The 64,337-nt window shown below is 39.8% G+C and overlaps 5 protein-coding genes across 18 annotated transcripts; 3 read left to right on the top strand and 2 right to left on the bottom strand.

Moving 5' to 3' along the window:
• Nucleotides 1-21,677: 21,677 nt before the first annotated feature.
• On the bottom strand, nucleotides 21,678-43,732 carry LOC145736975 (uncharacterized). Of its 3 annotated transcripts, none has more exons than XM_081991549.1 (21): nucleotides 43,618-43,732; nucleotides 43,253-43,492; nucleotides 43,055-43,196; nucleotides 42,784-42,988; nucleotides 34,235-34,369; nucleotides 33,881-34,177; nucleotides 33,509-33,830; nucleotides 32,774-32,934; nucleotides 32,517-32,686; nucleotides 32,200-32,467; nucleotides 31,944-32,147; nucleotides 30,016-30,259; nucleotides 29,757-29,959; nucleotides 29,016-29,312; nucleotides 28,773-28,959; nucleotides 23,805-23,888; nucleotides 23,425-23,680; nucleotides 23,328-23,345; nucleotides 23,050-23,274; nucleotides 22,839-22,999; nucleotides 21,678-22,646 (listed from the first exon to the last, which is right to left on the bottom strand). In XM_081991549.1, exons 2-21 carry the CDS (start codon nucleotides 43,440-43,442, stop codon nucleotides 22,333-22,335), a joined length of 4,083 nt encoding a protein of 1,360 aa, XP_081847675.1. In that variant the 5' UTR covers nucleotides 43,443-43,492; nucleotides 43,618-43,732; the 3' UTR covers nucleotides 21,678-22,332. The 3 variants fall into 3 exon arrangements, with proteins under 3 accessions (XP_081847675.1, XP_081847676.1, XP_081847677.1); XM_081991550.1 differs by having other exon boundaries at nucleotides 34,268-34,369; nucleotides 43,618-43,731; XM_081991551.1 differs by lacking the exon at nucleotides 23,805-23,888 and having other exon boundaries at nucleotides 34,268-34,369; nucleotides 43,618-43,730.
• A 996-nt stretch (nucleotides 43,733-44,728) lies between these two features.
• VhaPPA1-1 (Vacuolar H[+] ATPase PPA1 subunit 1) lies at nucleotides 44,729-45,888 on the top strand. Its single transcript, XM_081991303.1, has 3 exons — nucleotides 44,729-45,064; nucleotides 45,123-45,326; nucleotides 45,383-45,888. Exons 1-3 carry the CDS (start codon nucleotides 44,818-44,820, stop codon nucleotides 45,574-45,576), a joined length of 645 nt encoding a protein of 214 aa, XP_081847429.1. The 5' UTR covers nucleotides 44,729-44,817; the 3' UTR covers nucleotides 45,577-45,888.
• LOC145736865 (ADP/ATP translocase 1-like) lies at nucleotides 45,879-61,153 on the bottom strand. 3 transcript variants are annotated; one of them, XM_081991302.1, is made up of 6 exons: nucleotides 61,012-61,153; nucleotides 46,890-47,048; nucleotides 46,578-46,839; nucleotides 46,287-46,521; nucleotides 46,092-46,233; nucleotides 45,879-46,042 (listed from the first exon to the last, which is right to left on the bottom strand). In XM_081991302.1, the coding sequence occupies exons 2-6, from the start codon at nucleotides 47,044-47,046 to the stop codon at nucleotides 45,942-45,944; spliced, it is 897 nt and encodes a 298-aa protein (XP_081847428.1). In that variant the 5' UTR covers nucleotides 47,047-47,048; nucleotides 61,012-61,153; the 3' UTR covers nucleotides 45,879-45,941. The 3 variants fall into 3 exon arrangements, with proteins under 3 accessions (XP_081847428.1, XP_081847427.1, XP_081847426.1); XM_081991301.1 differs by having other exon boundaries at nucleotides 46,890-47,322; nucleotides 61,012-61,149; XM_081991300.1 differs by lacking the exon at nucleotides 61,012-61,153 and adding an exon at nucleotides 49,842-49,872.
• LOC145736863 (uncharacterized) lies at nucleotides 49,190-59,233 on the top strand. Of its 7 annotated transcripts, none has more exons than XM_081991288.1 (9): nucleotides 49,190-49,620; nucleotides 52,874-52,918; nucleotides 55,363-56,023; nucleotides 56,081-56,572; nucleotides 57,352-57,483; nucleotides 57,920-58,107; nucleotides 58,346-58,489; nucleotides 58,551-58,675; nucleotides 58,732-59,233. In XM_081991288.1, the coding sequence occupies exons 1-9, from the start codon at nucleotides 49,433-49,435 to the stop codon at nucleotides 58,824-58,826; spliced, it is 2,070 nt and encodes a 689-aa protein (XP_081847414.1). In that variant the 5' UTR covers nucleotides 49,190-49,432; the 3' UTR covers nucleotides 58,827-59,233. The 7 variants fall into 7 exon arrangements, with proteins under 7 accessions (XP_081847414.1, XP_081847415.1, XP_081847421.1 ...); XM_081991290.1 differs by lacking the exons at nucleotides 49,190-49,620; nucleotides 52,874-52,918 and adding exons at nucleotides 54,526-54,639; nucleotides 55,159-55,276; XM_081991291.1 differs by lacking the exons at nucleotides 49,190-49,620; nucleotides 52,874-52,918 and adding exons at nucleotides 54,603-54,639; nucleotides 55,192-55,276.
• Nucleotides 61,090-64,332, top strand: LOC145736864 (E3 ubiquitin-protein ligase RNF144A-like; the record flags this gene model as incomplete). 4 transcript variants are annotated; one of them, XM_081991296.1, is given in 7 exon segments in its annotated part: nucleotides 61,090-61,267; nucleotides 61,465-61,744; nucleotides 61,945-62,224; nucleotides 63,184-63,346; nucleotides 63,693-63,848; nucleotides 63,898-64,097; nucleotides 64,152-64,332. In XM_081991296.1, coding segments are annotated over 7 exon segments (1,438 nt in total), but the record flags the coding sequence as incomplete, so codon positions are not given.
• Between the last annotated feature and the right edge of the window lie 5 nt (nucleotides 64,333-64,337).

Below are 64,337 nucleotides of genomic sequence, written 5' to 3'. Positions count from 1 at the left end.
TCTACTTTAGACTGTCAATGGTATTGTGTCTCCTATTAATGGGGATTTAGGTTCAGGTGACTTAGGAAGGTCCTTAGACTCTTCTACTTTAGATGTCAATGGTATTGTGTCTTTTTTCTAATGGCGATTTAGGTTCAGGTGACTTAGGAAGGTCCTTAGACTCTTCTACTTTAGATGTCAATGGTATTGTGTCTCCTATTAATGGGGATTTAGGTTCAGGTGACTTAGGAAGGTCCTTAGACTCTTCTACTTTAGATGTCAATGGTAATTTGTCTCCTACCAATGGGGATTTGGGTTCAGGTGACTTAGGAAGGTCCTTAGACTCTTCTACTTTAGATGTCAATGGTATTGTGTCTCCTATTAATGGGGATTTAGGTTCAGGTGACTTAGGAAGGTCCTTAGACTCTTCTACTTTAGATGTCAATGGTATTGTGTCTTTTTCTAATGGCGATTTAGGTTCAGGTGACTTAGGAAGGTCCTTAGACTCTTCTACTTTAGATGTCAATGGTATTGTGTCTCCTATTAATGGGGATTTAGGTTCAGGTGACTTAGGAAGGTCCTTAGACTCTTCTACTTTAGATGTCAATGGTAATTTGTCTCCTACCAATGGGGATTTGGGTTCAGGTGACTTAGGAAGGTCCTTAGACTCTTCTACTTTAGATGTCAATGGTATTGTGTCTCCTATTAATGGGGATTTAAGTTCAGGTGACTTAGGAATGTCCTTAGACTCTTCTACTTTAGATGTCAATGGTAATTTGTCTTTTTCTAGTGGAGATTTAGGTTCAGGTGACTTAGGAAGGTCCTTAGACTCTTCTACTTTAGATGTCAATGGTAATTTGTCTTTTTCTAGTGGAGATTTAGGTTCAGGTGACTTAGGAAGGTCCTTAGACTCTTCTACTTTAGATGTCAATGGTATTGTGTCTCCTATTAATGGGGATTTAAGTTCAGGTGACTTAGGAAGGTCCTTAGACTCTTCTACTTTAGATGTCAATGGTAATTTGTCTTTTTCTAGTGGAGATTTAGGTTCAGGTGACTTAGGAAGGTCCTTAGACTCTTTTACTTTAGATGTCAATGGTAATTTGTCTCCTACCAATGGGGATTTGGGTTCAGGTGACTTAGGAAGGTCCTTAGACTCTTCTACTTTAGATGTCAATGGTATTGTGTCTTTTTCTAATGGCGATTTAGGTTCAGGTGACTTAGGAAGGTCCTTAGACTCTTCTACTTTAGATGTCAATGGTAATTTGTCTTTTTCTAGTGGAGATTTAGGTTCAGGTGACTTAGGAAGGTCCTTAGACTCTTCTACTTTAGATGTCAATGGTAATTTGTCTCCTACCAATGGGGATTTGGGTTCAGGTGACTTAGGAAGGTCCTTAGACTCTTCTACTTTAGATGTTAATGGTAATTTGTCTCCTACCAATGGGGATTTGGGTTCAGGTGACTTAGGAAGGTCCTTAGACTCTTCTACTTTAGATGTCAATGGTAATTTGTCTCCTACCAATGGGGATTTGGGTTCAGGTGACTTAGGAATGTCCTTAGACTCTTCTACTTTAGATGTCAATGGTAATTTGTCTTTTTCTAGTGGAGATTTAGGTTCAGGTGACTTAGGAAGGTCCTTAGACTCTTCTACTTTAGATGTCAATGGTAATTTGTCTCCTACCAATGGGGATTTAGGTTCAGGTGTCTTAGGAAGGTCCTTAGACTCTTCTACTTTAGATGTCAATGGTAATTTGTCTTTTTCTAGTGGAGATTTAGGTTCAGGTGACTTAGGAAGGTCCTTAGACTCTTCTACTTTAGATGTTAATGGTAATTTGTCTCCTACCAATGGGGATTTGGGTTCAGGTGACTTAGGAAGGTCCTTAGACTCTTCTACTTTAGATGTCAATGGTAATTTGTCTTTTTCTAGTGGAGATTTAGGTTCAGGTGACTTAGGAAGGTCCTTAGACTCTTCTACTTTAGATGTTAATGGTAATTTGTCTCCTACCAATGGGGATTTAAGTTCAGGTGACTTAGGAAGGTCCTTAGACTCTTCTACTTTAGATGTCAATGGTAATTTGTCTCCTACCAATGGGGATTTAGGTTCAGGTGACTTAGGAAGGTCCTTAGACTCTTCTACTTTAGATGTCAATGGTAATTTGTCTTTTTCTAGTGGAGATTTAGGTTCAGGTGACTTAGGAAGGTCCTTAGACTCTTCTACTTTAGATGTCAATGGTAATTTGTCTCCTACCAATGGGGATTTGGGTTCAGGTGACTTAGGAAGGTCCTTAGACTCTTCTACTTTAGATGTCAATGGTATTGTGTCTCCTATTAATGGGGATTTAAGTTCAGGTGACTTAGGAATGTCCTTAGACTCTTCTACTTTAGATGTCAATGGTAATTTGTCTTTTTCTAGTGGAGATTTAGGTTCAGGTGACTTAGGAAGGTCCTTAGACTCTTCTACTTTAGATGTCAATGGTAATTTGTCTTTTTCTAGTGGAGATTTAGGTTCAGGTGACTTAGGAAGGTCCTTAGACTCTTCTACTTTAGATGTCAATGGTATTGTGTCTCCTATTAATGGGGATTTAAGTTCAGGTGACTTAGGAAGGTCCTTAGACTCTTCTACTTTAGATGTCAATGGTAATTTGTCTCCTACCAATGGGGATTTAGGTTCAGGTGACTTAGGAAGGTCCTTAGACTCTTCTACTTTAGATGTCAATGGTATTGTGTCTCCTATTAATGGGGATTTAAGTTCAGGTGACTTAGGAATGTCCTTAGACTCTTCTACTTTAGATGTCAATGGTAATTTGTCTTTTTCTAGTGGAGATTTAGGTTCAGGTGACTTAGGAAGGTCCTTAGACTCTTCTACTTTAGATGTCAATGGTAATTTGTCTCCTACCAATGGGGATTTGGGTTCAGGTGACTTAGGAAGGTCCTTAGACTCTTCTACTTTAGATGTCAATGGTATTGTGTCTTTTTCTAATGGCGATTTAGGTTCAGGTGACTTAGGAAGGTCCTTAGACTCTTCTACTTTAGATGTCAATGGTAATTTGTCTTTTTCTAGTGGAGATTTAGGTTCAGGTGACTTAGGAAGGTCCTTAGACTCTTCTACTTTAGATGTCAATGGTAATTTGTCTCCTACCAATGGGGATTTGGGTTCAGGTGACTTAGGAAGGTCCTTAGACTCTTCTACTTTAGATGTCAATGGTATTGTGTCTCCTATTAATGGGGATTTAGGTTCAGGTGACTTAGGAAGGTCCTTAGACTCTTCTACTTTAGATGTCAATGGTATTGTGTCTTTTTCTAATGGCGATTTAGGTTCAGGTGACTTAGGAAGGTCCTTAGACTCTTCTACTTTAGATGTCAATGGTATTGTGTCTCCTATTAATGGGGATTTAGGTTCAGGTGACTTAGGAAGGTCCTTAGACTCTTCTACTTTAGATGTCAATGGTAATTTGTCTCCTACCAATGGGGATTTAAGTTCAGGTGACTTAGGAAGGTCCTTAGACTCTTCTACTTTAGATGTCAATGGTATTGTGTCTCCTATTAGTGGGGATTTAAGTTCAGGTGACTTAGGAAGGTCCTTAGACTCTTCTACTTTAGATGTTAATGGTAATTTGTCTCCTACCAATGGGGATTTAGGTTCAGGTGACTTAGGAAGGTCCTTAGACTCTTCTACTTTAGATGTTAATGGTAATTTGTCTCCTACCAATGGGGATTTAAGTTCAGGTGACTTAGGAATGTCCTTAGACTCTTCTACTTTAGATGTCAATGGTAATTTGTCTTTTTCTAGTGGAGATTTAGGTTCAGGTGACTTAGGAAGGTCCTTAGACTCTTCTACTTTAGATGTCAATGGTATTGTGTCTCCTATTAGTGGGGATTTAAGTTCAGGTGACTTAGGAAGTTCTTTAGACTCTTCTACTTTAGATGTCAATGGTAATTTGTCTTTTTCTAGTGGAGATTTAGGTTCAGGTGACTTAGGAAGGTCCTTAGACTCTTCTACTTTAGATGTCAATGGTAATTTGTCTCCTACCAATGGGGATTTAAGTTCAGGTGTCTTAGGAAGGTCCTTAGACTCTTCTACTTTAGATGTCAATGGTAATTTGTCTCCTACCAATGGGGATTTGGGTTCAGGTGACTTAGGAAGGTCCTTAGACTCTTCTACTTTAGATGTCAATGGTAATTTGTCTCCTACCAATGGGGATTTAAGTTCAGGTGTCTTAGGAAGGTCCTTAGACTCTTCTACTTTAGATGTCAATGGTAATTTGTCTTTTTCTAGTGGAGATTTAGGTTCAGGTGACTTAGGAAGGTCCTTAGACTCTTCTACTTTAGATGTCAATGGTAATTTGTCTCCTACCAATGGGGATTTAGGTTCAGGTGACTTAGGAAGGTCCTTAGACTCTTCTACTTTAGATGTCAATGGTATTGTGTCTCCTATTAGTGGGGATTTAAGTTCAGGTGACTTAGGAAGGTTCTTAGACTCTTCTACTTTAGATGTCAATGGTAATTTGTCTTTTTCTAGTGGAGATTTAGGTTCAGGTGACTTAGGAAGGTCCTTAGACTCTTCTACTTTAGATGTCAATGGTAATTTGTCTTTTTCTAGTGGAGATTTAGGTTCAGGTGACTTAGGAAGGTCCTTAGACTCTTCTACTTTAGATGTCAATGGTAATTTGTCTCCTACCAATGGGGATTTAGGTTCAGGTGACTTAGGAAGGTCCTTAGACTCTTCTACTTTAGATGTTAATGGTAATTTGTCTCCTACCAATGGGGATTTAGGTTCAGGTGACTTAGGAAGGTCCTTAGACTCTTCTACTTTAGATGTCAATGGTAATTTGTCTTTTTCTAGTGGAGATTTAGGTTCAGGTGACTTAGGAAGGTCCTTAGACTCTTCTACTTTAGATGTCAATGGTAATTTGTCTCCTACCAATGGGGATTTAAGTTCAGGTGACTTAGGAATGTCCTTAGACTCTTCTACTTTAGATGTCAATGGTAATTTGTCTTTTTCTAGTGGAGATTTAGGTTCAGGTGACTTAGGAAGGTCCTTAGACTCTTCTACTTTAGATGTCAATGGTAATTTGTCTTTTTCTAGTGGAGATTTAGGTTCAGGTGACTTAGGAAGGTCCTTAGACTCTTCTACTTTAGATGTCAATGGTAATTTGTCTCCTACCAATGGGGATTTGGGTTCAGGTGACTTAGGAAGGTCCTTAGACTCTTCTACTTTAGATGTTAATGGTAATTTGTCTCCTACCAATGGGGATTTAAGTTCAGGTGACTTAGGAATGTCCTTAGACTCTTCTACTTTAGATGTCAATGGTAATTTGTCTTTTTCTAGTGGAGATTTAGGTTCAGGTGACTTAGGAAGGTCCTTAGACTCTTCTACTTTAGATGTCAATGGTAATTTGTCTTTTTCTAGTGGATATTTAGGTTCAGGTGATTTAGGAAGGTCCTTAGACTCTTCTACTTTAGATGTCAATGGTAATTTGTCTCCTACCAATGGGGATTTGGGTTCAGGTGACTTAGGAAGGTCCTTAGACTCTTCTACTTTAGATGTCAATGGTAATTTGTCTCCTACCAATGGGGATTTAAGTTCAGGTGACTTAGGAAGGTCCTTAGACTCTTCTACTTTAGATGTCAATGGTAATTTGTCTCCTACCAATGGGGATTTGGGTTCAGGTGACTTAGGAAGGTCCTTAGACTCTTCTACTTTAGATGTCAATGGTAATTTGTCTTTTTCTAGTGGAGATTTAGGTTCAGGTGACTTAGGAAGGTCCTTAGACTCTTCTACTTTAGATGTCAATGGTAATTTGTCTTTTTCTAGTGGGGATTTAAGTTCAGGTGACTTAGGAAGTTCTTTAGACTCTTCTACTTTAGATGTCAATGGTAATTTGTCTTTTTCTAGTGGGGATTTAAGTTCAGGTGACTTAGGAAGTTCTTTAGACTCTTCTACTTTAGATGTCAATGGTAATTTGTCTCCTACCAATGGGGATTTAAGTTCAGGTGATTTAGGAAGGTCCTTAGACTCTTCTACTTTAGATGTCAATGGTATTGTGTCTCCTATTAGTGGGGATTTAAGTTCAGGTGACTTAGGAAGTTCTTTAGACTCTTCTACTTTAGATGTCAATGGTATTGTGTCTCCTATTAGTGGGGATTTAAGTTCAGGTGACTTAGGAAGGTCCTTAGACTCTTCCACATTAGATGTCAATGGTAATTCAGGTATTCTGGAAATGGGAGCTACAGCAGTAGATGCTACTAGCTTAGATGCTACAAGAAGACTTTCTTGAATGCTAGATTCTGTTAGTTTGGACTTTTCTATTTTTGAAGATACTACCAAGTTATCTTTCATTAATGGTAATGCGTCATGGACAGGAGATGTCAACTCTTTGTCTGTGGCAGAGGTCTTGGAAATTGCAGTTTCAGCTATTTTTGAATCTGGTTTCTCCTGCTCAACACTCACATCCAGATCTTCCATTAATGGAGAAACGTCAATTATTCTCTTGACGCAAACCGGTTCAATGCAAGGCCCACTCGGACTCATCACCACATCACGTTTGCTACGTTCGTCACGATGCTTCGTCTTCAATTCAGCCTCCAATCTCTCACTCTCCACAATCTGCCTCTCCAACGCATCCTGGCACACTTTCAACTCTTGTTCCGTATACTCTTTGGCCACTTTAGGTGTCACTTTCTTCTCCTGCGATCTGGAGATCATTTGTTCGAACATTTGACGTTTCTGTTGCACCGTTTGCTCTTCCGGTGCTTCAAAATGCTTCAAAATTTCTAGTTCTCGTTCTGCTACGCTTCGATCACTGTCACCTTGTTGAGTGGTGGAGTAACGTTCAAATGTGACAACCGTGTGTTTACTGTCAGTTATGTCACTGCTGGTTGTGTCAATTAGTGACGTTGTCACCTTTTCCTCTTTGAGCATTTTGCGTTCCCTGAAGATGGTTTTGGTGTCTTCGTGTTGGACTTCTTTGACTTTGTACAGTTTTGTTTTAGTGGTTTCTTGTAGTTCTGGGATCATTTGCACCAGCTGCCCTTCGGGGGTGGGGGTGAGGTCAGGTTTCAGTTCTTTAACGTCTTCGCGGATTTGTTTTGAGGCTTCCAGCACCTCGGAGATCATCTTCTGGACCTCAGTTTCTGTGGTGGGGGTTGTTAGGGGTTCTAAGCCCTGACATCCAGCACTGGATGTCAGGGCTTGTTTGATTATTTCCGGACATTCCTCTTCTGGTGGTTTCCCCCCACTTTTGGCTTGTTCCTCAAACAGGTGTTTGAGTTCTGACACTAGACCGGAAGTGGGTATACTTCCGTTTTGTTTCACTTCCGGTATTGGTTTGGGTTCTACAATGGTTTTCACGCAGGGGGGTTCCACGCAAGGTTCTGAGCTGGTTTTCTCCTGGAACTTCTTCATCTCCTCCAGGGTTTGTAGGTGCAATTGCTCTTGTCTGAGCTTCTCCTCCAGCACTTGGTGTTCTAGAACGTTTTGACATGTTTGGAGTTCTTGTTCTGTGTAGTCTTTTTTGATCATCTTCTTGACTGGGGTGCCCTCTTGCGATTTGGAGATCAATTCCTCAAACATGTGACGTTTCTCTTTGACCGATTGGGAGAGAACTTTGAACTCCTCGTCGTCCTCCACTTGGGCTAGGGTTTCGGTGGAGCCTCTCAAGACTTCCTCCTCCTTCATGCTGGATAGCTCGTCTTCAGAGTCGATTATTTGGGTTTTTTTTCTTCTCTCCAGAAGTTTGATTTTGGCTTTGACGTCACCACATTTGAAATCATCCTCGATTTTGATTGGACTGCTCGAGGCGTCTTTGGTGTCCACGTGATCTGTTATGGTGCCAGCCTCGGAGGTGTGCAACGATTCAGGGAAGTCTATTGGGCTGGTGCCAGTTTCGATCAAAAGATCCTGGTGGAGGGTCTCGTCAGCTTGAATCGGGCTCAGACCGGCATCAGTGCATTCACCTTCTTCCAGGGGGTCGGAAATAAACCCGGTGGTCATGACACCTGGGGCATGTTTGCCTAGGCTTAAGGTTTCGGTTGTGGTGCCTCTAGTTAGGGAGATACCAGTGTCGGTGACGTGGTGGGAAACGCTTTCTTCCTCACTAGGTGGTGATGTCATCCCTGACGTGGTCTCGTAGGTGTAAACTTGTTTGGTGCCACTAAAGTTAACGGTTTCTTCCCGTCTTTTGGTGTCCGCTGGTAGAGGTTCAGTGCCTGCTGTGGTGGTCACTCCCAAATCAAATTTTTCCGACGTTTCTGTTCCTAGATTGTTGTCTTTCCTGAAGGTGGTCACTGAAATGTGTGACTGTGATTTAATGGAGATTTCCACGTCTTTATGTCCGTATAAAGTTAATTTGCTTTCTGCCAGAGCTGAAGCATCTCTGGTCTTCACCTCTTTACGGCCAATTATTAGCTCCAAAGTGGGTTTGTCACTATTTGGAGGTGTGTCCAGGTCGTGTTTAGCCGGAGGCGAAGTGCCTTGATTAGTGTAACTCCTGGGGCTTTGCTCCTCGTGATAAATCAACGTAACCTTCTTCCCTGACGACTTTAACTGGATATTCTCCCCCCCAATTGGAGGGGCTCCGCCGTGTAATCTCTCCACCGTCCTCCCCTCTTTTCGCTCCCAATCTTCGGGTCTCTTCGAGTCCTTCACCCCTTTCTCTTCGGGCGACACGAAAGACTTTACCAGCAACTCGCGGGGACGCACCTTCTTGTCGCTGGTGACCTCGTCCAGGTCCTCGGCGGAGGCGAGACGCTTGCGCCCTACCATCACGTGATGGTAATACTCAGTGGCGTCCTCGTAGGGTGTCACCTCCTCCTTGTCGATTTGTGGTGATTGATCACCGGGTGTTTGGAGGTAGTGATCTTCGCGGAACCCGTCAGTGTCCAAAGAGTCGTCGTCATCTTGGGAGGAGACGCTCGAGGCTATTCAAGTGTTATACAGAGCTAAATTGGTTTTTTAAAAAAAATTTCTGGGTTGTATAAGATGTGCAACTGATGGTAACCAGAAAATAAATCATAGCCTCCTTGTCTTGCATACCAATGATCAGCAACATTAAGAGAGAGAGAGAGACGATGGGGGAATTGGGAGAGGGGGAAGGGAATGACGCATATATAATAAAAAAAAAGCCGGCTACACAACATTCCGCTAAAAATGTCGAAAGCGACTACGTTTCTCACGTTTATATTTTGCCCTCGTTTACCTTATTCTCTTCCAGGTCCGGATTAACACACTATTTTACGCACAACGACATGATTTGCTCCACGAACAAGCAAAACATGCTCTCATGCACACACCCAGGCGAAAAAAAAAAAAAAAACTTCCTGGAGTTTGCAAAACTGATGACAACGCCCTCTGTTGACAGTGTTTTGATGGGATGGAGGTGCGCCCGAGCAGTCTGAATGTCATTTTTTTTCTGGGACAGTTCAAACTGCTCGAAACCAAAAGCGAAAGTGTCTTACACGTCACACACATAAATGTCATTCCCAAATTCACACACAGTATAGCAAATTATAACAGGTTAAGCGACGTGCACAATGTGTAGAAAAAAAAAATGTAATTACGGTCGAAATTTGCCTAAAACGAACCACTTTTACAATAGGATTTTCCTATAATAAACGCACGTTAGTGATAAGCGAAAATAAGCCTTATTTACATTGGAAATGACAACTATTTATTTTATTTTTTTGCTCCGTTATTTGACAAGTCACCAAAAAGTGCAAAGAAGGAAAGTTGTAGCAAATTTCATCCTCTACAAGATTGTATTAAAGGGTTTTTGCCCTTAAGGGCCTCCTTAAGGAGTTACAAGGCAAAAAGTGACAAGGTGCACCAAGGTGCTTTTTTTTTAACTAACTTGATTTCAACTGAGCATTGCTCTGTTATTTGACAAGTCACCAAAAAGTGCAAAGAAGGAAAGTTGTAGCAAATTTCATCCTCTACAAGATTGTATTAAAAGGTTTTTGCCCTTAAGGGCCTCCTTAAGGAGTTACAAGGTCAAAAAGTGACAAGGTGCACCAAACTGCTTTTTTATGTGAGAAGACACAAAAAAGTATAAATAACTCAAGTTGTAGGGAAATTCATTCTCCACAAGATTCTATAACTTTTTATTTGTTGAATTTAAAGAAAAAAAAATTAAATCATTAAGGTCGATTTTAGCTAGAAACAAACTGATACTGCAATGGCATTTGCCATAAAAGGCGCATTTTAGTGGTAAGCAAAAATAAGCCTTATTTACATTGGAAATGACAACTATTTATTTATTTTTTTTGCTCCGTTATTTGACAAGTCACCAAAAAGTGCAAAGAAGGAAAGTTGTAGCAAATTTCATCCTTTACAAGATTGTATTAAAGGGTTTTTGCCCTTGAGGGCCTCCTTAAGGAGTTACAAGGTCAAAAAGTTACAGGGTGCACCAAACTGCTCTTTTTTTAACACTCTTGATTTCAACTGAGCATAGCTCCGTTATTTGACAAGTCACAAAAAAGTGTAAATAAGGAAATATGTACAAAATTTCATATTACTTTTATTTGTTAAATTTAAAGAAAAAAAAATAAATCATAAGGTCGATTTTAGCTAGAAACAAATCTGTACTGCAATGGGATTTGCCATAAAAGACGCATATTAGTGGTAAGCAAAAATGGGCTTTATGTATACCGGTTTCACTTAAACAGCACGGTGGCGTGCTAGTGTATGAAAGTAGCACTTTTTGCTCGTGTTTACGTGTCAGCAAACCTATAAAGCAAAACTGAGGTAAAAGCAAACGAAAAGTGGCGAAAAGCAGATCCGGGTCACTTTCACCAAAAAAACATGATTTATTTTCTGTTAGGTTGAGTTTTTTAACTGTTAGTTAACTAAGTAACCGGCAAAAAGCAACTGCACCCAAAGCAAATGTTGTTGCACATTTAGTGTTAATTTGAGAGGGGTTTTAAGGGGGGGGAGTGTATAAAATTCATTATAAATTAATTAAATTACAAAATTGCAAACTCCAAGAAATATGGCATATCAATTGTAATAATAATTTAAAAAAAGGGGATACACGACCAAAAACACACTTACTTACCTATTGTGAAGAACTCTTCGATAAGACTGTACTTTAAGTTACACTATAACTCGTCTTTAATGTTTATTAATCTAATTTACGAAACCGTACAGTTGCGGACAAAACTTAACTTAATCTTGTTAAGCCCCACCCAGTGTAATTATTGCGTATTGATATGCCATATTTTAGTGTTATTCAAATAAACCGTTTCCGATTGGTCGGATATTTGAAAAACACTCCACCTATAAGCTGGTTTAGTTCTACTAAGTGACGAAAAGAAGAAGAATTGGGCACTTACCAGGTGCGGCGGTTGCCTGTTTTTGTGCTAAGAAGTCGGCCGGACTGGGCGGTGGCGTTTTCGAAAATATTTTCGGACCTGAAATGAAAAAAAATTAATCGTTAAAGATCAAATTTGCTTAACACCAACCGCTATTGTGTAACGAGATTTTCCGTATTGACCGCAAGCGAAATGAACCTTTACGGTTAAAAAGGTTGTCACGTGACCTGTCATATTATTTGTCTTTTTTCATGTATTCTAGAACCAATGGTAACGCAAATGACTGAGGAGTGGTACGTAGAGGAAAAACTCCAAGTGGGTTTTACAAGCAATTTTGTCTCTGTCCTTTCAAACTGTGTTTCTGACTGTTCTAACTTTAACACCGCTTTTCTACCTGACTATACCAAATCTTGTAGTGTTGTTTTAGGTTGTTGGAAAGGAAATTTAATGAGGATTCCAAAAATGTGCTTAAAACAGTCACTTTCTTACTTCAAATGAATTTTACAGGCAATTTTGTCTCTGACTGTCCTTTCAAACTGTGTTTCTGAGAGTTCGAACTTTGACACCGCTTTTCTCCCTGACTGTACCAAATCTTGTAGTGTTGTTTTAGGTTATTGGAAAGGAAATTTAATGGGGATTCCAAAAATGTGCTTAAAACAGTCATTTTCTCACTCCAAGTGGGTTTTAAAAGCAATTTTGTCTCTGACTGTCCTTTCAAACTGTGTTTCTGGCTGTGCGAACTTTGACACCGCTTTTCTCCCTGACTGTACCAAATCTTGTAGTGTTGTTTCAGGTTATTGGATAGGAAATTTAATGAGGATTCCAAAAATGTGCTTAAAACAGTCACTTTCTTACTTCAAATGAATTTTACAGGCAATTTTGTCTCTGACTGTTCTTTCAAACTGTGTTTCTGGCTGTGCGAACTTTGACACCGCTTTTCTCCCTGACTGTACCAAATCTTGTAGTGTTGTTTCAGGTTATTGGATAGGAAATTTAATGAGGATTCCAAAAATGTGCTTAAAACAGTCACTTTCTTACTTCAAATGAATTTTACAGGCAATTTTGTCTCTGACTGTTCTTTCAAACTGTGTTTCTGGCTGTGCGAACTTTGACACCGCTTTTCTCCCTGACTATTCCAAATTTTGTAGTGTTGTTTTAGGTTATTGGAAAGGAAATTTAATGGGGATTCCAAAAATGTGCTTAAAACAGTCATTTTCTCACTCCAAGTGGGTTTTAAAAGCAATTTTGTCTCTGACTGTCCTTTCAAACTGTGTTTCTGAGAGTTCGAACTTTGACACCGGTTTTCTCCCTGACTGTACCAAATCTTGTAGCGTTGTTTCAGGTTATTGGATAGGGAATTTGATGAGGATTCCAAAAATGTGCTTAAAACAGTCAATTTTGCACTTCAAGTGGGTTTTACAAGCAATTTTGTCTTTGACTGTCCTTTCAAACTGTGTTTCTGACTGTTCTAACTATAACACCGCTTTTCTACCTGACTATACCAAATCTTGTAGTGTTGTTTTAGGTTGTTGGAAAGGAAATTTGATGAAGATTCCAAAAATGTGCTTAAAACAGTCATTTTCTCACTCCAAGTGGGTTTTACAAGTAATTTTGTCTCTGACTGTTCTTTCAAACTGTGTTTCTGGCTGTGCGAACTTTGACACCGCTTTTCTCCCTGACTATTCCAAATTTTGTAGTGTTGTTTTAGGTTATTGGAAAGGAAATTTAATGGGGATTCCAAAAATGTGCTTAAAACAGTAAATTTTGCACTTCAATTGGGTTTTACAGGCAATTTTGTCCCTGACTATCATTTCAAACTGTGTTTCTGGCTGTTCGAACTTTGACACCGCTTTTCTCCCTGACTGTACCAAATCTTGTAGTGTTGTTTTAGGTTATTGGAAAGGAAATTTAATGGGGATTCCAAAAATGTGCTTAAAACAGTCACTTTCTTACTTCAAATGGATTTTACAGGCAATTTTGTCTCTGACTGTTCTTTCAAACTGTGTTTCTGGCTGTGCGAACTTTGACACCGCTTTTCTCCCTGACTATTCCAAATTTTGTAGTGTTGTTTTAGGTTATTGGAAAGGAAATTTAATGGGGATTCCAAAAATGTGCTTAAAACAGTAAATTTTGCACTTCAATTGGGTTTTACAGGCAATTTTGTCCCTGACTATCATTTCAAACTGTGTTTCTGGCTGTTCGAACTTTGACACCGCTTTTCTCCCTGACTGTACCAAATCTTGTAGTGTTGTTTTAGGTTATTGGAAAGGAAATTTAATGGGGATTCCAAAAATGTGCTTAAAACAGTAAATTTTGCACTTCAATTGGGTTTTACAGGCAATTTTGTCCCTGACTATCATTTCAAACTGTGTTTCTGGCTGTGCGAACTTTGACACCGCTTTTCTCCCTGACTATTCCAAATTTTGTAGTGTTGTTTTAGGTTATTGGAAAGGAAATTTAATGGGGATTCCAAAAATGTGCTTAAAACAGTAAATTTTGCACTTCAATTGGGTTTTACAGGCAATTTTGTCCCTGACTATCATTTCAAACTGTGTTTCTGGCTGTTCGAACTTTGACACCGCTTTTATCCCTGACTGTATCACATCTTGTAGTGTTGTTTCAGGTTGTTAGAAAGGAAATTTGATGAGAATTCCAACAATGTGCTTAAAACATTCATTTTCTCACTCCAAGTAGGTTTTACAAGCAATTTTCTCCCTGACTGTCATTTCAAACTGTGTTTCTGACAGTTTGAATTTTGACACCGCTTTTATCCCTGACTGTACCAAATTTTGTAGTGTTGTTTCAGGTTATTGAATAGGAAATTTAATGGGGATTCCAAAAATGTGCTTAAAACAGTCATTTTCTCACTCCCAGTGGGTTTTACAGGCAATTTTGTCCCTGACTGTCTAACTGTGTTTCTGACCGCCATTTTGACAGTTACAAAGGTCCAGTTTTGACCACTGTCTAGCCCGTCAAATTCTTTTTAAATCTCTTGTTAGAGAGTTACAGCAAATTTCTATAGTTGGGGAGTTATCGCATGGAAAACGTCATTATTCTAACCGAAGGTTTTATGACAGTTGACATTGACATAAAGGACGGTTTTAAACCTAAAAATTAATAATCTATAGCAGTGATTGGTCAAGAAAGTAGTTTCCAGCTTTTTTTTTTTGACCAATCACACACTAATTTGACTTAAGGTTCAAATTAGCTGCAAACAAATTGCTAATGTAAGGGGATTGTTCGTAATGATGAAGGGTGATAATAGACGAAAATCGACCTAAATGGTAAATGCAAATTTGCTTCACTCACCTTCGGCTCGTTGCTCCACGTTAATCTGGGGCCCGTCGAACCTGGAGCTAACCTCTTCGACGAACCTGGTTTCGCGCGTTTCCACCACGACAATTTCGGAACCCCTAGAGTCTGATGATGGCGGGGTGGTTTTTATTTCTACGGTTTCCGAAATTGTTTTTCCCGGTTCCACCTGGTGACAATACGATTGAGTGGTGACTAAAGCTGGGTCAGTTTACGTACCTTTTGCATGACTTCAGCGACTTTCTCCTCGACCAAACTTTGCCTTTTAATGTCGCTGATTTCTTGCACAATTTCCCGGCGTTGAGCCGACGCTGGAATGGCTCGTTCGGCGGACAAGCGCTTCTCGATTTGCTCGCGACGTTCAGTGACAGTTCTGTCAAAAGCATTCTCCTCCTCCTCCTCACTCTCGGACTGTACCACGACTTTTTCTTCGGCCGAATACTTGTCGTACTGCTCCAAAATCTTTCTCTTCTCTTCTTCTTTGCCTTTCAATCGGTAGACGACGTCTGATTTGATTCTAGCGAGGGGCTGTTCCACATTGAGGCATTGCGGTATGATGTCCTCGCGACCGATTCGTTTGAGGGCGTTTTCTAAAGTGTTGGTGTGCACCTTGTTGCCGGATTGTGACAGCCACATTCTCAGCATCGATTGGGCCTGTTTGGCAACACTTTCCGGATACTCTGACTTGATGACGTTGATCTCTGACGATGTCAGTCCCAGCTGGTGGGCCAGTTCCACCCAATCCTCTCCGAGTAGGTTACTCATGTCGGCTAGACGCGGATCTGGTTTGTAGTAGTCCTGGAATTCTGACAGATACATGTGACGTTTTCCTGACTCGGAATCTGTCAAAGATATCGTGTCCGTGACTATGTCGTCCGGAAGGACAATGTTTAGGATGCAAATTGGTTGTTGGGCAGGTTCTCCTCTAGGTAGCTAGAAATGACGTAAGATTCAAGTTTGTTTGAAACAAGTTATAGCAGAAGGAAGTCTAACCTTGGCTTCCTTCATAAACAAACAACGTCCAACAGCCTCAGCGTGTTGATCCTTCACTCTGACCGAAAAAGGTAAACGATTCTCCCTGAAAGCCCTAAAAGCAAACTGCAACTGGTCTCCGCTCTTGGTGACCGGCACCAGGTTGCCAGAGAACTCAATGTACTGCGATTTGCCCTCCAGCACCTCCACGTCCCTACTCTTGGCCACTTCGGTAAAGTGCTCTTGGTGCTCCAACGTTTTGTCCTCCTTGTCGTCGGTCATGCAGAACACCCTCAATCTGGCTTCCAGCGGGTCGATCCTCTTGGCGAACACCACAAACTTTGCCATGAACGGCACGTGGATGGCCTCCCTAAAGCCAAAGTGTGTGGTTGGTTTTAGGTTTTGTTTTTGGGGGTGGGCAATACTAGTACTTGTAGAGTTCGGTGGCCATTTTGGTGGCGTCGCTAATGTTTCGACAGTCCATGAGCCAAAATCGGGCCGAAACGGTGGTCGTGAACGATACAACGTCATTTACAAACGTCAAAGGTGTGGATCCGGTCACGTCCTCCCACTGCGCTCTGGTTGTTCCACCTGAATCGATTTGATTGGTCAGTTTTTTAGTACTAAAGTTTTTGCTGTGCAAACTTAGACACTTCTGTCAAAATGACAGCTGCTGTGCACATGGAGGAGGCAAAACACTAACAAATGCTGCAAAATTTTTACAAAACTGGTTTTGACTAACTTACATTTCCATAAAAATAAGGTTCAAATTCCCTTCAAACAAATTGCTCCTCTAATGGAGCTAACTTACTCTTCTGGAGCAAAATAGAAAATTGTCAAAATTGCACTTTTACCACCACAGACACTTTTTAGTGTAATGACAGATTTGCATCAAGAAAACTGTCATTATGACTGTAGACACCGCCCTCTGTCCAAGAAAACCAAGAAGGTGCATGCCAAAAATTCCAATATGGCCGAAATAGTTGTTTGACAGTTTGTATTGTGGAAATTGAGTTTTTCGATGCTTAAATTAATTTTTAAGGTTTAAAGTCAAAACTTGGGATTACTTGCCAAAGTAATTTTTATTTGCTATTATATATTGTTGTTTATATGTTTATTGTTCTAGTGAAAGTGTAGTTTGTGTTCATTTTATTGTGTCATCACTATTGTTATTGTTCCTTCATTGTTCTATAGTTTGTTGTTGGTTTTTTAACTGAAATTCTATTGCCTCTACAATATGCACTTGTTGTTTGCCAAATTGTAAAAGCAATTTGGTGAAAGGCCCAAAAGTGTCCAAAAGACTCTGCTCGAACCCAACAATGGTTGAAAGAAACACAAATACTCAGTGGTAAGTACAACATGCTTTCTCATTCAGTAAACTTATTGCCTCTTACATACATATGTGAGTTACATTTTGGGGCCGCCTGCATTTTGAGAACAACAAAGGTTTACTCTGAAGAAACAGGACAGCTTTTAGAAGTTCCATTGGCACATTTACATTTTAAAAGAAAGGTCTTTGCTTACCTAGCTTCAAGGATTTCCAAATTTTCTTTGATTGAGCAGTTTTCACATTAGTTTGTTGTACTTTCCAGGACAAAGGGTCTTCTAACCAAACTTGCTTTGGCTAGACTTTATTGGGTATAAAAAGCCATATCTATACACATCTCAGGATCAGGAATGAAGCGTTCTTTGATTTTTCACTCACAACTTCACAACAAAAAACATATTTTCTACTGCATCTCCATAGGTTTGTGTACAAAAAAAAACTCGCTAACGCCGCCATATTAAAAGTGACATTCTAGGCTTTCTTGTACAGAGGGCGGTACTGTATTGATGTTTTTACTTCTTGTATTTTGAATTGAAACTCCCGCGTCTAGCAAACTGTATTAATATATTAATGATTTTAAACCACAACTTTACTACCACCTTTACAAACTATAAAGCCCGTTTTTTGGAGTAAAAAAGACCAGTTAAAATTAACCGTGTGAGAGTTCACTAAAGGTCAGAATGCAAGTCGTTGTTATGAAATTTTGTTAGGTTACGTTTAGTTTAGCGCGTTCCGTTCTCGACACTGGGCTGCGTTCCGAAATTAATTCGCGGAACACTACCGATAAAGGTTAGGTCCTTCTTCAACTTTCAAATTTTCTAGCAAGCGAAAATGGACCTTAATTCAAAAACCAGTTTTGTTGGACTTTACAAAAAGTCTGCATGCAAAAAAAATTAAAAAAACCAAACACGTACAGGGTGAAACAGTTTTAAAAGCTAAACAAAAGTGCACAAAGCGATATTTTTACATAAAAACAGCAATAAATGTTTAATTAATATTGTCGTTCGGTTTCAGAAAAGACCAGTCGCGTGGCAACTAACTTCCAAAACTCTGTTTTTTCCGGTAATTACAGTGTGTTAGACAGAGAGAGAGAGATACCAGTAAAACGACTGATCTGATTAAAAAAAAAATGAATGCAGCAAATCTATGTTAAAAGGTGAATAAAATTGCAGTATATTCGTGTCGTCAGTGATAAAAATTTGAAAAAAAAAACTAAAAAAATAGGCCAGGAGATGATTAAATATAGAGAAAAATACGCTTTCATTCATATCACTAGACAGGGGGGTATTAAGTGATTTTTCAATTTTTTTTACGCCCATCTCTCTTGCATTCCTAATTTAAAAAAATAAATAAAAACTAAGGGGGCAGCCCAAAGAAAAAAATAAAAAAATAAACAAAGTTAGTTACCTTTGAGAGATCTTTTCCGAAACACCCCTGACGCGTGAAAAATTTAATAAGCGCATTAGTTTGTTTTTTTTTTGAAATTTTGAGGTTAACCGGGCCGTAGGTTTTACTTACAGCCCGGTGGTTTTCAAGAGGGTAGAAAAAGCGGGAGGCTGGCAAACTTCTCTTTCAAAAACCCTTTTATATACAAAATCTATTCAAAAACAAAAACAAATCAAATAAGCCTACTTTAGCTACGACTAACGATAAGGCAGCCGATGACCGAACAAACGAGAGTAAAACAATGGAAAAATGATTCTATTAGTAGCTTGCCAACCCCATGAACATACACTGAAAATAGGGCACACAACATCAAACAAGGACAGAAAAATCTAAAATTAACGCGTACGGTCCTGTTTTGTGCCTGGATGAAAAACACTTTATACATTTGACCACCTTGTCAAACTCCATTTTGACTGATCGTAGCTCCCTTATTTAAAGAGTTACAAAAAAGTGTAAAGAAGGAAAGTTGTAAGACATTTCATCCTCTACAAGATTGTGTTAAAGGTTTTTTGCCCTTGAGGGCCTTTTTAAGGAGTTACAAGGCAACAAGTGACAGGGTGCTCTGAATTTCTTTTTTTTAAACTAACTTGATTTCAACTGAGCATAGCTCCGTTATTTGACAAGTCACAAAAAAGTGTAAATAAGTCAAGTTGTAGAGAATTTCATTCTCTACAAGATTGTATTAAACGATTTTTGCCCTTAAGGAGTTACAAGGTCAAAAAGTGACAAGGTGCACCAAACTGCTTTTTTTATGTGAGAAGACACAAACAAGTGTAAATAAGTCAAGTTGTAGGAAAATTCATTCTCCACAAGATTGTATAACCTTTTATTTGTTGAATTTAAAGAAAAAAAATTTAAACAATTAAGGTCGATTTTAGCTAGAAACAAATCTGTACTGCAATGGGATTTGCCATAAAAGGCGCATTTTAGTGGTAAGCAAAAATAAGCCTTATTTACATTGGAAATGACAACTATTTATTTTTTTTTTTTTTGCTCCGTTATTTGACAAGTCATCAAAAAGTGTAAAGAAGGAAAGTTGTAGCAAATTTCATCCTATACAAGATTGTATTAATGGGTTTTTGCCCTTAAGGGCCTTTTTAAGGAGTTACAAAACAACAAGTGACAGGGTGCACCAAATTATTTTTTCGTTCAAAATTTCTTTGCACTAATTTATAACCTAAAATAACTCGCTTATTTGAGACACCCGGTATATAAATTTATACGTCATTGGATAGCTAATGAAATGGGCTTTCCAAAGATATGACAACACTGCATGATATGTTATGTACTTTGGCCGCTAGAGAGCGTCAAATTTAACTACATTTTTTCGTACAAAATTTCCATGCACTAGTTCCTTTAACCTGAAATAACTCGCTTAATAGGGACACCCGGTAGGTACTTTTGTACATCAGTGGATAGCTAATAAAATGGGCTTTCCAAAGATATGACAACACTGCTTAATATGTTACTAAGTTTGGCCGCTAGAGAGCGTCAAAGTTGACTAAATTTTTTCAGTCAAAATTTCCATGCACTAGTTCCTTTAACCTGAAATAACTCGCTTATTTGGGACACCCGGTAGGTACATTTATACATCAATGGATAGCTAATAAAATGGGCTTTCCAAAAATATGACAACACTGCGTGATATGTTACCAATTTTGGCCGCTAGAGAGCGTCAAAGTTGATCAAATTTTTCGTTCAAAATTTCCATGCACTAATTTGCTTTAACCAGAAATAACTCGCATATTTGGGACACCCAGTATATAAATTTATATATCAATGGAAAGCCAATGAAACAACGCACCCGACTGGCGGCCAGTACAATTCGAGACACCCGGTATACGACCGGAAAATAATGGTAAAATTGTACGTGGGCGGAATCGGCGCAGAACCCCCACTTTGGACCTCTCCCCCTTCCCAGTTTCGTCCCACTGGAGAATCTCAGCGCCAGCAAATCGATTTCCGCCCTTAAAACTGGAATAATTGCGAAACCAGTACAAAGTGCAAATTGAATATCTCGAAAACGAGCCCCAAAAAACCGAATTTCCAAAGGGTTTTTTCGCGTTAAAAGTGAGACAAAATTGCGTGGAAAAAATCCAATTTTCCAGTGAAATTTGAAAAAAAAGGAAAATGTGTGGTAGAATTGTATAATTAGTGGGAAAAATTTGCTGCTATGTTGCTATTTCCTCTCGTTTTAGCAATACACAATTTTTCAAAAAAAAAATCAAATAAGCTTTTACTTTAGCTACGACTAACGATAAGGCAGCCGATGACCGAACTTGATTTCAACTAAGCATAGCTCCGTTATGTAAGAAGCTACAGAAAAAGTGTAGAGAAGGAAAGTTGTAGGAAATTTAATTCTCTACAAGATTGTGTTAAAGGGTTTTTGCCCTTGAGGGCCTTTTTAAGGAGTTACAAGGCAACAAGTGACAGGTTGCACCAAATTTTTTTTTTTAAACTAACTTGATTTCAACTAAGCATAGCTCCGTTATTTAAGAAGCTACAGAAAAAGTGTAAAGAAGGAAAGTTGTAGAATATTTCATTCTCTACAAGATTGTATTAAAGGGTTTTTGCCTTTAAGGGCCTTTTTAAGGAGCTACAAGACGAACCAAACTGGTTTTTTAAACTAACTTTAAACTTCAAAATTGACAACTTGACAGATCATGGTGCACTGTTGTCACTTATCAAATTAAATAAACGGTCACTGGATCATTTTGACAGAACAATGACGCAGTCAAGACAATATGTATAAAGTATTTTTAATCCCCAAAAACAACTGAAAAAAAAAAAACAAAAAAACATCGAATGTGCGATGAATTTTGAAACTTACCGGTTATCGAACATAACAGTCTAAGCGTCGGCGCCGATCCGCTATACTGATTGATCATGCCCTGAGAATGTGCCGTGGGCGCTGGCATGTTCAGTCTAATGGCCTTGTGGAATTTTCTGCGTCTGGGTTCTACCGTAACTACGGGCGATACGGCAACACCGTGTCCGAGCAGTTTGGCCGTCAATTCGGGATCGATCGGTTGCGCCTGCACGAACCAAACGATTTTAAGGCCAGTTTGCACCACTAAACTGGTGGTTAAGTTAAATGGGTGTAAAACTTACCGAAAAAAAGCAACAAAGCGGGCTAGAAAGTTTAGGAAAGTGGAGGGGGAAGACAACACAAAGCAAGGTTCACAGCCAGAGAAAAAAAAAAAAAAAAAAAAGTGCGTAACATGTTATTGAATCAGCTTGAGCTATGAGAACCCAATAAACACGTGATTATACACTACTTTGCCGTTTGTATAGTTTGAACCGTGCTTTGGTTGTTAGTTAATAAAACTGTTAGTAATCTGTTTTAGTTGACGTTTTATTGGGCACTCATATAAATTAATACAGCAAATGTGGGCGTAAAACCAAAAAAAAACCACGTGAGCAATGACTCGTAAGTACCAAAAATATGTTTTTTCACGTTATTATACAATAATTTTGATTCTAATCCTTAGTTATTTACATGAATGACCTGCAATGGTGACGTAAGCACTACTACAACATTGACACTACAATACAAATATGCATTTGTACTGTCTTTCTAATACTCGAAAGCAAACTGTTCAAACGTCCCCTGTATATTTTAAAATATCTATACCAGGCCTAGTCAATGTGTCCAAAAGAAAGTTTACAGTTTTAACGGAACTTGGAACGCAGTTGCAGGGTGAAACGTCAAATAACGCCGCGCTGATTGGTCCAAGTGCGATTTTCGTACCGACTGCGTTCGAAATATCGCGATTTCAACCATAAAAATAAATGATTTTTTTTTTCGAAATTTTTTTTGGCACAAACTGTCCTTGCTTACACAATTGGACTGCTTTATCATTTTAATGTCAATCAACATTGCTGATATGCAAACGTTACAGGAAAAAAACAACATTGACAGTAGTGACGTCTGACAAACTGACATACACTGAGTAGGCCGGGGGAAGACCCGATCAGAAATTTGGCAACAGTTACCAAATCAACGACCATCGTTTCTTCTTCGGTATATGATTGACGCTGATTTTGCGCAGTTTTTCCGCCGGAACCCCTTTGCGCGGCTTAAACAAATTTACCTGCAGGCCCACTTTGATCTTCTTGGTCAGGGCGCCTTCGGGGAAGATGGCTTGGACCTGGGGCACCACCGTGCTGGACACCATGCCACCTTCCGGACCGATGGCGTGCACTTCCTGACGTATCCTGGACACGACCGCGAAATACTGAGGAAAGTCCTGGGTCACTATTCTGGTGATTCGGCCTGAGGCCACGTCTTCCATTTGATTCAAATCTACAATCAGAAAAAGTAGATGAGTGACATACTGTATTTCAGCGTTGCCACATTTATATGAAATCTGAAATTAATTTAAGAAATTTTTAAAACAAAAATCTGTTGTTCCCACCCACTTGATGTAAATGTGGCAACGCTGTAATTACTTAAATGTGTTTATAAACCAGTGGTTAACCAGAAGGTAAAACTGACCTTCAGCTTCGAAACTTTCATGTAAAACGTTGTTTAAAATCTCCTCGCTGGCTTCTACAGTGTGTTCTTTCCATGACTCGCCATTATCCGATCGTAGAATGACAATTTCGCGTTCTTTGCCCCTCAGAGCGGCAAAATGGGGCACCTCAATTATCACCGGCCTGAAATTTACAGTTTAAAGGTGAAACTAACCGGAAGATGGGAAATTTACCCTAAAAATTTGGCTCCGACTGGTCCCAATTCGAGAATTCGACTGGCTAGGGCTTCGCCCTCCATAAGGGGCGGGGGATGAGGGGTACGTTGCGGTCGCACGTATCTGCAGGTTATCCTGGTGGGGCTTGGTGCGCACCTGGGGGGCACTATGACGCGCACCCCTGAGTGTCTGCAACCCCGCATGGCACCGCCTCTGGCGTCCACCAGAAACGAAACCAGAAAACTGCGAAAGTTTTAGTGTTAATTTAATTTCTACCGGTTAAACCAGTGGCTTACTTTTTCCAGTGCAGCTTCCTTTTTGAAAGCATTTTAAAATTAACAACTTTTATTATAAACGTACGCCACTGACCGTGTACAGACTGAGAAAACTCACCCGATATGAATTGGATGTCGATTGATGTCAACATTGTCCGGAGTGTACTTGCTGATGTACTCGGAGTAGTTGTTGGAGATGTGCTCTGGACTGAAACTGTCCTCGATGTGCTGGGTGGGCAACATGCTATCGATCCGATTCGAATCGATCCGCTCATCCCTAGTGACGTCAATTGGTAGCGAGTCGTCCCCTAAGGACTTCATTTCGTCGGCTGTCAAATACCGATAAGTCTGATCCCCTAAGGCCGCGTCTTCGCCTGAAACAACCCGTTTAACTTAACCCTGCGCGTACCGAAAATCCCAGCCTTAAACACTAATCCAGGGCCGGACTTTATCAACTGTTCAGTGTCTGTTTAGTGTTAATAAGACAGAGACACTTACGGGTTAGTAAAGCGCCGCCATTGAAAAAGGGAAGGTAAACGTGACGTTCGTGTAGGGCGCTGCCGAATCCCTCCACGTCCTCCCCTGTTTTTGAGATATTTACTCGATTTAGTACGGGTTAGTCAAATTGTGGGTACAAAACAAAAAAAAAAACACAAAAGCACACCTAAAAACCACATTAGAAGCAGGTTTCACCACCTCCAGTTAACCAGTGTGTGTTTTAAGGCTGGTAGTTACTTCTTTACTGAAGGGAAAACCCTTGTGTGTTGTATATACAATTACCCCCTTTGGGTAGTTAAGGGTGGATTACAGTGTCGTGTGTCTTATTTAACACGAATCAAGTAATTTAAGTCTAACATGAAGATTAGCGTTAAAAAAAGAAGCACTTCACTGTTAGGTCAACGGACTTTCTAGCCCTTACTGAATTAACAAAATTTAAAAAGGAGTGTTGGAACGTAGTCGCGGGGTGATCCGTCAAATAACGCCGCGCTGATTGGTCCAAACGCGATTTTCACCGCAACTGCGTTCGAAATTTCTTAAAATTAACTCACCCCTAACAGGGAAACTGAAAATTGCTTGACAGACTTTTAAATATTAAAGAGGGAAATAACCTGAAGAAGCACTAGAAAATTTGGTACAGTCAGGGAGAAAAGCGGTGTCACAGTTGAAACTGTCAGAAACACAGTTTGAAAAGACAGTTAGGGAGAAAATCGCCTGTAAAACCCATTTGGAGTGAGAAAATTACAGTTTTAAGCACATTTTTGGAATCCTCATTAAATTTCCTATCCAATAACCTGAAAAAGCACTAGAAAATTTGGTACAGTCAGGGAGAAAAGCGGTGTCTTAGTTTAAACTGTCAGAAACACAGTTTGAAAAGACAGTCAGGGAGAAAATCACCTGTAAAACCAATTTGGAGTGAGAAAATTACAGTTTTAAGCACATTTTTGGAATCCTCATTAAATTTCCTATCCAATAACCTAAAAAATCACCAAAAAATTTGGTACAGTCAGCGAGAAAAGCGGTGTCTTAGTTTAAACTGTCAGAAACACAGTTTGAAAGAACAGTCCGGTAGAAAATCGCTGGTAAAACCCATTTGGAGTGAGAAAATGACAGTTTTAAGTACATTTCTGGAATCCTCATTAAATTTCCTATCCAATAACCTGAAAAAGCACTACAAAATTTAGTACAGTCAGGGAGAAAAGCGGGGTCACAGTTGAAACTGTCAGAAACACAGTTTGAAAAGACAGTCAAAACTCACTTGGAGTGAGAAAATTACAGTTTTAAGCACATTTTTGGAATCAAGTAATTTAAGTCTAACATGAAGATTAGCGTTAAAGAAAGGTTTAAAAGAAGCACTTCACTGCTAGATCAACGGACTTTCTAGCCCTTACCGAATTAACAAAAGAACAAATTTTAAAATGTTGGAACGTAGTCGCGGGGTGATCCGTCAAATAACGCCGCGCTGATTGGTCCAAACGCAATTTTCACCCCAACTACGTTCGAAATTTCTAAAAATTAACTCACCCCTAACAGGGAAACTGAAAATTGCTTGACAGACTTTTAAATATTAAAGAGGGAATTAAAAAAAAACTTTGTTGGGTCAACTAATCCATACTTAGGCTTGTTTTTTTATACCATTTTAAATGGCTAATTTTAAATCTGACCTAGCTAGAGAGGTAATGATTGCAAATAGTTAGCGGTGACATCATCACGTTTGTATGCAGATTTCATTATGTACGCGATAACTGGTTAATCGTGGTTGGGGGTGTTTCCTCCTAATAATTTTTTTATTAAATTTTCTCCAATAAAATAAGAAGTTATTTCGTAGTGGGCCGCTCAGAATTGACCTTTTTAAAGTCAGTCACGATCTAATAATAATACGTAACACATTCAATTTGTATCGCTTTACTTCCTAAATTGGCACTGAAGGTTAGTTAAACCGCACTGAATTTCAGTAAAAGTCGATGATTATTATACAAATTAGGGCTGTTTGGTGATTTAAGGTCGTATTTTGCTTGCTCGAATCCTCAACGCTTACGGTACAATCCATTAGAATGGCTAATTTGTTTGAAACTAATTTCGACTCTAACGACTTAATATAATTATAATATACAGCCAGATTGTAGGGCGTAACTAGATGAGTGGAATGACGTAATAATATACAGGGTGTCCCATTTAAAATAGTGAATATTGAATGCAACTGAAAACTGCGCCTTGATATACATTATATAGGGTGTCCTATATGATGTGGTGAAATCACTTTTTTGATATTTACACAAGCAACCGGCAAATTGCCAGTTTCTCGAACTGAGTGACAGCTACTGTTATTTTGACAGATGGAATGGATTCCCCGTCCCCAAATTAGTCGAAAATGAGTACCATCAACCCTAGTGAAATCTGACTGGTTTTGACTTTATTAGCTGTCAAAGTGACACAGATTAACAATAATGCATCTCAAGCGTTTTTTATCTAAACAAAACGAGTGAAGGATGGTTTTTGACTAATTTTGGGGCGCCCAATCCATTGGTGAAATCACTTTTTTGATATTTCCACAAACAACCCGGAAAATCGCCAGTTTCTCGAACTGAGTAACACCTACTGTCATTTTGACAGTTGGAATGGATTCCACGTCCCCAAATTAGTCCTATGTCCAAGGTTATATTTAAATGCAATGGTGGCAAAGATGATCTCACTTAATGAGAGATAAATTGTTTACCAGTAGGCTGTGATTTTGAGCCATTAACTGCGGTTGTTTTCTACACCGAGGAATTTCGATGTAAACAACGGATTTACTACGCTGTTTGTGTAGGCGTTTGCCAATTAACATAAATAATTAATTTCGCTAGGACATTAGTGAGTCAAGGACGGTTCTTCGATATTGTCAAGAAGAATTCTCTTCAAAATGTTTTATTCTTCGTACGCGCGCCAAAATGAAGACCAAGGCCGTCAAGTTGGTTAAGTAACCCACAAAAACAAACCAAATTTTTTCCAAATTACATACCGTTACGCACCACCTTCACTATTTTGTACTTTTTCTGTTTCACCATGTTTCGAACTCGAAATTGGACTCTTCAGTTGGCCCCGACACTACGCCAATCGGATCGTTCGTTTCGTTCGCAGTTTTTCCACAAACTGACTGTGGAAAAAACTTCTCACAGAAAACTATTAGCGAATAAATATTTATAAAATCGTCGGTGATTCACGCACAAACACGCGAGAAGATCGACTGAATAATTGAAGGTCTGCCGCGCTTCGAACGCGTCGGTTTCGTGCGGCGTACTCTGGTGATGTCCAAGCACCAGGTCCACTCTGTATTTTTTTTAGTGTACAAATCGGATGTACGCCATTTTTTTAACCGAAAGTCGTTAAGGTTCAATTTTGCTTGCGTTCCTTTTCAATGCTTATACAGCGAAACCGTCTACGAGAAGGATTGGTTTGATGCGAATTTAGACCCTAACAACTTTTTTTTCTTCGGGCAGTTTTGAGTGGAATAAGTTTTTTCCAGAATTTTGTTTAATAACGCACATCGAGGCAAGCCGTGCATTGCAATAAACGTAGGTGGCCGTGACTTCATCAAATCTAATAATAATTATCTTATATGACGTCATTTTTTTTTTTTAATTAACACGAGTGATCTAGTGGTCAATGTTGCCAGATCTACCGTTAAAACGTTATATCTCGCATTTTTGTGATTTTCGCAACAAGACGCGTTTCTGAGATTTATGACAGTTATTTTGGCAATTGTCACGTGACTGCCCAGCTAAAATTATCCGCTAAAACCACGTGTTAACCACGTGACAATTGCCTTTAACGTCGAAACGGTCAAACTGGGCTCAAAAGTTGCAAAAATCAGGGTTAGAAACATTTTCATGCAGTATTTGATGTAAAATGTATTTCTGAGATTAATGACAGTTATTTTTACAGTTGTCACGTGACGGCCCAGCTAAATTATCCTCTAAAACCACGTGATGTCTGTCACTAATGTCAAAATTATCAAAAATTGACTAAAATTCGCACTAATTACAGTTTAACACAGTTTTCGAAACAAGACGTGTTTCTGAGATTTATCACAGTTATTTTGCCAATTTTTACAGTTGTCACGTGACTGTCTTACTAAATTATCCTCTAAAATCACGTGATATCTGTCACAAATGTCAAAAATGTGACTAAAATTTGCAAAAATTACAGTTTAATACAGTTTTCGAAACAGGACGTGTTTCTGAGATTTGTGACGGGAATTTTGGTAGTTGTCACGTGACTTAGCTAAATTATCCGCTAAAACCACGCGTTAACCACGTGACAACTGCCATTAACGTCAAAACGGTCAAACTGGGCTCAAAAGTTGCAAAAATCAGGGTTAGAAACGTTTTCATGCAGTATTTGATATAAAATGTATTTCTGAGATTAATGACAGTTATTTTGGCAATTGTCACGTGACTGCCCAGCTAAATTATTCTCTAAAACCACGTGATGTCTGTCACTAATGTCAAAACTTGACTAGAATTCGCACTAGTTACAGTTTAACACAGTTTTCGAAACAAGACGTGTTACAGAGATTTATCACAGTTATTTTGCCAATTTTTACAGTTGTCACGTGACTGTCTTACTAAATTATCCTCTAAAACCACGTGATATCTGTCCCTAATGTCAAAACTGTCAAACATTTGACTAAAATTTGCAAAAATTACAGTTTAACACAGTTTTCGAAACAAGACGTGTTCCTGAGATTTATGACAATTATTTTGGCAATTGTCACGTGACCGTCTAGCTAAATAGTTTTCTACAATCACGTGCCATTAAATATTTTGATTTGGCAACAATGCTAATGGTATACATGCAAGTATGACGTCACTGTTTGTTAATCATTTGAGTAACTATGAATGGAATTTAATAATAAGCGCAGAGATGCCAGTTTGTGCTTGTAATCGTCAAACTTGCACTGGCAACGCTGTTCGTGTCCTTCCTTACCTCCTTCCTCTTCCGAGTCGGACATGAACGTCTCCTGCATGGCTTCGGGGGCCTGCACCCTGTATTTCTCCTCCACGGTGGTCGTGGTGGTTGTGGTGATGTTGGTGATGGTCGTCACCAGCTTGAGCGTTTCAATCACCGTGATGTAACCCAACTTTTGGGCGATATTCAGTGGAGTTTGTCCGGTCTGCAATCAATTCGCGTTTGAGTTGTATTCTTGTCACCTGGGGGATGACTTCTAACCGTAGTGACTGCGTTGGGATCGGCCTGGTTCTCTAGCAGGACGTTGACGATATTGGTGTGGCCTTGTTGGGCCGCTTGGTGCAATGGAGTGTACCCCAGAGACGTGGAACTCTCCACCTGCGCCTTGTTCTTCAACAGGAATTTGACCATGTTTGTTTGGCCGTAGTGGCACGCTATATGCAACGGTGTGTAACCGGCTTTAGTGGCCGAGTTTACATCGGAACCGTTTTTGACCAGCACTTCCGCCAATGGTACTCTGTCTTCTTGGGCGCACAAGTGCAACGGTGTCAAACCGTTCTGTAAACCAAATTTTAGTGAATTTTTTCCAAAACCACGTGATGTCTGTCACTAATGTCAAAACTGTCCAAAATTTGACTAGAATTTGCAAGAATTACAGTTTTCTAACCAAGACGATTTTCTGAGATTTATGACAATTATCACGTGACCGTCCAGTTAAATAGTGTTCTACAATCACGTGACAACTGCCACTAACGTCAAAACTGTCAAACAGTTGCAAAAATCAGGGTTTTTTGAGTATTTTTCTAAAAACCACATGATATTTGTCACTAATGTCAAAACGGTCCAAAAATTTGACTAGAATTTGCAAGAGTTGCAGTTTTCGTAACAAGACGTGTTTCTGACAGTAATTTTGACAAATGTCACGTGACTGCTTAGCAAAATGATGATCTAAAACCATGTGATATAATTTTGGTTTAATACAATATTTAAGGGAATAACTACCTTGGATTCTTGATTAGGGTTGGCTTTGTGCTCCAAAAGTAACGAGCACATATCCACGTGACCTTCCTGGGCGCTTAAATGCAACGGTGTAAACCCAGCCTTAGATTCAGCATTCGGTTGCGCCCCATATTCCAGCAAAGTGTTGGCAATATCCATTTGGTTTTTACGTGCAGCGATATGCAAGGGAGTGTGACCGTTTTTAGCTGTAAATCTCTGAAGATGACTTGAACTGTTTCGAAACTGGGGAGGTAGTACGTACCAGTAGCATGGGGCGACGCCCCTTTGTCCAACAGGAGCAAAGCCACATTCTGATGGTCGTAATGCGAGGCGACGTGCAACGGGGTGACACCATTTTTGCCTTGAGCATCGACCGGTGCCTCCCTCTGCAGCAGCAGTTTGGCTACTTTCAGGTGGCCATATTTAGAGGCGAGATGAAGAGGTGTGAAGCCTTTTTTCGTGGTGGCGTTGATCGATGCGCCGTTATCCAGCAGAACGGCGGCCACCTTAAAGCACAACCACTCATCAACTACCCGTCAAGGTAACAGGCTTCAGTAAACTTGGATGAGACAAAAACAATGGCGGATGCGTGTACCAAACGGATGACGACTACTTTTCAGGAGTGTATCAATTAAAAACTACCCTTACCGTGGTGAAATCAGTTCCAACAGCTGGTTTAGTAGGCTTGACGGAAACATATCATCATATTTTTGTTATTTAAAAATTATTGTGATAGAAACGCCACCTTGTGTCGTTTTATTAAGGTTACTACAGGTCAGTTTGGTTACCGTTTAATTAGAAAAGAATCCAGAAAATTTCTAGGTTAATACAAATTAAGGTTAAGGAGAAACGTGGCAATCTCGCTAATAAGTCCTCCATATTCATCCCGTCCTGGGTGTGGCAAGAGTCAAACTTTATAACTGTCAATTTTGAATATTTGACATATTAAATGCAAACACTGTATAGGGTGGTCGAATAAGAATTTCAAGGGCTACAAATTGATATATTGAACCACCCTGTAACTGATAAAATAACCGAGTTACAGAGTGTTCAATTTAGAATCTGACATTTTTACTACAGACACTACTTGAAACGTGGCAACCTTGCAAAAAACAGTTTAGATCAAGTATTTGAATTGCCAGAGGCCTCTGAAACCTTCTTAAGCTTACTATGACTTGTTTTTAACGTGCCAGAGGCCTCTGGCAGCCATTTTGTATTGCCAGAGGCGTCTAAAACTTTCTTAAGCTTATTAAAACTGTTTTTAAGGTGCCAGAGGTCTCTGGCAGCCATTTTGAATTGCCAGAAGCCTCTGAAACCTTTTTAAGAGTGTTCTAAAGTTGCCAGAGGTCTCTAGACACATTCTGATGGACATCTCAAACTGCCAAAAGGTTCTAATAGAGATTCGAATGTGAGAGAAGCATCTGAAAGCTTTTAAGAGTCTTCTAAAGTTGGCAGAAACCTCTGAAACATTCTAATGGACATGTTAATGTGCCAAAAACATTAAATAGAGATTTAAATGTGACAGAACCCTCTGAAAATCGTTTTGAAAGTGCCAGAGGCCTTTGAAACATTCTAATGGACATTTTAACTTACCAAAAGCTGTTAATAGAGATTAGAATGTTCCAGAAAGTCTTGAAACCTTTTAAGACACTTTGAAAGTTGCCAGAAGCCACTCAAAACTATTTTGAAAGTGCCAGAGGCCTCTGAAACATTCTGAGGGATATCTCAAAGTTCCAGAAGGTTCTAATAGTAATTAGAATGTGCCAGAAGCATCTGAAAGCTTCTAAGAGATTTTGAAAGTTGCTGGAAGCTTCTGAAACATTCTAAGTACTCCGTGTTTCTATCTGTCTAACTTGAATTACGAGGGTGTAGCAAGTGTCAAACTTAATAACTGTCAATCTTGATTATTTGACATATTAAATGCAGACACTGTATAGAGTGGTGGAAGAGAATTTGAAGGGCTACAAATTGATATATTGAACCACCCTGTAACTGATAAAATAACCGAGTTACAGAGTGTTCAATTTAGAATGTGACATAACTCAGTTTTTTGACATTTTGACACTACTTGGAACGTGGCAACCTCGCAATAAAAACGGTTTAAATCAAGTACTCCTTGTTTCTGTCCTCCCACAAGTGCACCATACTCCCCCATTTGACTTTCTTATTACCCCTCGTCCCGCCACTCACCTCGTCCTGTCCCTCTTTGGCGGCAATATGGAGGGCGGTGTACATGTCTTTGGTGGCATTGTCCACTTTGGAGCCGTGTTGCAACAGCAACATGACAATGTCGACGTTGCCAAGTCGTGACGCAATATGCAGAGGCGTCTGTTGCTCTCTCGCTCTAGCGTCCACTTGCGCCCCGTTTCTCAACAGAATCCGTATTATGTCAGTCTGGGGTAAATCTGATTGGTCAGTTAGGGTTAAGGGGGGGAAGGGGACTTACCTGATTGGCCCTGGCGGCTAAATGCAACGGAGTCTCCCCCCGAATGGTGGCAGCATCCGGATTGGCGTCGTGTTGCAGCAAATAGATGACGATATTCATGCAACCCATAAAACTGGCAACGTGGAGAGGCGTCAGCCCCGATTCGGTAGTTGCCCCGATACTAGCGCCATGTTTTAACAAAAGCTCCACCACTTTTATCCGATTCTTTTTGCAGGCTATGTGGAGGGGCGTGAAACCGTTTAGGGCGCGCGCGTTCGCGTCAGCTTGTCTGCAAAACTCTCACATGCGCAAATCACCAAAAAATCCTTAAAACGTACCTGTCGAGAAGAAGTTTGGCAACCCTGACGTGACCGCAATGCGCTGCCACGTGCAATGCTGTCAAGTAATCCACTGTCACTTCATCGACCGGTGCTCTGTGATAGAGCAAAATTCGGGCGGCGTCCACGTGATCACCTTGAGCCGCCATATGTAAGGGCGCCAAACCATTCTAGAAAAACCAAACAGAGTTTTAGGTTAGGTTAGTCACTGTACTCAAGATGGCGGCTGACAAGTGACAGTTAAAACGGAAACTAACCTTAGTTTTGGAACTGATGGGGGCACCTTTCTCCAACAACATGTCCACCACTTGTTCGTGTCCGCTTCTGGCGGCGCAATGCAACGGAGTGAGTCCGTCCCTGGTTTTGGCATCGATGGTGGCGCCATTTTCGAGCAGTAGCGCCACCATATTGGTTTTACCTGCACCATTTTTGTGTCAGTTTAAGAGAGTAAAATTACAATTACTTTATAGTTATACAGTGTGTCCTAAATTGGTGGATTTTTTCTAATTACGTCATCGTGTTCTACATAAAAAAAAGTGCCTTATGGAGCTATAAACAATTGTTTTTAAATGCAGACGTTTTCCCAATTTTCCGGAAAACGAAAAAAGATAATTTAATTTGGAAACCGGAAATAAGTTTCACATAAAATTCTCTAAAACTTTCCCCTTTTAACCCACTCTGTAGCTCTTACGGTTACCGAGTTCCTAAAACTAATTTGAGACACACTGTATACAGACTATATCCCATATTGGCCGTTGACAACGCCTCTTAGTAGGCTGTGAATTGGAAGATTTACGTCTGATTCTAGTGTGCTGTGCATCACGTGCTACGATCCTACCAATGAAATGAAATTTTGCGTTATGTCAAAACAATATTTTTGATCGGTGTTGCCAACAGTTGCGTTTGTTCCCTATTTTTCTACAATATTGTGGTTCAATACTAACAATTTTTGACTTCTCTAACGTATTTGTGAAAATATAAGGTTATAATACCCCATTTAGCTGCCACGTGTAGTGGGGTTATGTTGTGTTTGGCTGCGTAGTTAACGTCCGCCTTTTTCTGTATTAACAAGTTGGCTACGTCCTGGTTACCGTAGTGGGAGGCGATGTGGAGGGGGGTGAAACCCGATTTAGACGTGACGTCAGGATTGTGTTCGTTCTCGAGAAGTAGTTTGGCAGCTTTGACGTCATCCTTCTTCGCTGCAATGTGTAGGGCGGGTAGCCTAACTTTACCCCTGGTGTCGTTTTCTAGAAGCACGGTCACCACTTTGTCGTGTCCTTGTTGCATTGCCACAGCCAATGGCGTGAAGCCGTCCTAAGTTTCGGTTAGTTTACTATGTTTTTACTCCAGCTAAAGCAACTAACCTCAGTAGCCAGGCTCTGATTGGCCCCGTTGGCCAGCAGATATCTGACAACATTGTCGTGGTTTTCCTGCGCCGCCATATACAACGGCGTGAAACCATTTTGACTTTGCACGTTGACAGACGCGCCATTTTGTACGAGCAACCTTACGACCGCTTCCTGGCCGGCCAGCGACGCGATATGCAGTGCGGTGTTGCCTTTTTTCGTTGCGGCATCGACTAGCGCGCCCCGTTTGAGCAACTCGCGCACCACCTCGACGTGTCCGTCTTTGGACGCTAGATGGAGCGCATTCAAACCGTTCTAGAAGGAATCACGGTTTGGTCAACGGTTGTCGCGATGGTTACGAAAGGCAATTACCATGGTAACCGTTGTATCAATGTAGGTACTTACAGCGTTGCTGGTGTTGATGTCGGTGTTGGATTTTAAATGTTCGAGAAGTTTGTCCAGTTGACCTGCGCGGGCTGCACGCAGAAACGCCGTGTTTCCTTCAGACTGAAAATTATTTTGAGGTTAGGTTCATAACAGTCAGAAAAATTACTACCAAATTTGGTACAGTTAGGGAGAAACGCGGTGTCAGAGTTTGAAAGGACAGTCAGGTAGAAAATCGCTTGGAAAACCCACTTGGAGTGAGAAAATGACAGTTTTAAGCACATTTTTGGAATTCTCATTAAATTTCCTATCCAATAACCTGAAAAAGCACTACAAAATTTGGTACAGTCAGGGAGAAAAGCGGTGTCACAGTTGAAACTGTCAGAAACACAGTTTGAAAGGACAGTCAGGGAGAAAATCGCCTGTAAAACCCATTTGGAGTGAGAAAATGACAGTTTTAAGCACATTTTTGGAATTCTGATTAAATTTCCTATCCAATAACCTGAAAAAGCACTACAAAATTTGGTACAGTCAGGGAGAAAAGCGGTGTCACAGTTGAAACTGTCAGAAACACAGTTTGAAAGGACAGTCAGGTAAAAAATCGCTTGGAAAACCCACTTCAAGTGAGAAAATGGCAGTTTTAAGCACATTTTTGGAATCCTCATTAAATTTCCTATCCAATAACCTGAAAAAGCACTAGAAAATTTTGTACAGTCAGGGAGAAAAGCGGTGTCACAGTTGAAACTGTCAGAAACACAGTTTGAAAGGACAGTCAGGGAGAAAATCGCCTGTAAAACCCATTTGGAGTGAGAAAATGACAGTTTTAAGCACATTTTTGGAATTCTCATTAAATTTCCTATCCAATAACCTGAAAAAGCACTACAAAATTTGGTACAGTCAAGGAGAAAAGCGGTGTTAAAGTTTAAATTACCTTAAATACAGTTTTTAAAAGACAGTCACGGATAAAATCGTCTGTAAAACCCACTTGGAGTGAGAAAATGACAACTTTAAGCACATTTTTGGAATCCTCATTAAATTTCCTATCCAATAACTTGAAAAAGCACTAGAAAATTTGGTACAGTCAGGGAGAAAAGCGGTGTCTTAATTTAAACTGTCAGTAAGACAGTTTGCAAGGACAGTCCGGTAGAAAATCGCTTGGAAAACCCACTTGGAGTGAGAAAATGACAGTTTTAAGCACATTTTTGGAATCCTCATTAAATTTCCTATCCAATAACCTGAAAAAGCACTACAAAATTTGGTACAGTCTGGGAGAAAAGCGGTGTTAAAGTTTAAATTACCATAAATACAGTTTTAAAGGACAGTCACGGATAAAATCGCCTGTAAAACCCACTTGGAGTGAGAAAATTACAACTTTAAGCACATTTTTGGAATCCTCATTAAATTTCCTATCCAATAACCTAAAAAAAACACTACAAAATTAAGTACAGTCGGGGAAAAAAAGCGGTGTCAAACTTTCAACTGCCAGAAACACAGTCTGAAAGGACAGCCACGGACAAACTCGCTGGCAAAACCCACTTGGAGTGAAAAAATAACAGTTTTAAGCACATTTTATATAGGGTAATCGAAACAGGATTTCAAGGGCTACAAATTGATATATTGAACCACCCTGTAACTACCCTAATAACCGAGTTACAGGGTGTTACAGTGGCAAGAGCCAAACTCAGTCAAACTGGCCTGTAACTGTCAATAACTCGGATATTGGTCACTTTGACTGCAGATACTATACAGGGTGGACGGCAGAGAATTTCAGGGACTACAAATTGGTATATTGAACCACCCTGTATCGCCCATAAATTTGATTGGTTTGGCCTTTTCCCGAAAGGTTCTATTTCAGGACAGGCCCGCTTTGTCAAGAATAAATCCCGCAGTAAAAATAGAATTTAAATGTCACTTAAAGAATACATTTGTAGAGTTAAGTGGATAGTACGGCACTGGTGGGTATGACGCAACAATTGCAAAAGGATGCCAGTGGCGTGCGCCTTTAGGTTAATTAAGTATAGGAACGCCACTGGAGTTAAATGATACGTATTAGCACAGAAAAATAGTGACCTACTAATTAAGGGCAACCTGTTTAAGGGTGAAACCTTATTATAAGGGTAACATTTAGAGGGAAACTCACCATTCGAAACAACCGAAAACATCCACTCATTCTAACTCCCAAACATCGGAGAAAATTACCAAAAAATTATAAATTTTCACCGTAAAAATCACTAAGAAGGTTATCACAGTGGCAGCTATAGAAAACGCGCACCCTATATACACTGTGGGGGTGAGTTTTTCCACGGGGGGGGGTTAGGACGACGCCTTGTGACGTCACCCGGTCAATATTAACGTCGCGACGGCGCAGCGGCGTCCGGGTTTTTTTCGTGTTGACAGAAACTGTGCCAAAAAGTTACGTCACACTTTAAGGGTTGAAGGTTATCATTGTGATTGGTTTAAAATTTTTGACCAATCACACACCAGTGTGCTGTGATTAGATGCTAAACTATAGTGTAATTCTATTAAATGTCATTGAAGCTAGACCCTCATTATGACAATTGACAGTATACGGTTATACACTGCAAATCAAAGTACATTAGGATGACGTCACAGCCGAAATAATTTTTGCCTTCCCAATGAATATTTAATAGTTTTCGTGACGTCTTCAGAATTTTGTTTGATTTTTTGTTTAGCTAATTGGTGAAAACAATGCATAATGGAAATTTCTAATAAAAAGCTATTTTGTTGAAGAACAAATGACAAAAGTTGCCTTAGCAACAACCTTGAACACTGCAGATATTACCTAAGGGTGGATTTGGATTAAAAAAAGGACAAATCGGGGCTTACCAGGCCGTTTTCGGTGACCATCCTGTATATCTGCCCTTAAGGCCCTTTTGTGCAACCGGAAAAGGGAAAACTCGCGTCCGAACCAAAAACTTGCATACTGTGCGTATGCCCAATGGCTTACTACTACGCTGAAAAGCCGGCACTGATATTGAGCGGAAAATTGGCAACGACCAAAGAGGGCGCCACTTTAACGGGGATGGGGAAAACGAGGGGTGAAAATCGCCCCCCCTTATTTGTGTGTGTGCCAATAGGGCCGAATCAATTTGCATACTGGGTGATTCAACCTAAATATTCAATTCAGGGGGGTGAAATTTCACCTGTTACAAAAACACTGGTTTTGTTCACAGTAAAGTGGTGTAAAAACACAAAAATGGTGTGAAACAGCAAACAAAATCGAAAATGCAGCTTATTAGAATATATATTAGCCAGTTCGTCTCCGGCTAATTTTTGGATCTGGGCCAAAAACGATTCTGGACAAGTTATCAAAACAGTATTTGCTCATGTCTTTTTTTAATTTGCCATCAAAACTGTTTCAATGTTACTGGATTTACTATAATTCAATCAAGAATTTTGTTTAAGTCACGTGACTTTTTTTTTTAGACAAACATAACCTCATTTGTTCAGGACGCTCGTTTACGTCCCCTCTATTACAAACAAACTGGACACTTTAGGGCTGGAATGGAGGGTGGCAAACACCCCTTACACGGGGGGTAACAAGTGACTAGTTACAGGTGTTTAACCAACATTAGCAGGTCGCCATTTTTCTGCTAAATGTCATTTTGTGCAATTGTTTCTACTGTATTCAACTGTCATTTTTAGGCTTCAAAGTTTCTTTTGAACCTCAAGAACTGCCTTATTCAACTGTCATGGTAGGAACTTTTATAGGTCAATGGATAGCCCTTTAAATGAGCTTTCTAAAAATATGATAACTTGGGTTGATAGGTTGGACTGTTTGGCCGCTAGAGGGCTTTAAAGTTGACCAAAGTTTTCTAGTCAATTTTCATGCACTGTTTTGTTTGAATCTCAATAACTGCCTTATTTATATACCATGAGATGATTTTTTTTAGGTCAGCGGATAGCCCTTGAAATGGGCTTTCTAAAGGTATATTAACATGGGTTGATGGGTTGGACTGTTTGGCCGCTAGAGGGCTTTAAACTTGACCAAAGTTTTCTAGTCAATTTTCATGCACTGTTTTGTTTGAGCCTCAATAACTGCCTTATTTAACTGGCATGGTATGAACTTTTATAGGTCAATGGATAGCCCTTGAAATGAGCTTTCTAAAAATATGGTAACATGAGTTGATAGGTTGGACTGTTTGGCCGCTAGAGGACTCTAAACTTGACCAAAGTTTTCTAGTCAATTTTCATGCACTATTTTGTTTGAACCTCAATAACTGCCTTATTCAACTGACATGGTATGAACTTTTATAGGTCAATGGATAGAGCTTGAAATGGGCTTTCTAAAGGTATATTAACATGGGTTGATGGGTTGGACTGTTTGGCCACTAGAGGGCTTTAAACTTGACCAAAGTTTTCTAGTCAATTTTCATGCACTGTTTTCTTTGAACCTCAATAACTGCCTTATTCAACTGACATGGTATGAACTTTTATAGGGCAATGGATAGCCCTTGAAATGGGCTTTCTAAAGGTATATTAACATGGGTTGATAGGTTGGACTGTTTAGCCGCTAGAGGGGTTCAAAGTTTACCAATAATTTATGTCCAATTTGTATGCTCTGTTTTGTTTAAATCTGTTTTTTTTGTCATGTCAATGAAATGTGATTTTCCAAGATTAGACTGTCATGTCACAATATATTACAGAAACAGTTTGACAACACCTGGCAAACAAGCGGATGGCAAAACATTTCTAGGACCACTGTTGGTGAGAACATTTTGACAGGTACTTGATGACACTTAAAACAGGGCCGTTACCAGCCCGCATATTAAATTAATACTTTGCTAGGATTGGTTAAAAATTGAACTGACGTCATTCACACACACTTTTTAGGGTTAGTAGTGACAATGTCAAGGTTAACTTACCTCGACATCGATACTTTGAATGGAGGGGAAACGTTTCTTCATCAGCTGAGACATTTTGTACTTTGGCTCATTAAAATACTCTTATAGGAAAAGTAAAAAAATACCAAACACTAAATCTGGAAAGTGGTAGGGATTGCTGATACATTAAAAAAAAAACACACTTTTAGTGGTTTTCGTCACTGTCAATCAGTTGAAGTGGTTTTTAATTCATCAGCAAACCTAAAAAATGGAATATTTTGGGAAGGGGCGGTTGTAAAACACTTTCTCGATCGGGCGTAAAGTGAGGCTTTACGCACGCGTTTTCGGCACCACTTAACTGGTGGTAAGTTCGTTTTTTTTTTCTCGTTTACGGACCGCGAAAGAGTCAAGCCGCTCTAGCAAAGCAATACTAGCGAACCTTCAGTATTTTTAGATGTGCGTTTCAAATAGGTTATTTTAGTCCTGGCCTGAAGTGGGAAACCATTGACATAATACTGTCCAGATACCAGAAAGAGATCATTATTTTTGCTCTACTAAACGCCAATTAACCTAAACTTGTGTTAAGGTTAACCAGAGGTTTTTGTGTAATTTACGTGCTATTGTCGTGGCTTTTTTTAATAACAATTTGTCAAGCCTAATTAATTTTGTGATGCAATACAACATCCGTTTTAGTGATGTTAGGCTAAAATCATGTTGAATAATTCGAGAGTGATAGACTGTCCAGGACCAGGATGTTTCAATTCATTGACTATACTGCTAAACGTCACATTGGGCGATTTCAATTCATCAAACTGTCAAAATATCAGTTCATAAAGCTGTAAAGTAGACGTATCGTCTATGACTGCGTGTTATTGCGGACTATGCATCGGTCAAGGATAAATTGTTTGAAAACCTGCCAAAAAATATCACAGCCCTAAAGTTATAGGGATGTGCTCTCTCAGTTTGGTCAATCAAATTTCCAAACCATTCCTAGTAAACGTGAATCGATTCTTCGATATTGCTCCTTACTAAGGTCAATACACTTCCTGAGGTCGTAAAGTGGGTTTTTTTTTATGACATTTCCCAGACTTGTCGGCACCATTGATTTTCGCATTTTACGTGAAAATTGTCTATGCTGCAGTAAAACTTCTAGCCGAATTGGCGACCGTCCAATTTTTCAACCAAACACGCGAATGAGAACAGTTTACTTGCAACCGAAATGGAGTTGGACTTGAACTGTCAACGTCAAAAAGTGATTTTTATTAGCGACTGTCATTGCGATAATGCGGGTTTTCTAGGTTAGGTTGTTTTCAGCCATTTTCTATTGTGTCGATATTATTTTGGAACATTTTCAAGGAAATCTTTACTGGACCGAACATGATAAATGGAAAACTTCTGGCACGGCCTTTGAAAAGGTCGTCTAACCGACGGCAACTGTGCCATTAAACTGCATAAGGGGCGAGTTTTGTTCAAACCTGAATAACTTCCTTATTTGACTGACATGGTACGCGTTTTTATATGTCAATGGATAGCCAATGAAATTGGCTTTCCAAAGATATGAAAACATGGGTTGATGGATTATTTGGTTTGTCCGCTAGAGGGCTTCAAAGTTGACCAAAGTTTTCTAGTCAATTTTTATGCACTGTTTTGTTGGAATCTCCATAACTGTCTTATTTGGAAGACATGATATGAACTTTTATATGTCAATAGATAGCCAATGAAATTGGCTTTGCAAAGATATGAAAACATGGGTTGATGGATTATTTGGTTTGTCCGCTAGAGGGCTTCAAAGTTGACCAAAGTTTTCTAGTCAATTTTTATGCACTGTTTTGTTGAAATCTCCATAACTGTCTTATTTGGATGACATGATATGAACTTTTATATGTCAATGGATAGCCAATGAAATTGGCTTTCCAAAGATATGAAAACATGGGTTGATAGGTTATATGGTTTGTCCGCTAGAGGGCTTCAAAGTTGACCAAAGTTTTCTAGTCAATTTTTATGCACTGTTTTGTTGAAATCTCCATAACTGTCTTATTTGGATGACATGATATGAACTTTTATATGTCAATAGATAGCCAATGAAATTGGCTTTCCAAAGATATGAAAACATGGGTTGATGGATTATTTGGTTTGTCCGCTAGAGGGCTTCAAAGTTGACCAAAGTTTTCTAGTCAATTTTTATGCACTGTTTTGTTGAAATCTCCATAACTGTCTTATTTGGATGACATGATATGAACTTTTATATGTCAATGGATAGCCAATGAAATTGGCTTTCCAAAGATATGAAAACATGGGTTGATGGATTATTTAGTTTGTCCGCTAGAGGGCTTCAAAGTTGACCAAAGTTTTCTAGTCAATTTTTATGCACTGTTTTGTTGAAATCTCCATAACTGTCTTATTTGGATGACATGATATGAACTTTTATATGTCAATGGATAGCCAATGAAATTGGCTTTCCAAAGATATGAAAACATGGGTTGATAGGTTATATGGTTTGTCCGCTAGAGGGCTTCAAAGTTGACCAAAGTTTTCTAGTCAATTTTTATGCACTGTTTTGTTGAAATCTCCATAACTGTCTTATTTGGATGACATGATATGAACTTTTATATGTCAATAGATAGCCAATGAAATTGGCTTTCCAAAGATATGAAAACATGGGTTGATGGATTATTTGGTTTGTCCGCTAGAGGGCTTCAAAGTTGACCAAAGTTTTCTAGTCAATTTTTATGCACTGTTTTGTTGAAATCTCCATAACTGTCTTATTTGGATGACATGATATGAACTTTTATATGTCAATGGATAGCCAATGAAATTGGCTTTCCAAAGATATGAAAACATGGGTTGATGGATTATTTAGTTTGTCCGCTAGAGGGCTTCAAAGTTGACCAAAGTTTTCTAGTCAATTTTTATGCACTGTTTTGTTGAAATCTCCATAACTGTCTTATTTGGATGACATGATATGAACTTTTATATGTCAATGGATAGCCAATGAAATTGGCTTTCCAAAGATATGAAAACATGGGTTGATAGGTTATATGGTTTGTCCGCTAGAGGGCTTCAAAGTTGACCAAAGTTTTCTAGTCAATTTTTATGCACTGTTTTGTTGAAATCTCCATAACTGTCTTATTTGGATGACATGATATGAACTTTTATATGTCAATGGATAGCCAATGAAATGGGCTTTCCAAAGATATGGTAACATGGGTTGATGGATTATTTGGTTTGTCCGCTAGAGGGCTTCAAAGTTGACTAAAGTTTTCTAGTCAATTTTTATGCACTGTTTTGTTGAAATCTCCATAACTGTCTTATTTGGATGACATGATATGAACTTTTATATGTCAATGGATAGCCAATGAAATGGGCTTTCCAAAGATATGGCTACTTAATTCATAGGATGTATGGTTTGTCTACTGGAGGGCTTCAAAGTTTACCAATTTTTTCTGGTCAATTTTCTTGCACTATTTTGTTTGAACCTGAATAACTGTCATATTTGACTGACGTGGTATGAATTTTTATCTGTCAATGGATAGCTAATAAATGGGGCTTTCCAAAGATATGGTAACATGGATAGGTTGGGTGGTTTGGCCGCTAGAGGGCTTTAAAGTTAACTATTCAATTTTCATGCACTGTTGCCTGTTTGACAGCTTGCTGTTTTTTCTGTCACGTGAGTACTCATAAAACTATACTTACCGCATGTGACTTGTTCTCACCCTGGTGCAGATCAATAAATTGCGGTGGAGTAGGTCGATTCTCCTCCTTGTCGTAGGGGGAACGATCCTCGTGCACCGCCTTCCTCATGATGACGATATCCTCTTTCTCCGTACGGCTGTCCCGTTTCTCTTGTGGTTTTTCCTCTACGTGTTCCTCGCAGTCTTCAGCGTAACCATGGTAGTCTCTGTAATAAACCAATCACTTTGTTGTCAACTGTCTAAGTTTACATCGTTCAATGGTGTAAACCTACCTGTGTATCCCCTGGGAATCAATGAAATGCAACTGATAAGTGTGGGGAATCCCATGGGAGTCTAAGTACTGCCCGGAATCATCGTCGGGGTGTAGTTGACTTGGTGTCGAAGCTACCACCGGATAATGCTGAGGAGGGTGTCCTGAAAAAGTTTCGTAATTACCACACACCATCATCAGGGGGTGTTCCACCGCTCACCTATTTTAGGCAAATGAATCCATCCGTGTATGTCTTTGTTATGTGGAATGTCGCTTTCTTTATGGTGTTTTTCGTGTTTTTCGTGTTTCTCCGGGTGGTGTTCCTTATGATGATGAGGGTGGGGGTGGGGCACGTGATGGTGCGAAGCCTCCACCAGCGTTGGCTGGATGTGGGTGATGAACTGGGCCATGTCACGTGACTGCCACTCTACATTTCCCCCGGCTCTGGTAGTAAAAACGTCTGCAACGACACTTATTGAATATTAAAACAGTTAATTTCCTGCTGCTGCTAGTGCTGGTGTGGTGTAAACGCAGTAAAAAAAAAGGGAGTGGTACTTACAAATTTTTTATGGAAAAAAAACTCACCTGGAGTTTTACTCACTCACACAATACTTGGGGCACTCACGACTGTCGTCCTCAGAAGCTGGGGACAAACGAAACCGGGGAGATTCTCCCAATATGACTTTCCCTTCCCCCAATACCACCCAGGACTAAAAGGCTTCAACAATCACTAGGTGGATGTGTGTATAATCTATACCAAACCATATAAAATCCATACTTCACTCAACCTCCGTATATTCTTTCTAGTATCACTGACCTAGATTATCTTTAATAAAACCTTTAAAAGGATAACTTAAATAATATGAAAAGGGTTAAGCCTGCAATTTAGCGGGTGTTTCTCCAGTCGTATAATCAATACTGGGTGGTTGGAGAGCTCTCTGGCACTGGTGGAAGTGAGTTTTGTCTCGATTATCTGTAGTTTCGTTACGACAGGTCGCCGTTGCGACTCTACACTTACTTCCATTTTCCAAATGAGGAAATTGAAAGGAAGTCGCCTAAATGGACGTTTTCCAGACGGGCCTTATAAGGAAAAGGCATTGTTGGTGGACGCCATTTTGGAGTTAACTGTTTTGATAACCGCCATCTTAGATTATCATTTAAAGTTGTCCGATTAGGGGATTTCCCCTAAAAAATTGAGATTTTTACATTTTGACGTTTGGACGAACTTCTTAGCTGTTACAGGGAAAGTACAGTTTCACTGTTGTATTTCATGTCAAATATCTTGGTTATTGGTAATTTTTGGAAAAAAATTCTGTTTAGCTAAAAAAAAGCCAAAATCACGTGCTACATTTTGACGTTTGAACGAATCTTCTAGCTGTCATATTATACAAGTTAGTACGTGTCGAATCCTTAACAAAAAAATCAGTTTTTTTGGGAAAAATCGAGTTGACAATTGTGGCAACCCTGACATAACTAAACTTTGTAGTGTTTGTGTATAAAATAAAGGCACTGATGAGTCCCTATATGTTGCAACGGCAATGAAGTCAAGCTTTATAGGGTGATATTAAACACAATAGATTTTCAAGAAAACTAAATAGCAAGGAAAGCATTAAAGGATAGGCAACCATAAATACATAAACAACAATAAAGTGTTGCCTAACCGACAGGGGTTAGGTTAGGAGACTTTTGACAGTTTGGACAGTTGACAAGGTTAAATTAAAGTAAACATACCCCCTTTCAATTTTCAAGTGTAAAAAAGACTTAAAAGAGCCCCTAAAAGCAACCATGACCAAAATAAGCTTAAGAACGGTTCTGGCCGTGACATTCGCGGCCCTGTTTTCCGGTTCGACTACAATTTTGGGGCTTTACCACGTCCTGACCAATAAAGGAGAAAGGGTGAGTTTTGGGTGGTTTCTGGAGAACACTTCGCCCCATATGTGGGCCGCATTAGGCATTGGATTGTCCGTTTCCTTGAGCGTTGTAGGGGCAGCTGTCGGCATTTACACGGTGGGGGTTAGCATAGTGGGAGGAGGTAAGTGAGGTTAACCACCCCCCGATTAGAATGAACCCCTTAAATGGGACCGTTTTAGGTGTTAAAGCGCCCCGCATCAAAACAAAGAATCTCATTTCCGTGATTTTTTGCGAGGCCGTGGCCATATACGGTTTGATCACTGCTATCGTTTTGTCCGGCTATTTGGACAATTTCACCTGGAGCATTGTGGTAAAGGATGACGGTTTGAAGGCGAAAAACTGGCTGGCGGGGTATTTACTGTTTGGGGCCGGTATATCAGTCGGTAAGTACAAAGTCACAACCACCCTAAAATGCATAAAAAATCCATGTGTACAACAGGTACTGTCAATTTGCTGTGCGGCATCTGCGTGGGGATTGTGGGTAGTGGCGCCGCCCTAGCGGACGCCGCTAACGCTTCTCTGTTTGTCAAAATTTTAATTATTGAAATTTTCGCTAGCGCTATTGGTTTGTTTGGGCTTATTGTGGGGATTTTCATGGTGTCCAAGGTCCAAATGGGGGATAAAATCCATTAAATGTCATGTCACAAGTGTTTGCACTGTTGCCGTCTAGTCTGTGTTTCCCAAACCAAAGAAATTTCTAGTCTTTGTTTTTAATATTAGCAATGTAAGTTTACTTAAATGTATCGTTAAGTGGGGTTAAATACACCCTGTATAGTGCTTAGATATTTGTTAACTATTGCATTTAAAACTGTATGTAGACATTATCCTAAACTTTAGAATTAGCTATTCAGGGGTGCCAGATTTTTTTGATAGGATCTGGCAACCCTGTATGATATTAAAATTCACAGCTCTCTGAAAAGTATTAAACAATATAATAACATCAAAGTGTTTTATTATGGTTTTTTTTTAAATTCCAAAAAACAAACTTGGAAACATTATTAAAGGACTGCTTTCAGTTCGTCGTAAAAAACTAGCACTAGGGCCGCTCCAAGTCCTCGAAACACGTTGGATAGGGCTCCTTTAAAGAACGCCTTAGGCCCTGAAAATCAACCCTTAAACCAGCCTTAACATTGTCAGGGTGTACACACCTTCATTTTTGTAGATTTTCGCCCAACAGTCTGCGGTGTTTTTATACATAACCTCGCTCTTTTTAAGCCCCGATTGCATCATCATACGACGCCTGACAGTGTCCAGAGGATAAGACAATATCCCGGAAAAAACAGTGACAGTCTGTAAAACAAATTAATTAGTAAAAAATTGTCTTGCAAGCTTTTAAAACTCACTTGCGCTATAAGGAACGAAACCAAAACTGGGGTGTTTTTCGGGTCTGGCAACATGCCTTTAGCGGTGTCGAAACAGCCAAAATAAGCGGCGCGGTAAATTATAATGCCTTGAACCGACACTATAAACCCCCGATACAGCCCCATTAAACCGTCAGATTTGAAAGTTTTTACAATGCAGTCCACCATTCCTTTGTACTGTCGATCTTGCATGGTTTTACCTACGTCAGCCCCGAGGCTGCGCCCCCCCCAGTTGTATTTATGCAAAAAGTGTTTGTAAATATGGTTACTCACCGAGTCCTGGCGTAGTCAAGGGGGTAGACAAAACACAAGCTGGTAGCCCCCGCTGCTCCCCCCGAAGCTAAATTACCGGCAAAATAGCGCCAAAAACGCGTTTTTTTGTCAATCCCATCCAAAAAAACCTTCTTGTACGTGTCCTTAAAGGCGAAATTCAAGGCTTGAGTGGGGAAGTACCGGATTACGTTAGCCATGTTGCCCCTCCAGAAACTGGCGAAACCTTGCTCTTTAGGGATTCTCACGACGCAGTCCATGATACCTATTATCAAGTCAAAGCCTTAAATTTGCTAAAATGGGGCTCAAACTCACCTTTGTAACGTTGAGCTTCGCTGATTTGCTTGGAAGAGTCCTGGACCTGCAACAGTAGCTTGACTCGTTCGATTGGGGCCACTGCAGTTTTGGCCACCGCCGCTGATATGCCCCCGGCCATAAAATCGACGGCAAACGCCTTGAAATCGGTCGGCATTGCTGGAAAAGTGGAAAACCTTAGGAGATACTCAAAACTTTAGAATTTTTCGCGGTTTTCTCGCGTGCTTTACATGACATGCGTACCACGATACGATACTCAATTCAATATGGTGGACGTTTTTGATTATTTGCCGGCTGACAGTTGTTTGGTCACGTGGGTCAGCCAGAGAATTTCCAGCGCGTGACGTCACAGTGGATGCCAACTAGTGAACCAAATCTGGTGGGTAGGCCAAACGTTCTGTTGCTAGTACACACAAGTGTCGCAACCATCGACCTATAACACGTTTCTTGTATAAATTATACGGTCAAAACTAGAAGGCCTGAAAAGGTCTTTAATATGTTGCTGATTGCAAAATCAACATTATTGTCGAAAATCGCCTTTGAAACATGCCGTTGTTTATATTAATTTATTGCCTGCCGTATTTGGGTATTGAAACATGGAAAGCAATTATAAGCGACTGTTGGAACGGTTTCGTTGGGTGTCAAAGCTTATTATTGCGTAAATGGTGCGATAGCTCGATGGTTCAATAGAACAATGGTGTCACAACAAAAGTGTAAGGCCTTTTCCTCGTTTGTAATTAATGCACAATCATCCGAATAGAGGTATTAATAACACGTTGATAGAAATCTTGTCTATACGTAAACTAGTTTCGTGTACGAAATAAGACAAAGCCTGAGGGTTTTCGTGACTTGAAAAAAACCTTTTATACCTCGATTTTTAATGGAAAAAATCGTTTGCCAGCAAGTGTCAATGACTCCTATAAGACCCTGACAGACCGTGTACTAAACATTCTTTCGAGTAATAGGCTACAATCTAAAATTGCATTGCAACATTTCCCATATTAATGATTGTGCGCTATTCGATCGAATATATGGATTGTAACTGATTGTAATATGCATTTAAAGTTGTCACATTTATACCTTTACGGCCGTCGGTGACGTTATTCACTGACTGAATCAAATCACCTCTGGAGCGGTGACCCAAATCCAGCAAACAGTGGCTGTGACAGTTGACAGTTGACGTTGACTTTGACTGGTACAGTTAATTCCAAGTCTTACCGACTGAATTATTCTTTATTTTTCATAAATATAAGAAAAATTGCGTGCGTTTCAACCATCTTGACACCGAAACGCAAAAATGCTTACAAGCATTGTTGTTTGGCGCATATCGATGATAATCTCGCGGAAAAATACGGGTCAGGAACGGTGTGCATTGTTTCGTTTCTCACACGCTGTTGTTTTTATTTTGCAACGTTTTATCTAGAAAAATCTAGACACGAAAATCGTCAATATTACGCTTTTACACGTCGATTTGTTGACGTATCGAACGCAGGTGTACCAATCTTTGACAGCCGACCTAACCTAAAAAAAAAAGTGTAACACCCCGGGGTCTGTTTAGCATTCAAATTGATCGGCGACCGGGTAATTTATCAGTCATTTTGAACACTCTTGATTAATGCGTTCAAGTGCTCTAAAAACATTAAATTGCAACACAGACATTATTACTATTATGATTAGTGTGCTCGTTTTTTTTGAAGTATAATTACTTTTCGGGTGGAGCAATCGTTTTTACCCAAATTCAGTTGATCCATTAAGGTATCAATACGTAAAAGTACGGTCCAATAAAATGACTCCCATCCATGTAATCTTAACATTTCAATGGATGGAAAATTGACAATTTTGCTGTCATAAAACGTTCTTCTTTTCACCCCAATGACAGATGTCATATATATAAAACAAACAATATTCTCTGTAACACCTTCTTTTTGGTGCTATAAAAAGCGATCGTGCAAATAACACGCACGCTCTTATGGTATCGTGTGTCCTTGAACCATCCCCACCCCGAAGCCGGCGGTGCGCAAAACAAAAGAAAAACCATGATGATGCATTGCCCATCCGAAACGGTGACGTCACGACCTCTAGGATGAGCACACACGCGAAATCGTTCTTGAATGGTCGTCGAAAGACGTTGACCCTTGGATAGTACTACGTGAACCGTGTTGCCAAATTTCCGGTTTTTCTTGGTGGTTTTTTAATTAAATGTTTTTTTTTTCGGGTTAACTTGACAACGTGTACTACAGCAGATGGTGTGGTACCACCTGTTGAAAATTAAGTCCATATTGGTGTGTGTTATAAGTGAAAGTCTTTAAGCGCCAGATCCGTACCGGAACGAACGAGTTGGTGTTACGGTAGTTTGGCTGGGTAACCAGTCCGGTACTGGTGGTACAGCGTACCACTGTCTGGGTAACCGAGATACCATGGCGGGAACCATTTAGTACCACATTACAACGCGAAGATTAACGTGACAGGTGCCGTACCGTGTGTAAAAATTTAATGACGACTAAACTCTAAGTATTGAATATTTCCGGATTTAATTGACCACCATGAGGTGGATGGTGTCAATAATGGCTCTCGCGGGTGTGGTCGGGGTGCTCGGGGTGTCCTCCAGACTGCCCCGAACTAGTGCCGCGCAACTTGCCGCCAGTGCACAAAATAAATCGACCAATAACCGGACTCTTTTAAAGGATACCGCGTTTACCAATCGGACTAACGTCAGAGGATTTAAAAGTCGGTGAGTGTCAACTGAAACATTTAACCCTGGACTAATACCTGACCCGTTAGGGCTAGAGCAGTGACTGTTTCACTTTAGACGCGCACTAAAGAGAGACGGAAGCTGATGCGAGCGCCTGCAGCGATAGCGCGTTAATTAGTCGGTGGGCAAATGTTAGGACTTTGTTATAAATACACTAATTAGCGGTTGTTAAGCTAGTAATTGGCTAGTAAACCACTCACCGATTAACTGTGTCATTTTTTGCCCCTTAACAGGCTAATAATTGTGTAACAAATTCCTTTCAATTAAAAGAATAGTTTGGGGGTGATTTTCTTCTAGTAAAATCTGGTTGTTCGAATAAACCGGCACCTTCAAAGTGAAAGGATTTAATATGGTTTTTCAAACATTAACCACTAAATGTACACACATTATGCAATTATATGATTATGAACTGTCAATGAGCAGCAAGCTGTTAACCAATCACCGTGCAGCAAATTTGCCTTGTCAATTGTCGTTTAGGGTAATTTTTACATTTTTATAGACTGTAGACTAATTTGGACCTTAGAAACTCAAATCCGGTGTTAGAATGACGCCAAGTGGTACCATTGAATAATAACGGGTGTTGTAATGACAGCTGTCATGTAATAATTGTTTGCGAGGTTATCTAAGACTTTTTGTGACAATTGCCATCCATAGGTGACCTGACCTGATAACAATTATTAAACACCCGTTATCATTAAGGTTCATTTTCGTGTAGCATTACTTTCCATACACTTACGGCAAATCTGGTTGTTCTGGAGAATCGTTTCAAGCGAATTTCGACCATATAATAACATTGTTTCCATTATTAACCAGATGGAGTGTAAATATTTAGAAAAATAGTTAGATTTTCTGTATGTGGCTGGTTGTAATTCATGCGTGAATACCGATCATGCAATGGAACCAATCGGTTTAGCCGTGAAGGCGGGTACTTGAATTGCACACGTTTCGTGTATTACGTTACATTTGTGGTACCAGTAAAACGTGGGTTCTATTTTATTTGAAAATAATATAAAATCGTGATTTTCAAACCAGTTGGAATTAGTGGGCGTGGTCCCATCCGGGTATCGGTGCAAGGTTGTTGTCGTGGCACCTGTACCCGAAAAATCTGACCCTGCGTAAGGTAGCCAAACTAATGTCGCCTTCGCCATTAGGTAAAGATAATTTTGTGAAATTACAGCAGAACCTGGTAATGTTTACCCGATTATCCAACCGTGCAACAAAAACCAGTTTACTATCACCCGGGTGAGACCAAACAGCCTGCGGCTAGGTCAGCTCAAAAACCTATATAACGGGTTTGATTAAGTAATAATCAAACAATAACTGTATTAATACGGTTTTCCTGCTGTGTGTGATCACTTTCCCACCCCCCCTGCAGCCCTGATTTACATACAATACGACCTTGACGCGAGTACCGCAAGGATAATAACAATTAGGTCCAATTTACTCGCATCCTTTCATTCTGACAAATGTCATTTTTCACGCATCGGCCAGTGTTGCCAAAATTGGGTCGAAGTTAATTACGATACGGGGCCAACAATAATAACCACCAAACAGCGCCAGGGCTTCATTAAAAACTACGATTATTACGGTTGCATCAAGCCAATTTTTACTCTGGTAACCGCTTTATGTTGTTCGGTTAAAATTGCTTGGAAACACCGTCCTAACCTCAATAGTTCCCAATATTTGCGCTAATCGACTTCAATTTTAATTTTCTATTCGAGGCTCGTCACTGTTACGTAAATGTCCGTACAGTTTTGGTCAAAAAAAGCAATTTTAGCCGTTCAATTATCCAATATTTGGGGATTTTTATTATTTAGGATTCCAACCGTTTAACCGTCCGCGTGACACTTGTCGGACGGTTTTAAACCTAAATATTAAAAATCGAAAAGCTTGCAGACAGGTAGTCAGGGTTTTGAATGTGACTTTTGCTATATCATTTGTCACATGCATAACAAGTCTAAACTAAAATGTCAACTCAACGTGTGACAGTTGACAGTTTAAAATCAATTTGACGCCATTTTTGTTTGTACCTTGATGACGTCACTCTCATTTAGTGTGACACTGACTGAATTATCGTTTTAAAGGCGTATTATATATTTTGCCTATCCTTGCTCCAATTCGGTAGACGAAGAATAACGCTCTTGTAACATACACTACCAGTCTATTGTCTCGTACCGATTAGTACCTAATTTCAATAATGAAGGCGTACCTCAAGTTTCGAAACGTCGCACCTTTATAATAATAAGCCCCCTTAACAATGAGTGGCATTATATTAGAAGACCGGTAGCTGTACGTATTGGGTTGCAAAATTTGGGATCGCATTTTTGACCTAACCACAAATTTTTCGGTGTCGAAAGTCCGCAAAGTAGAACAAAAATATAATAAAAAAAAAAAACACTTAATTTGTCACGCCCGTTGTTTTTTTCCTTGTTAACAACACTTGCGACATTTTTATATCGTTTAAAATGATGACGACATGTGTTTTATTACCTGAAACACAGAAATAATTAGTTACAACGGTCAATTTGTCATAAACCCGGTGAAAAAAGACACCACACAGAGAGTTTTGTTTGTCCTCCACGGGATAAATGCGAACGTTTGGTGTCGACAAAATGGCGGCTGGAGGACATACCTAAAGGGACGTTTCTGGCCCATATTACAGTTTGATCGTTACGAATGGTTTTTTTTTTTGGCGTTGTGCAGTTATCATAAACGTGGCGAGTGTCAACTGTCAAAATTCGTTCCATAAAGCTATAAAACAACTAAATCTATTTAAAAAATGTACTTATTCGAGAAAACCACTAAATTGCACTTTATAGATCTATTGAGAGTTGGAACGTTTGGCTGTTTGTTTTCCACACATTTATAAATTTGCAGTGAACGTGTCAACCAATCAAAATCAGTCCCATAAAGCTATAAAACACATTTTAAAGCTTTTTGTGACATAGCCCTAACGTTATCGTCGTTGTCGGCAACCACACTAAACAAAAAATCGTATTCAATCTTAAAACAGTTTCTCAACAGAAACCGGCCACCAGGCTGAACAAAAATCAGTTTAAGGTCAAAAGCTTCCACATTAAAGAGATATCCATTAATTGCTTTTTCGCTTATTCGACATTAGGGGGCGCGGTTATTTTTCAGATTAATGGCGCTTAATTGAAACCTAATGTTAAATGTCACCGTTAATTTATCGGAATGATTTGAAATTTGGTTGATTTTTTTTCGGTTTCAGGGCGGCTGTGAAACGAGGCACGGACCAGCAGTCCCACGAAAGTAGGTAAGTTTCTTTTTTCTACTTTATAATTTCGTCTTTACGTATGGAAGATCCATCATTCTTTCGATTAATTTGCATTCAATGCGAGACTATTATTAGTTCCGCTTTGACGGACTTTCTTTATCGTCTTTATACGTTTATGGTATGCGTTTACGTCAATATGTCACTGTCTTGTTTTTGACAGTTGACGCAAGAAACTTATTATTATTATCGTAAATGTATTTTATTTAATTAATGGCAGTGTATTAACAGTGTTGCAGATTGTCCACGCCTTTATTTGGTTTAAACCAGGTACATAATTAGGTTTCCGGCGTACATAAACAAATACATATAACGATTTTCCTGATTAGGACTTGGCAGGCAAATTACTTTTATATAATATTCTGCTTAAAGTGTTTTCGTTCCAAAATTACGATTAGAAAGGAATTTTTTGCTTTCTCCTTTACAAATAAGCCAAAATTGGCAACAACGCAAATATAATTATTAAGGGTCTGCGGTCGGTTTCCTTAAAGACCCCTCATTAGCGGCTAATAACTCTCTTATAAAACGACTTTTACTCGAAAAATAAATCCCATCGCGGTTTAATTGGATAAAGCCAAATAAATTCGACAACATTATTGTGAGAGAGTTAATTCGGAAGAGATGAGCAATATTTTACGACCAGTTTCGAGATTTATCAAGATTAAGACCGTTGATAATGTCCTTGACGGTGGGGGCACCAGTGTTAGGTTAGGTTGCATGGTGTAATGACTGTAATTACGTAAAGCTTTCATATCATACCGAGTTGATGGTAATAACAAGGTATACTGTTGGCAATTCTAATTTGCATTGGCAAACGAATAATTATTGGAAATCTTTTGCAAAACTGTAAACAAAAAAATCGTTCAGCGCCATCTTGGTTGATTCCAAGGCACACTCGAACATCAAAATATCAGAGCACTCTATTCGAATATATTTTTCACCAATCACAAACCTATGAGAACGTTACGTAATCACGTTCCAATTTCCGCAAGGACCACGCCCATTTTGTACGAGTTTCCATTTTATCCGGTATTATAATAATTCATAAAAATTACACAACCGCGTATGTTTTGGTGTGTGTGTGTAGATCTCGTTTTCGATTCGCGGCCTCGCTTCCTAGTTGGTATTGGTCCGTTACGTAACGCCTGGTGCATTCTGGTGTCCAACTGGTTGTGTGTGTTTTTTTTTTTTTTTTTTAATCGTCAGTTTAGTAGATAAATTATACCGATTTGACATCTAGTGATTTAGATTACACACGTTTAGTCCGGTTTTTTTCCTCGACTAGGTTCACTTCCTTTTGATTGCCTTTTTAACCAGAACTGGGTTATGGCATCTTTTCGAGGAAAAGTTTTTGTTTACCATTCTGTAAGTGAAACTACACCCTTATTATTAAAAAATTTAAGTAAATAAGGGTAGTTTTTACCTATTTAGTGGTTAAGGAGAAATTGTTGAAATTAACAGTTTTACCGAACATACCACAAAGCACATTATGTCATCTGTCAAAAAAAAAATGACAATTTAAGATGAAAGTTAGGTTAGGGTTGGTGTTGTTGTTTTTAAAACCGTAAAAAGTGTCTAAATAACTGGGATGTTTCACTTAAAGTCTCCGGGGACTAGTTTAACGCATTTACAGCCGTACAAGTACGAATAGCACCAAACCATTTGCATTCACATGCCCGGGACATTGTAACAAACATTTGAAGGTACTTTTTATTACTAGAAACGCACTTTTACCAGCTTTTTTTGAGTAAAATTGAGCAAATTAACGGCACCTTATGACTGTGACAGATCATGTGCAAAATGTCACAGTCAAATTAAACTTAAGCCGTGTTGTTTTACTCCTACAAACAGTACAGAAACCTGGTATGAAAATTTCAAAATTATACATCAGATATCCATCAATGAGCTAAAGAGAGATGGAGATAAACACCATCAGCCTATAGTCATAAGTGGTCACGTGACCAACCAACAAAAACTGTTGTGGAATATAGTGGAGTTCAGACTGTGACCCTTACCACTCGTTCTGTCACATTCAAAATCAAATTCAGTTTAAAATACTAGGAGGGTACAATAATGCAACTCTCAGGACGATCAATAATATCCACCCTGTCTGACAAAGTGCCCATCCCTAGTGGCCGCCATTTTGTTGTTTAGTTTTTTAGAGGTTATGATAAACTGCACGTCAATTTTACTCGAAAAAGCTGGAAAAAGTGCGTTTTTAGCGATGAAAGGTGTACCAATCATGCGAGTTTAAGTGGTTTGGTGCTCGTGCCCGAATTGTCCACAGAAAATGGATTTGAAGTTGGTGTGTCCCTAACCACAACCAGAATACAGGGAAAGGTACCCAGAAATCCCAGTTTTGTTTGCTTTTCCCTGCAAGTTAGCCCTAAAAGAAATTTTTAGACTACTTTTGATGATTTTTCCAGAGAGCAACACCTTTTCGATGTCTTCGAAGCCATCATATCCACCTTGGAGTCCAAATTGCAGAGGATCGAGAATCTGGACAAAGCAGTGGAACACCTGATGCGTCGAGTTGAAGGGTTGGACACTAGAGTGAACAACAATATCGACAAAACTGAGTCGGTAATAGCGAAATTGCGCAATTTAGACCTCAAACTGTTTCAAGCGCCGTTGGAGGGACAAGGAGACGTCCTCGGACAAAAACTGGTCTCGCTCGACCAGAAGGTGAGCGACATTGACTCCAAACTGAACGTCCTGAAGAATCAGCTGGACAACAATTACCTGCAAAACGAAGATATCAACGTGGAAGCGAGCGAAAAGCGATCGGTGAGCATGAACGTGCTGGAAATCACCAAAGCGCTGAACACAGAAGTGCTGAATCACGTGACTAAAGAACTGGGACAGCTGAGGGAGATGACAAACGGCATGGATAAAAAAATGCAGTTTCACGTTAACTACGTTTCGGACACTCTGGGGAAGGTGTTGGGGATGATGGTGGACGTGCACCATGAGGTTGTGGACGAGCAGAAGAACGACACCACGACCACTACCGCCACGCCAAGACCTTTGGTCAAAATTGACAGTTTGGCCCAACAAATGAAACCGATTTCAGAGAAAATGGACGAGGTGAGTAGAGCTAAGTTAGGTAAAGTGTTTTAACCTGTAAAATTGGTTCTGTCAAAGGTGTGGAACGTGGTGATAGGTACCAAAAGTACCGTGGACGATCTGTTGCCCAAATCCAACGAGCTCCTAACCCAAACTCAACGTCAGGAAAGAGCAATAGGCGAGATTCACTACGATCTTAATTCAAAAACCAACAAAATCATCGCCAACCTGGACAAAATGGAAACGAGACTGAAGAAACAAGAGGTTGACGTGGCCAATCTAGCTTTGAGGCCGGTGCCAGCCGATATTTTATTGTCGGAACCCACTTTGGAGGTGGCGGCCGAATACGATTCCTCCAGGTTCGACGAGGATTTCATCGAGACCACCACTGCACCAATTGGCTTCACCACCATGGAGAACAGCAGCAACGAAACGGTGGCCACCACCACCGAGAAACGGGCCGACAAGAGGAAAGGTGGAGTGATCTTCCCCAGTGTGAAGAACAAGCCTCTATTGAACAATTCCACGTTCGTGACGTCAGAAGTCGTGTCCAGTGTCAGGGAAGTTAAGGTAAGGTCACGAGCCGCCACTGGAAACCAGATGGTGCAGCATATTTAGCTTTAGGAGCCATATAAATTTAACTATTTTATAGGTTCTGACAGAAAAAACTAAAAAACTAGCAACGTTGCCGATTTTGCTTAATTTCTCCTTTTGCGGCGGCAACTATGCAAATAAATTATGCATTTTATATGCACGCGAGAGAGTAGGTCGTTTGAGAAGATTCCAAGGTTTTCCATTGTTTTTTTCATTAATCGGCACAGTTGCGCCATCTACATCTGTTTCAAGCCTTTAAATTAATTTGCTTTGTTTATGTTACGTCACTGGGTGAATTTGGTTTATGAAAAATACGTATTTTTCAAATTTTACCCCAAAACTAAAATTTTCAAAAATAAAATATATTTTTAAAGGTCACGTGACTCTTTTTACAGTTCATAAAGTCGCATAACGATTTTCAATAATCAAACATTTTTTTAAAAGTCACGTGACTCTTTTTTAACGTCAAACCGAAATCCTGAAGGTCACGTGACTGTAAATGACAAAATATTATTTGACGAGTCACGTGACCATTTTCAATAATTAAATTTAATTTTAAAGATTTTTAGTTTTAAACTGTAAATCTCGTGACTCATTTTAAGGTACAAATGGTCACGTGACTGTTTTAAGATTGAAAGTTGATTGTTTAAGCACCACGAATGGACGATGGTAAAGTTTTCCTAAAATTGTCACCAAAAAAACTTATTCTTGACGTATGGTGGATGCGCTCGTTATGTATTTTTATTGGTTTTCAGGGATATTCCTGCGCCGATTTGTATACGACCGGAATGCGTACGTCCCGAGTGTACCATTTGCAGATCCGCGGTACCACATTTTGGTTCCTGAAAGTGTACTGCGAACAGGAAATCGCCGACGGCGGTTGGACGGTACGTTATTATCGTACCATGCAATGGGAAAGCTGTATTGTATACGCAACTGGCGAAAAAGTGTAACACAACATAAATTGGTGTGGTACACAATTCGGAACAGGTTTTTGTGTCCGTATTTTTATACGGCTCAAAGGCGACAAACGTAACCGATCAATTTCTGGTTGTCTTTTACCTTTTTCGACTTGAAACGCGGTATTTATGACGTTCGGCGCGTTTTCCTGAAATTCAATCATTTACCGCGAGACGTGCCGAAAGTAAACGCGTTTTTTGCCCGCGCCATTAAAAATAATCGAATTCCAATCAAATCTACTCGAAAAAGTGTTTAATTGAGTCAACGTTTGTCCGATCGAGTGAGGAATTGGACTTTTTATCGCGTCACAGTCGTGTTGTTTGTTTTAACTGTGTTAGGCAAGTGATTTGCTTTTGTTTTTAGGTTATTCAACGTCGGAACGATTTCGGCATCCCCAGGGAGAATTTCAATCGCGACTGGAACGACTACAAAAACGGTTTCGGGGATCCGGCCAAGGAATTTTGGCTGGGGAACGAAAATATTTATATGCTCACCAATAACGAGGAGTACTCCCTCAGGGTGGAACTGGAAGATTTTGAAGGAAACAAACGGTAAAACCAAACAATGACAGTCAAGTAAACCACTAAAAGTCATTCACCAATTGTCAAGAATTTTTTTTCCTGAACAAATTCAGACATTTAAACCCCATTCAACATTCCTAAACAAAATAATTTCTTTCTAGGGCCTTTAAGAACAGATTTCTGTCTCGTAACATTTCCCTGAATTTTCACTAAAACTCCTTCACCAATTGTCAAGAAAATTTTAATTTTTTTTTTTGTAATTTTAAAGGTACGCCCAGTACTCGCACTTTAAAATCTACTCGGAGGCTGAATATTACAAACTGGAAATTGACGGTTACGAAGGAAACGCCGGCGATTCGTTAAACGATCCTTGGTACGGCAGCAATAACAGTCCATTCTCCACTTACAATAGGTAATACAAAAAAAAATTAAAAAAAAAATCGTTAAACAATCTGATTGGTCGATACACACAGAGACAATGACAGATCCAGTTTGAATTGCGCTTCAATGCTAAAAGGCGGCTGGTGGTGGAAATCGTGCGGAAGAGGCTTAAACGGACTGTATCTGAACGATCCACAAGATTTGACAGCCCGACAAGGTAAAGTCACGTGATTTTGAAAGTGGTAAAACGAAGAAAAAACATTTTTTTTTTAGGCATAGTGTGGTTCCGTTGGAGGGGTTGGGACTACACCCTTAAGAAGTCGGTCATGATGATCAAACCGAAAATATACCTAAACGCCGGCACTTAAGGGCCTTGCACCCTTAACGAGGAAACAAAGTGTACAAAATGTAAATGTCGTTTGGTTTAAAAAAACAGCTCTTAAATCTGTGTGCGTGTGTATATAAACGTATTTAGGCAAACTATTATTATAGAGCATGAAACAGGAAGGAAGAGGAAACTGAAAGACTGTGACTAATAACAATAAATTTAGACTCCACCCCCAACTTTTGTTTTAAATATAAAAATTTCAAAGTGACATGTGACAGTAAATGAGTATCTGATAATGGAGTCATGTGACCAACATTGTTTTTAGTTAATTTCATAGAAAAACCAAGCCATTCTGGAAATTATGTATATTATTATGTTATTTTGTAAATATATTTTATGCAATTCTCTGTATTAGTTACCGTATTTAATATAAGTGCTGTAAATTAACCGTTTTACATTGTTTATTCCCTTTTTGACTTTTGACAGACACAGTGACTGATGTGTCAACCCTAACCTAAAAATATCATTGACATTCCGTCCGGGGTATTTAATAGATGAAAAAGTTAGGTTTTGATGGTAAATAGAGTATTTTGCTGGTTCGAAATCTATGCGATATCGATCAGCAGCGCAGTAAATACGGTTTTTCACCCACTTTCATCACTTTACCAGTCAGTCTAACTTGGAGCCAGTTAGAGGCTCCATCAGAGTTAATGTGCCTAGTGCTGACCTAATTCGGTTAATATGGAGCTGCTGGAGCTTGTTTTACCACTATTTAAGGTATGTTACCGTTTCTCTAGTAAACAGGCGTGAATCTAATTTTGAACCAACAAAACTGGATTAAAAATTGTGTCAAAAAAAAAACAAACAGCTGTCATAAAACATGTCAATCACATTAAATGCCCTTGAAATTGTAAATGTCACTGCAATTCCGGAACTTTCCATTTCCGATTGAATACGCTCGGTTAACTACACAATACACCAACCTGTTGACAACTTTTCAATAATTAAATTTATAAACAACAAACAACATCTAGCATCCGTTTTTGTCTCTCTCACTCTCGCACGTTTTCCAACCTCACGCCCCCTCTTTCAATACGTACACAAAAAGGTGGGAAAGAGTGGAAAGACTGAGAGAGACACTAACTACAGTTGACTGGTTGTTTCAAGCCGGTGCGGAGCTACGTGAACGTAACGGTTTTTGTTAAAAAGGCCGCGGGATCGTAGACGCGTCCATTTTGAGGTTTTGACGTTGTTGGAGTGAAAAATAAAATGGCGTGTCAGCCTCCACTGTAGCCCTACGTTTTAGAGGTGTTGTGGTGTTTTGTTCTAGTGTCTTAAGGGCCCCTTAACAGTGCGTGAATTAGCGTTACGTGGCACGGTGTTTACACGACCGGTTAAGTGCGATTTTGTTTAGAGTCACGTTCGGAAAAAACAACCTGGATTTTGGGGCCCTTTTTAGGTGAGTTAAATTTAGAATGATCTTTTGTTTATTGCCCACTAAATCTGTCAACAAATATTTATTACAGGGATTTCCCTTTTCAAAACAAGATTAGACCATTAATTATTAACTAAAACTGTAAACAATGCGTTCAGTCAACATCCTTGAACTTAACAGGTAATCGTAGCAGGGGAAGAGATTTCGATGTTTGTACGTTATATGGGCCACTTTGTTTGTTTACAGCCTGTTACGGTTAACAAGTGTTGTCTAGTACAGTCCCTCCTATGTTTTTTCACCCCCTTTTTAATGCATTAGAACGACCTTAACAATCACATGTACAGAAACCACTAAACATACGGATTTTTGTTAAAAATTCAACCTCTAACACCCAATTAGAAAGTGTGTTTTGTCCTTAGAAAGTTGGTTTTTGTTGCAGGGTCGCCTTGAACCCACATCCCCTCCATTTGGTGGTTTTTATTGTTATTATGATGATGGTAAGTTTTTTTGTGTCAACTGTCAAACATTGTTATTTAGGCGTAGTTGCCAGATTGTGTATCCTTCAACTTGCAACAAAGGCTTAAAGCAGGTAGAAAAATTAAATTATATGCCCCAAAAAAGGTTTAGAAAATTACAATTGCAAACAGAAGAAAGTTGTTTGGTTCCTGGTGTATTCTGTATAGAAATTGAAAGTTTTGAGAGGTTAAATGGTTCTTTCTTCTAATGCTAACAATAAATTGTGATTGGTTAGGTTAGACCAATCACAAACTACAAACAGATGTGTGCTTACCCTTACAGGATCAGACCGATCGGTTGTCGTGGAGACCGACCATAGTCTTCCCTCCACCAAGGCCATCTAGTCGTCACGATGACACTTCCAGTAGCCGCACGCCCTTTACGGGCCGATAGAGGGAGTTGCTGTAGGAACGTTGCGCAAACGCGACGTTCGTGGCACGTGGGGTACGGGGCCGTCGAGGAGGCCACGGTGGCCGCTGTGGCAGGCACCTTAACGGGACCGGCGCGCAAAGAGCCGATCTCTAGGAAAGGTAAAACAATAAAATATAATCTAAATCTTGACGAATTTACTGATAAGATAAGGCGAAAGTTTAAAGTATTTCTGCTTACAGTCCGACAAGCAAATGTTGCCAGTTTAAGTGAAATAATTCAATGTTTGTACAATACTGGATTCCCCAAGGTAAAGGTTTTATGGTGTTGTGTAATGAATTTCTGTTATTTCTTCCAGAAAAAGTGGAATTTGCTACTCTCCTAGATCGGCCAAAGCGTGTTCCGACCATTGTAGCCGCCCGTCCGCCGCCCCCGGTGATTAACGAGCCGGTGGCCACTCAACCGCAAGAAACGGGCGGCCTGTTTGCCCGATGGATAAAAGGGCGGCGCGGCAGCGGAGCCGAACACGATCAACTAGTCAAAAAGAACGGACAGCCGCCCAATCTACTCAAATCCACTGGCAGTGTTGCCAGTTTGAGAAAATGCGAAACCGTTTTGGCACTCACGGGTATTCTTAGGTGAGTTTCATTCATTACAGTTTTAAAGGGAATTAACTAAGTGACGTATTAAGATTAGATAGGAAAACAGTTTTAGATTTTTAATATTTCGGTTTAAAACCGTCCGTCATTCTGTCAACTGTCATTTAGATTAATGGTAGCCATTAGTATTTAGGTTGTACAGTTTGATAGATAAAACCAAGTGGTACCGGTTTTAACAGGTCATCATCGAGTTCGTCCTCGATAGAACCACTCCATCCGCACAATCGTCTACGTTTACCGTCAGATGGCGCTCATTCCCGGTTGTGTTCGCGTTGTTCCAGCGTGCTATCGCTCGCGTCCGGGTCCAGGTACTCTCTGGATTCGGCCGCGGGCGGTTTTATTCGCGTGCCGTCCAGTCCGGAGGTGGGGCCCCCCGTTCTCTGCAAACTGTGCCTGGACGAGGTGCCCGTCGTGTTTGTGGTGCGCATCGAGCAGTGCGACTGCGTTTTTTGTTTGAAGGTAGGTTCAATTGTTTGACCGAAATTAGCCGAAAAAACGGCAACCTTGTAACATTTTGATTAACACTTTGTTGCCGTTTTCACCTTGGTTTCCGTCACAATCAAATGCGGCTTATTGTTTTGGAAATCGTTTGGTGTGTCTTGACCGTGACCGACAAGATTTACATTTCAAGTTACCGTACAATCATAATTTTTAGGAATATTTCCAATGATTTCAAACTGGGTTAGATTTACGCAAATATTGCACAGTACTTACGTTTACTAAACAGCATACAAGTGTTCCATCGCCACAATTAACACTTTTAAACACATTACAACAGGAAAAATATTTGTTTTTAAAAAACTGAATAAATGTCAGGCAAGGTTATGTTGAAGTGTCAAAAGTCAGATTGACGTCAACCGTCTGCGTAGTTGCCGGCGTGTGCAATGAACACGACGACGTCCTGGATAGGACATAACCAACCGGATGGTAACAAATTTAAATTGACCTTTTTTGCGGTTAAAATAAGCATTTTTGCAGTCACGCAACCACATTTTTACATTTAAAAGGGAATTCTTGAAGGTTTGACGGTTTTCAACTATTTATTGATTGATTATTTTCGGTCACGTGGTTAAAATAGTCACGTTGTTCTGAAGGTCACATGGCCATTTTTACCATTTAAATGAATTTCTGAAAATTACGTGATGGCTTTCAACTATCAAATTCGCCTACAAAGGTCACGTGATTAGGTGTAAAATATCACAGTCTATGTTGCCGTTAAACTCAATTTGTCGGCTCCGTTTATATAAGTCGTGGCAACGCTGTTTGTCAACGTCAGTCAAGTCAACTGTCACTTTTATTTTTGACAAGTCAAATATTTTTCATTTACTACTGACTACCGAGCCCAATTCCCGTCATAAAGCTGTATTTTTCGTTCGGGGAGTGCCTGTTTGTTGTAGAACAAATATCGTGTTTTCCAGTGCATGAAAGCGTACGTGGAGTTTGAAATCTCGGAGGGGGCCTACGACATCTCCTGTCCGGACGCTCAGTGCGCTTCTCAGGGCGTCCTACAATCGGAAGAGATCAAAAGACTGGCCGGGAACGAACTGTTGGAAAAACACAAAATGTACAGGCTCAATAGAGGTAAGTGAGCTTTACGACGTTTTGTGTATATTACTGTAACATTGGTTAGATAACGTCAAAACTGTCAAAATTAATTTCGTGAAGGTATAAAGTGCATTTTTTTGGTTTAGCATTAATTGTTGAAAGTTTAGGTAAAAGGGGGGTTTGATGGACAGTTGGGTAAACACACAAGCAAGCTAAAAAGAGCTAATGTACCATCAAAACATTGATGGAGGTGTTCAGGCAACACTGTAAAGTCAAATCTTTCATAATTAGCTTTATGGAGGTATAAGTAGCTTTTTCTGACCAATCACAAACTACAAACAGTGCACGTCATCATTAGACAGCTGGTAAATAATTGTTGCAGAGGTAGAACTGGACAAAAACCGAATGTGGTGTCCGAGGGCGGGTTGCGAAACCGTGTGTCGTCTCTGTCCCACTCATCCGTGTTCGCCTCAGAGCGTGCTCTGTCCCACTTGTTCGACTGACTTTTGTAGCAATTGCAAGATGGAATGGCACGCGGGTAAGTGATATAACATGACTTGCGAGATGGTTTCTGATTGGTTTGGCAGGCGTCACGTGCGAGGAATACGGCAAACAATTGGCTAAAGAGGGTAAACCGGTGCCGGACGCGGGTATTCCGTTCGATTCGGATCTGATCAAGTGCTGTCCGATGTGCGGCGTCCCGATCGAAAAGGACGAGGGCTGCGCCCAAATGATGTGCAAACGGTGCAAACACGTGTTTTGCTGGTACTGTCTGGCCAGTCTTGATGTAAGTGACGTAATTTGTTTTGTGGTCGCGCCCCTTAGTAACCGGTTTGAACAGGACGACTTTCTGTTACGTCACTACGACAAAGGACCGTGCAAAAACAAGCTGGGCCACTCCAGGGCTTCGGTGATTTGGCACAGGGCTCAGGTAATTGGTATTTTTGCCGGTTTTGGTATTCTCCTGCTGGTGGCCTCTCCTTTACTCCTTCTAGCCGCTCCGTGCATCGTTTGCTGCAAGTGTCGC

Source organism: Ips typographus, linkage group LG13 (assembly GCF_016097725.1).
Source record: "Ips typographus isolate SLU linkage group LG13, UJ_Ityp_2.0, whole genome shotgun sequence".
Lineage (NCBI taxonomy): Eukaryota > Metazoa > Arthropoda > Insecta > Coleoptera > Curculionidae > Ips > Ips typographus.
The sequence above is the reverse complement of the archived record's forward strand: the minus strand, read 5'-3'. Positions and strand labels throughout refer to the sequence as shown.

What these genes read in the sequence shown, in the direction of transcription:
- LOC145736975 (XM_081991549.1), bottom strand. Translation starts at nt 43,442, where the DNA reads ATGGCCCAGTTCATCACCCACATCCAGCCAACGCTGGTGGAGGCTTCG. An exon ending in GATTCATTTGCCTAAAATAG is followed by an intron (nt 43,197 to 43,252) that starts GTGAGCGGTGGA and finishes AAACTTTTTCAG; the next exon opens with GACACCCTCCTCAGCATTAT. An exon ending in CGACTCGGAAGAGGAAGGAG is followed by an intron (nt 23,889 to 28,772) that starts GTAAGGAAGGAC and finishes TCTCAAAAACAG; the next exon opens with GGGAGGACGTGGAGGGATTC.
- VhaPPA1-1 (XM_081991303.1), top strand. Translation starts at nt 44,818, where the DNA reads ATGACCAAAATAAGCTTAAGAACGGTTCTGGCCGTGACATTCGCGGCC. An exon ending in GGTTAGCATAGTGGGAGGAG is followed by an intron (nt 45,065 to 45,122) that starts GTAAGTGAGGTT and finishes GGACCGTTTTAG; the next exon opens with GTGTTAAAGCGCCCCGCATC. An exon ending in TGGGGCCGGTATATCAGTCG is followed by an intron (nt 45,327 to 45,382) that starts GTAAGTACAAAG and finishes TGTGTACAACAG; the next exon opens with GTACTGTCAATTTGCTGTGC.
- LOC145736863 (XM_081991288.1), top strand. Translation starts at nt 49,433, where the DNA reads ATGAGGTGGATGGTGTCAATAATGGCTCTCGCGGGTGTGGTCGGGGTG. An exon ending in CAGCAGTCCCACGAAAGTAG is followed by an intron (nt 52,919 to 55,362) that starts GTAAGTTTCTTT and finishes TGATTTTTCCAG; the next exon opens with AGAGCAACACCTTTTCGATG. An exon ending in AGATTTGACAGCCCGACAAG is followed by an intron (nt 58,676 to 58,731) that starts GTAAAGTCACGT and finishes TTTTTTTTTTAG; the next exon opens with GCATAGTGTGGTTCCGTTGG.
- LOC145736865 (XM_081991300.1), bottom strand. An exon ending in CGAAGCTCAACGTTACAAAG is followed by an intron (nt 46,840 to 46,889) that starts GTGAGTTTGAGC and finishes ACTTGATAATAG; the next exon opens with GTATCATGGACTGCGTCGTG. An exon ending in GAAAATCTACAAAAATGAAG is followed by an intron (nt 46,043 to 46,091) that starts GTGTGTACACCC and finishes GTTGATTTTCAG; the next exon opens with GGCCTAAGGCGTTCTTTAAA.